We start from the raw sequence: 72,089 nt of genomic DNA, 5'->3' as shown, positions 1-72,089 counted from the left end.
CAGTGTGATGAAGCCTGCAGGGCTGGGAGGGATGGCTTCTTGCAGGAGGTGGCCCAAGGGTGGTGACAGGGTTTTGAGAAGTAAATAAGAGCTTGTCAGGTAAAGAGAACAGCAGAAGAGGCTCCCTTTGGTCAGGTATCAGCCAGGTGTCTTTATTTTAGTTCTCTAAAAGGAAGTCTTTCATCCAGTGGGTGGGACTCGGCCAATCTGTGACCACTGGATGGTTCCAGGGGGACCCGGCAGTCACCCACCCTGGCCAACGTAAAATCTGCAGCTGGGGCATCTGAATGTTTGGTGAACTTCAGCATCAGAACTCTCTGTCCTGTGCTCAGCATGTTCCTCCACACGTAGGAACATTTCCCATGAATCTGGCCAATCTGGAGGCGGTGCTGGAGACTCAGAGACCTCCCCACACCAGCCTGGCGGGCCCCTCTGCCCAGAGTGGAATGCACCCCCGGTGGAGCCCAATCACTGGCTCCTGCCTTCATCTGCTTTTAATCACCCCCTTTCTGCAGTACATCCCATTACGTTAACAAAACATTTTTGCAATTGCCCAGTGCTTGCTGCTGGATTAGAGCTGGAAGGGTGACACATCCTTACCTGGGCACATTAGTAAATCAAGATTTTTCTAGGTCTGGGCATGCCGCCCCGGTGCTGGCCAGTCCTGCAAGGGACCTCTGACTTCCAGAGCAATCTGTTCTGTATCAGTTGAGCACTCCCTGGGCCTCAGCTGGCCGGCAGGATTCTCTGGCAGAGGTCTGTGTTCTAATGAGGCTCTGTTTGTCTAAAGATCACATTTTGGTACCCTCGGGGGAGGCTGCTAACAGAATCAGGGAGCATCCTGGATCCTTCATCCCACAGTTTCTTAAGTTGCTGTCAACAGGACTTTGGCAAAACCTGCTCTTTAATTCTCTAAATAAGTTACAGGAAAAGCAGCTTTCTGTGCCACAGCCACATCAGCAACCAGGCGACCACCCCGGGAAGCCTCTACGTCCCTGGCTGAGGAGTGCTACTTGTAAGCTGGTGTTGTTTGAAGCCAGAATCTTAGTATTAGGATGTGTTGGAAAGGGAGGCATTCCAATACTACCTTCTTAGTGTTGTGCTAGAGTGCCCTGGGAGTTTTCCAAGAAGCAGAAGTATTGGTAAGAAAATGTGCAGGTGGCAGATGACTGTCCTCTCCCCTGGGGGAGGTGAGGACAGGATGCTGAGGGACCGGAGAGCGCAAGGGGAAATGTGTCCATCAATGGGCTCAGCTGAGTGTCCTGGGAGTTTCTTGTGCTGATCCCTGGCATCCAGGCCCCCGCTGTGAACTGTGTTTTCCAAGGATTGAACATACTTCCCTGGCAGAGGGATGAGGCAGGAAGTGGGTTCCGCTGGACAGGGTGCAGGCCATGTTCCTTAACATGGGCCATAGTCCCCAGGGACCCATGGAAGGCTCCTACCTCCAGTCAGACAAGCTGTATAAATGCAGCTATATTTATCAAGCTCGTTTTCTATGATAGATCACCAATGGCTACAGAGCTTACAGCTCCTCCCATGGAGTTGGAATCTCTCTCAATCCCCTAGGATCTGGGCTGGCCTGTGACTTGCTTTGGCTAATGGGATAGTAGCAAATGTGGCACAAGCAGCGACTCTCTTCCTCACTCACTTTCCCCCTTGCTGCTCTTAGAGCCCTCCTGCCATGCAATTAAGTCTAGGGAAACTTCTGGACAATGAAAGACAGGAAACCCAGTCCCCTCCTCCTCCTCTCTTTTCTCAGCCCTTTAAATGCACTTTCAACATCCCTTTCAATCCACCAGGATGACTCAGGGGCTATGTTTTTGGTTTTGGTAGAATGGAAATGACCCCCCCATGTAATAACTTAGGGTCTGTCTGTTATCCCCACCCAGACTACATGCTAGATCCTCAAAGTATGGAATATGTTCATTTGTCTCTGTAGCTCATGCTTACAGCAAAGGAGCTGACATGCACTAGGTCTTCAATATACATTTTTGGAAGGAAGACAGGATGGAGGGAGGAAGGGAAGGCGTGAGGAGGGAAGACCCCACCGGGACCCACACACAGCATTTTTAATGTGATAACTACATAAATAGTGTTGTTAGGACTTCTTTAATTTAACACATATTCATAAAATCTCAGATTGGGAAGAGACCTTGATATTCATAGCTGCTTTTTCATACTGACTTTTCTTTGCCTGACTCTCACGAAGGTATTGTGAAGCAGTCATACAAATTCATTTTCATTCCTATCTGACAGTGAGGAGAATAGGGCAAAGGACTTAAATGACTTGCCCAGCAACGTGACACTGTTGTGTGTGGATGGCAGAACTCAAGCCAGGACTTCTAACTTCAAACACCCCCTACCATCCTACCTGGGGATCCTCGGGGTCAGTGCTTCCTATGTGCCAGTTACTAGAGTGATGCCTTCAAAAGTTTTGTCATTTCCACATACCACTTGCCACTGTCATTTCATTCACTTTATTTTCTTTACATAGGTCCATTTTAACTTTGGTGTATTTACTAGATTTTAGTTAAGCTTTTTTATTCTGAGATAACTGCAGTTTCACATGCAGTTGTAAGAAATAATACCTAGAGATCTTTGTATCCTAGCTTTCCCCAATGGTAACAACTCACAAAACTATAGTACTATTAGCACCAGGGCATTAACATTGATACAGTCAAGATACATAAAATTCCATCACCACAAGGTTGTTCTTATTGCCCTTTTGTGGCCACACCCACTTCCCTAGCACTACCAGACCCTCCTTATCCTTGGCAACACTAATTTGCTCTCCATTTCTATAAGTTTGTCATTTAAACAATGTTACATAAACAAAATCATTCAGTATGTCTAATAACCTTTTGAGATTGGCTTTCTTCATTCATCATCACTCTCTGGAGATTCATCCAGATTGCTGTATGTTAGAAATAAAAGTTAAATAAACTTCTTTTTCATTGCTGAGTAGTATTTGGTGATGGTATTCCATTGTCTCCCTATTCACCATTGAAAGACATCTGGGTTGCTTCCAGTTTTTGGCTATTAAAAATAAAGCTATTATACACATCTGTGTCCAAGATTTTGTGTAGATTTGCTTCCTTTTATCTGGGAGAAATGTCCAGGACTGTGATTGGTTGCATGGTAGTTGGATGTTTAGTTTTTTAAAAAAATTGACAAACACTTTTCAAGAGTGGTGGTAGTGTTTTATATTTCCATCAGCAATGTGTGAGTGACCCCATTTCACCAGATGCTTGCCAGCATTTGTATGGTCATAAAATTGTTTTTTTTTTTTTTTTTTTGGCCATTTTGGATAGGTGTGTAATGATATACCATGGTGGTTTTAATTTGCATCTCATTAATGGATAACAATCTTGAACATCTCTTGATGTGTTTATTTGATAAATGTATATCTTCCTCGGTAAAGTATCTCATGATTTTTTCCCGTTTTCTTATTTGATTGGATTTTTTACTGTTGAATTTTAAGACTTTCTTATGTATTCTAGATACTATGATGTTGTCATACATGATGTTTGCAAATATTTTCTTTCAGTCTGTGGCTTTTAAAAAATTATCAATAGGCTTTTTGAAGAGCAAAAGTTTTTATATTTAAGAAGTCCAGTTGATCAGTTTTTCAATTTATGGGTTGTGCTTTTGGTATCAAGTCTAAGAATCCTTTATCTCATCCTATATCCTGATGATTTCCTTCTATTTTCTTTTAAGTCTTGTAGTTTCATGTTTTATATTTAAGTTCTTAATTTATTTATTTTTTTATTTTTAGAGGGAGTCTTGCTCTGTCACCCAGGCTGGAGTGCAGAGCCGTGATTTATGTTCACTTCAAACTCCACCTCCTGGGTTCAAGCGATTCTTGCCTCAGCCTCTTGAGTGGCTGGGATTACAGGCACATGCCACCATGCCCATCTAATTTTTGTATTTTAGTAGAGATGAGGTTTCACCCTGTTGGCCAGGCTGGTCTCGAACTCCTGACCTTAGGTGATCCACCCACCTTGGCCTCCCAAGGTGCTGGGATTACAGGTGTGAGCTACTGTGCCTGGCCCATGATGTATTTTGAGTTAACTTTTGCAAAGGGTGTAAGACAGGTTGAGGGTTTTTTGGCTTTTTTTTTTTTTTTTTTTTTGCCTATGAATATCTAATTACTTTAGCACCATCTATTAAAAAGGCTCTTTTCTCCAATGACTTACTTTCACATTTCTATCAAAGATTAGATAAGCATATTTTTCTGGATCTGTTTCTTGGTTATTTATCCTATTGTATTGATCTAGCTATGTGTCTAGGCTTCCACCAATACCACCCAACCTCAGTTACTAGAGGTATACAATAAGTCTTGAAATCAGATAGACTGATTCTTCTCACTTGATTGTTCTTTAAATTTTTAAATTTAGTTATTCAAGTTTTTGTGCCTTTTCATTTAAATTTTAGAATACTTTTCCCCTGCCAAATATATATATATATATATATAAATCTTGCTGAGGTTTTGATAGTATTGCCTTAAACCTGTGTGTCAATCTGGGGAAAACCGACATCTTCAGTCTACTGCGTCTTCCAGCCTATGGTATGTCTTTCCATTTGCTTAGATCTTCTTTGATTTCTTTCACCAGTATTTGTAATTTTCAGCATGCAAGTCCTATGCACATTTTGTTAGATTCATATCTAAATATCTTATTTTTGAGCAATTATAAATGGTATTGTATTTGATATATTTGTTTAAAATAAAACTTTATGTTGTTCCATAAATGAAAAACAGATCTCACTTCTCATAAAATAGGGAATAACTACAAAATCTATATAATTTAACTGAAAGAAAACACAGTTTTTTAAAAAATGGTCTGTGTGCTTTGTAAAATCAGCACATGGACCACCAGTCGTGCATGCGCCACACTTTGGAACACAATCCAGCCTCCAGTGGTTCATGACTCACCACACCAATAAGACATTCCTAGAATATAGCTGTGGATGCCTTACATAAAAACTCTCAGGGCTGGGAAACTCACCACCTCGGCAGCTCATTCTATAGTCACACAGTTTTGACTGTTGAGAACTCCTTTCTTTGGCTGAGCTGAAACCTATAGTCCTGTAATTCCCGCTGGTTCCAAGTTCTGGGGTAGAGGGCCAGATGGTGCTGGTGCCTTCAATGTGCCTCCAACTATGACTTGGACAGTGTGCTCTCCTGTGCCTGCAGGATGCCACTTTCAGGAACTGGGCAGTATTTGTAAGCCCTGGAGTCTTACTAGCTGGCTTTAGATGTCTTGTCTACTGTCAGTGCCCCAACAGCCCTTCAACTGGCTGGGAGGTGACCATGACATGAGCCTTCAGTTGTCCCTCTGTCCCACCATGCTGCCCAGATCTGGTAGACCTCAGGCATGTTTATCTTTGCAGCCCAGGTATTCTCTCAGGACATGATGGAGGAAATAAATCAGTTTGCTATTCATTCAACCCACCCTCAAGTGAGCAGGGGACTCTTCCAGAATCTGGGTACAGATTGAGGCATAAAGTGGAGCCCCTGCCCTGCAGGACTCAGAAACACGTGTTGGTGGCAAGCAGGCACTCACGAATCACCAGGGCTAAGGTGAACTCTATGCAAAGAGCTGCAGGCAACCAGAGGGGGAAGCAGCCACGTTTCCCTGCGGTGCAGGGGACATCCAAGAGTGCTTGATCTTTATGAGGACCTAAAAGGTAGACACGTTTATTCCCATTATATAGTTAGAAACTGAGACTTATGCATAGTTTCCCAAGATCACAAAGTCAGTAAATGACTGAAACAGTTTTGGCTTTCAAAGTCCTAGCCCCTTTTTCTTATTAAGCAAATGGAAGTGGAAGGCTCTCAGTATTTGTTGAATTAATGAAAAGAGGTAGAAATGAATTCTACACTGTCTGCCAAGAAGTTTCCTCAGAGGCAAGAAAGAGCAATTGTGCTCATGTATCCTTCCATAGGGCTCTGCAGTACTCCTGCCCGGCTTGCCCTGGGAACCCCAGAAGAACACCTGCACCCACAGCCAGGGAGGATCCCCTCCCTCCCTGGGAGGCCTGGAGCCTCTTGGCATTACCAGGCTGGGCTGTTGGTTTTATTCAGTCACACTCACCCAGGGAATGACTTTCATAGACAGTTTTGTCTGAACCTGGCCCTGGGAGGCTGGGGGCTAGTAGGAGGGGTGTAAGAAAGCCTAGGGCAGGGGGAAGAGCAGTCCCAGAGTTCACAGCACGAGATATGCTGCCCAGAGAGGTCAATTAATTTGTGCAGGATACACGTCCATCATACAAGGAGCCAAGATTTGGACCTGAGGTTTTCCTGGGCCCTTCCCATATGCCCCCGGCCTCTGCAGAGATTCAGAGGAACGAATGGGAAGGATCAGCCAATCCGAGTGCAGGGTGATGGCAGAGGAGGGCTCTGCAGTGCCCTGTGAGGCCGCCCTGGGACCCCAGGGGCAGAAGGTTCGTGTGTGCCTCTGACTCGCCCCATGGTCACTGCCAGGCCGCCTTGCCCACCTTCAGAGCTCTAGACAGAGGCCCCTTTAAACTTCCTCCCCGGCCAGGCCAAGAGGCTGCAACAGCTCAGCGAGGCTCCCAGCGAACCCCGAGTGAACCCTCGGGGCTTTATTTTCATTTCTTCTTGGCAGGACGTAACTTCCTGCTTCTAAGAAAAACATCTTTAAACAGAGCCACAAACGGTTCCAGGGTGTCCCGCACATCCCCCGCTCGATGGAACAACAGCGAGATGAGCTGCGTGGAGTGGATTGGAAGCACATGGAGCCTGTTTCCTTTCAAAATCCTCCAGGGACTCGGCCTGTAGGAGCCAGGGTGTTTGATAAATCATACTGGAAGTTTTATCAGGTCCAGTGTGTGCGAGCGAAAGCCAGAAGGGGAGGGAGGGGTCCCCTAGGGCCCCCCCAATCCAGGCCGACTGGAGGCCTAGACAAGAGGAGGTATCTGAGTCTTGAGCACCTACTGCATGCGCCTGAGGTGCTGGCTCATCCAGGGCCAGCGGGAGAAGTGCTCCAGGACCTGCCCTGAGTCCTGGGGAGACAGACACAGCTGTCATACACCAGGCGCCACTGGGGAATGTGGCAACCAGGAGGAAGGGCTCACTGGCTAAGGGGGCTTCACTGTTACCTGTGCACTCTCCTCGTGTGCGCCTCTTCAGACCAAGCAGAGGGGAATTTATGCAAGCCCAGGAGGAGCCTTCTGGGCTCTCTTCCTTTCTTTTCCTGCATCACCAGTGGATCAGGGCCTGGCCTCAGCCCAAAGCTTCAGGGAGCTCATAGGGTAGGGCGGGGAGGGACAGTGAGGAGTCGAGGAAGGAGGCTCCAGGGGTCTCAGGGATCTCGGCAGCATGGAAGTGAGAAGTGAAGCTAACTGAGCTTCTGGGTCGGGTAGGGACTTGGAGAACTTTTCTGTCTAGCCAGAGGATTGTAAGCACACCATTCAGTGCTCTGTGTCTAGCTAAAGGTTTGTAAACACACCAATCAGCACTCTGTAAAAACGGACCAATCAGCACCCTGTAAAATGGACCAATCAGCAGGATGTGGGTGGGGCCAAATAAGGGAATGAAAGCTGGCCACCCCAGCCAACCACGGCAACTCGCTCGGGTCTCTTTCAATGCTGTGGAAGCTTTGTTCTTTCCCTGTTCACAGTAAATCTTGCTACTGCTCAGCCTTTGGGTTTGCACTACCTTTATGAGCTGTAACACTCACGGCGCAGGTCTCCAGCTTCATTCCTGTAGTCGGGAGATCACGAACTCACCGGGAGGAACTAACAACTCTGGATGCGCCACTTTTAAGAGCTGTTAACACTTGTGGCTTCAGTCCTGAAGTCAGTGAGACCAAGAACCCACCAGAAGGAAGAAACTCCGGACACATCTGAACATCTGAAGGAACAAACTCTGGACACACCATCTTTAAGAACTGTAACACTCACCATGAGGGTCCACGGCTTCATTTTTGAAGTCAGCGAGAATCCACCGGAAGGAACCAATTCCTGACACAGAAGCATTACCCTGTCTGAAGGAAGCCGGTGCTTCTGCCCCTGGAAATCTGAGCCAGCTCCACCATGTTTGACCTGGAGGAAGCCTCACCAGGAAGAACAGCGCAGCTCCATCAAGCTGTGGCGGGGGTGAACAACTGGCCTGTGAACTGTCACGCCTGGATGTTGGTCACATATAGTTACCAGGTTTGTAACTTAGCTTCAGAGTCTTATAAACAAATATTCTTTACAATATAACATGCCCTGCATTATTACTTTCCTTGCAATCTCTAGAAAGCAGTATTGCTCCTAAGAATTTTACAGAGGCTCTTATATGACAGGAAAGGGTGCTGAGAGCAATGAACTTTGGGATCAGAGAGTAATGGTTTCAGTGGCACCTTCTTGGCTGACTCATTTTCAGTCTCAGTTTTCTTACCTGTGAAATAGGAACAAGGACACCAACCTTAAGGATTTGGTGCGAGGGTTAGTTATTTATGCGTCCTTATTTACAATAAGGTGAAGGTGACTTATAGATACATAAAGTAGATTAAAGTGGCAGAAGAATAAAAGAAGGAAGATAAGTAAGAGAACAAAAAGTGAATTCAGTAATAACTAAAAACCACGTGCCATAATAATACTTCATTTTCTGAGAGTAAAGAACATTTTTTTTTTTTGAGACGAAGTCTTGCTCTGTTGCCCAGACTGGAGTGCCGGTGGCTTTATCACGGTTCACTGCAACCTCCACGTCCCAGGTTCAAGCAATTCTCTGCCTCAGCCTTCCAAGTACCTGGGATTGCAGGCACCCGCGACCACGCCTGGCTAATTTGTTTGTATTTTTAGTAGAGGCGGGGTTTCACCATCTTGGCCAGGCTGGTCTTGAACTCCTGACCTCGTGATCCACCTGCTTCCGCCTCCCAAAGTGCTGGATTACAGGTGTAAGCCACCGCACCCGGCCAGAACATTTTTATCTGTAAGGATTCTTACCCACATAAGAATGGGGCCCTGCACGCTCTGCAGTTCATGGAGGTCATAGGATCAAGCAGACCAGGTCCCCACAAGAATCTCAACTGTTCTTGGTACCAGGATGAGGTGGAAAATAAGCCTAGTAGTCTTATTTAATTTTATTTAATTATAAATTGACAAATTACATTTGTATGTATTTATGGGGTACAAATACATACAATTTATGTTGTATGTAGTGATGTTACGATTTATAAATACTGTTGACCCTTGAACAACGTGGGTTTGAACTGTATGGGTCCACTTATATGCAAATTTCCTTCTGTCCCTGCCACTTTGAGACAGCATAGCCAACACTTCCTCTTCCTTCTCCTCAGCCTACACGACATGAAGACGGCAAGTGTGAAGACCTTTCTGATGATGATCCACTTCCTTTTAATGAATAGTAAATGTATTTTCTCTTCCGTATGATTTTCTTTATAACATTTTCTTTTCTCTGCTTTAGTCTAAGGATGCAGTACATAATACATAAAACATACAAAATATGTGTTAATTGTTTATGATATCAGTAAGGCTTCAAGTCAAGAGTAGGCTATTAGTAGTTAAGTTTTGGGGGAAGTCAAAAATTATACACAGATTTTCCACTGCCTGGGGATTTGTACCCCTAACCCCCATATTGTTCAAGTCTCAACTGTACAAGGTAAAATAATTAAATCAAGATAATTACTGTATCCATCTCAAAAATCATTTTTGTGGTGAGCATAGTAAACATAATAATAATGCATTATACATTTCAAATTCACTAAGAGTAAGTTTCAAATGTTTTCACCTCCTGGTCTTTGTACAGAGATTGTGATGTAAGATTGTGAATGAAGTCCCAGGGCAATTCTCAGTTTCTTCCATGAGGTAATCTCTCAGCTTGGAAAAACAGCATCAAGCAACTAGTGAAAGTGATTCTCTGTGCACTCCAGGTCCCCGACTGCTTGCTGAGCTGACTTGATATAGATGTTGGTTTCACAATACTGGGAAGCATGAAATAGCTGATGAACTTTAAAGAAATCATCCCTATCACATGTCAACAAATTAAAGGCTGTCCTCTCCAACAGCTACAGGATGGGCAGCTGTTCTCTGTTGCTGATTAAATGCAGACCCATAAACTTTGGCAAGAAGTTGAGTGGAGGAAGTGTTGGTTGCCTCCTGAGGAAACGAAGATGCCTAACAATGACTTAGGCCTGAGTCCTTGCTCAGGGGTGTGTGTGTATGTGTTCCACAATCCTCCGTAGAAAATGATTTTGGATCCACCAGAAAACACAAACTATGACGGATGACCAGAGCTCTAACATTTGCACTCCTTAATAAATGAACACAATCATTTTAGTTTTGGGAATGTTCAGAGCAAGTGAAATCCGTTAAGCATCCCTATCAAAAAGACTCTCCAGAAAGCACCTCACATTTGAACTTGAGAAAGCAAATTTTTAGTGAAATGATTTATTTAAACAAATATTTGTTTATAAACCTCTTGGGATGAGGATTGTCTACAAAACCATAACTTGAATTTGAGACTAGTTGGTCTTACTTTGAAATAAGGCAGAGCTACAACGCTTAGCTGTTTGAGTCACAGCTAGAGATGGCACACTTCATCCTCCACCTAGAAGATGCATGTGTTCATATTACCTACATTCTCCATACCAGGCAATGATGTAGCCACCTTAGCTGTGAATAGTATAAGATAATTAACAAATAAGTGTTAGAGAAGTGGTAATTGTAAGTTCTAGAATATATTACTTGAGTACATTAATATTTTTGCTTTTCTTAATTTGTGAGAATTGCTCCATTCCAAATGAATGAATTATTTTTTTAACAGTAATACCCTTAGTAGTAAAAATCCAAACAATGCTGTAACTATAGAATAAAACCCTCCCTCTCCCTCCCACCCTTCTTGCCAAGGGTAATAACTTTCCAAAGTTTCTGCTTTTACTTTTTCTGGCCCTGGTTTTCATAGCTCTAAATAATATGTTCAGGGCCCTAGTTCTTGATCTGCCAACTCTCAACAGTGTCTCTTGGCTCCTCTCCATTAAAAAAAAATTAAATTACATACATCAAATTTTACTCAGCCCAAACTTTATTTATATATGTGTGATTATTTTAGTTCTCTTTTAGTTCTTTTGTTCTATGACTTTAAAATATGTCAAAGCTATTTCTTGATCTCTATTTACAGGGCACCTTTGACTCTCCACCATGTACAATGAAGGAATTAAAACCTTCGTTTTCCTGCTCTTCCCCTTCCCTCTCCATCTCATCATCTGTCAATTCTGTTCTTACCTCAAGCTGTAAGGTTTATAATATTTTCATTCTCCTCTGTCGGTATACCATATTTTATCAAATCTAATATGCCACATAATTGTTTGTTTCATTAAATTAAAAAAAATGCTGTCAATGATACTTTATTGATTACAGAGTACATCCCATTTTCAAGGAGGCTAAAATGTGAGGGGGGGAGTGCTATTAGATTTTATAAAAGATAATTAGTCTCCTGTGCTTTGTAGGTAAATTCTAAAAATAAAAATAAACTACTTTTATGATATCGTGTAATGTTTCAGTAGAATGGATTAGGATCATCGAAGAGGGATATAAGCTTTTGTCACTAAACCAGTGCTACCCACATGGAATGGTTAGATGTCAAAAAGATTCTTTTTTTACAGCGTAAATTTGTCCTAAATCATGCACCATTTTAACGTTCTTCATGTTGAGCTCTGATTTTATGTTTCTTTCCTAGACTGTCTATGTATATATTTTAGCATTAAAAATAATATTTTGTATTCACCTTATCACAAAATTGTTTGGATCCTAAATCAAAATATGTGTTGTAAAAATTCCACATTTGTCTTCGAACGTTCTTCTAGGGACTTTCTGGTTGGACCAGTTGGTTTCTAGACCTGCCACATAGCTGCTGTCCTTAGATTCTCCCAGTACTGAGCACCATTTGCATCTTCATTTTGTGGAAAGCATACATTTTCTCTTTAGGAATTGATCCCTTCTTCGTTGTTTTGTAGTACATCCTCAAGTCATTTTTCTTAGAAGAGTGGGAAGAAAGTGTATTTTTACAGATCTAGAGATAACTGAACGTGTTCATTTTCTCTGCTCCCCCACTGAGCCCCACTGAAATGTCAGTAAAGTGATTTTTAAAAGCACAAACTTTTTTATAAAAAGGAGACAGGAGAGTAGTTAATATCAACAAAATGTTGTAAGCTAAAAAGGAGAAGGATAAATGGTAAGTGGATGAGCAGAATCCCAAACCTCAAATGGCAAATGTCTGAGCAATCCAACCCACCCCTGAACACCCACAGCTGCAAACTGGAGCCCCTTAGTTCACCTTGGTGCGGGGGGAGAGTGAGAAGGGGCTGCAGACAGGGTTTATTAACAGTGTATTTAGTTTTGTAGATGTTTCCCTCAAGAATCTGAATATCTTTGGCTGTATGGGCCTATTTATGAATAAATTATGATTAAATATGATTATGATTAAAGAGTCAGGCACAGCCCTATGCTGATATGTCCTCTCTTCCTATTCTCACTGCTGTTATGACATTTTTCATTTCTGTGTTCTTTTTTTATCATTAGAAATTCAGGGAACATCAAAGATAGGTAGGTGGATTGATAGATGATTGATAGATAGATAGATAGATAGATAGATAGACAGAGCCAGTCAATGATTTTGAACCAGTATCACTGCTGGAAACATTTAAGGTTATATTCTGTCAAGAGATAATTCTTCCTGGCTCATGGTTCACGTTTGCGAGTTTGGCCCATGATTCAAAAGCAAAACTCTTTGTTGACCTTATGTAGTTTTTGTTCATAAACAAGTTACATTGAATACATTAAATGTCATTGAATGCAATGAAATTCATCAACAAACCAACGTAATCATTATGTTACCCCAAGTAGCGGCCAGTTGAACATTAGTCTGTGTGTTAAGTCCCCTGGTTCTATGTGGAAAACATTGGCTTGGAAAACCCTGACCCACAATGTGTCCACCAAGAAACAGGACAACGTTTGAATCATGTATCTTTCGATTAAATTTGCAGGGAACAGAAAGTCGTCTTTTTAATGACAGGATTCCCTTTCTCAAACCCCATGGGACCATGTCTATAGCGTTAACGAGGGTGAGTGAGGGATTCAAGAGAAAAGGCCAACCCCTGGTTGTGAAGCCTTTTAATGGCCTGGGTGTTTAATCGACTCCTCACGCTGAGGAACTGCTACTCGGTTGAGGGTGCTTGCATTAGTCACGGGCTGCCACAACAAAGCATCACAGGCGTGCAGCAACAGAAATCTCCTTTCTCACAGCCTGGAGGCTGGAACATCTAAGACCAAAGTTCTGACAGGGTTCCACGTCCGGTGGGGGTAAAATGAGGTTATAAGGTTGGAGACTTGATCTGATAGAACTGGTGTCCTCATAAAAGAGAATGAGACACCATCCCTCCCTCTCTCTCTCTTTCTGCCATGTGAGGACATAGCAAGAGGGTGGCCATTTGCAAGCCTGATGTTGTAAAAGTCCTCGCCTAGTTAGCTGACCCTATCTATGCTCTCTAACCCTCCCTGTGCTGTGCTTTCCTTAGAAACCTTGGGTTTCCTTGGTGACTCTTGTGCTTTAAAGCACTTCCCACACACTCATACACAGAATCACACACAGCACACAGACTCACAGGCACATACAACATGCACACACTAGCTGCCTAGAGGCAGGTCTTCACCTCTGAACCACCAGTCCCAGCCCACTGAAAATTTACTTAATGATATGTGGGAAAGCACATTGCTAATGGTTAATTCTGTAACAATTAAATCCTATCAAATATCCAGCTGAGAATAGTACAACACAAACATGGTTCTGCCATTGAATTCCTTCTAGCAGTAGGATTTTTACTCTGATAAGAAAGCATAGTTGTGCTTGAAATTTGCTGAGGGTCGATCTTAAGTATTCTCACTCCAAGAAAGAGAGAGAGAGAGAAAGAGAGAAGGAGTGGGGAGAGAGAGAGAGAAAAGGAAAGAAGGAAGGGAGGGAAGGAGGAAGGAAAGGAAGCAAGGGAAGGAAGGAAGGAAGGAAGGAAGGAAGGAAGGAAGGAAGGAAGGAAGGAAGGAAGGAAGGAAGGAAGGAAGGAAGGAAATGGTAACTATATAAAGTAATGAATTTATTAACTTGATTGTAGAGATTATTTCACAGTGTATATGTATATCAACACCAAGTCATACATGATAAATATATACAATTTTCATTTGTCCATTATATCTTAGTAAAAAAGTCTCCAAAATGATGGGACAGTGCGTCACGCTGGGCCGGAGTGGCAGCAAAGGGCCTGCTCTGCCTGGCGTTTGAGCTGCCTTCTGTCCCACTTGCTACTCCCACCCTGTCTCCAACGTGCCCAGTGAAGAGCCATTCATCATGTCCCTGGGTAGTTCCACTGCTGGGAGGGTCGGCGAGTGCCTCACAGGCATCTCCATTGTTGGGGACGAGGTAGAAGTGTGACTGGGAGACGTGTCCAAGAGCCCAGAAGCTGAAACACCAGTGATGGTATCTGTTTGATTTTCCTATGGTCAATTAGCCTTTATTTCTAAATACTTTGGGGTCACAGTGCTTCCATCAAGCAGCCCTTCCAAGCACTGCCCGCCTCTTGAGGACAATGATGGACTTAATGAAGATTGATGGCCCAGGGAACCCCCACTGGGCCCCCTTCCCCACTGTGGGAAGAGGGACTGTGCAGAGCCTTAGGGGGCAGATGGCAGCTGGCTGCTGCATCCGCAATTCCTTCTTGCTCAGACCCTTAGCAAAATTGGCTGTCTTACTGATAGCCTTCATAAGCAGGTGAAAAATAAACCCTAATTGGCTTTGTTTCTTGATCCTAGCCCTGCCTGTCTCCAAACACCTTCCACATGCCCTGAAGAAATTTTCAAATGCAAATGCAGACCCTTGGGTCAGGCCCTGGCTTAATTTACCTTTTATTACTCCCTTCGGGATACAAATTGAAGCTGGCACATAGGACTTCTCTGATGAGGCTCTGATCTCTTCTTCCTCACTTCCTGCCCTGCCTCCCTTGGCATTTCAGCAACCCTGAGCTAATCCTAGTTCCCAGCCCGTGCCGCCCTGTCTCCTGCGTGGGGACTATGCTGCTGGTGTCCAGGTGCCTGCCAGGAAGCATTTTCCTCCTGGCTGCCCAAGAAGCCGTGATCATCCTCTTTTCTTTCTTAAGCCTCTCCTGACCTCAGCAGAGCCAAATCCCTCACTCCGCTGTCATATCTTACGTCTCTCCCTTCCTATGTCTCATTGTTTTGTGTACCACATTGTCCTTGTTTAGACCTTTAGTCCCTTTGTTCTAATTTCCAAAGGGCTATGTGCTTATAATAAAACAGAAAGTACAGGAATGCATGCGTTTCAGAAGGGACCTGCCCTACAACTCTGCTAATGCCAGTGTGCATTTCAGTTTTTCTGTAATTACCTGTCTCTCCATGCAAGGGATACCCCTGGGGGCGGGGAAGACACTTCCCACCTGCTGAAGCTGTGCCCAGGAGCAGTGGGTGGTGCAGAGCTAGGCAGAACATATGTTAGGAACCTACTCATTCTGGAGATTTGTGTCTAACGCCCATGAGCCCCTGTTCCAAAGTCCCCAATGCCTGTGCATCTGTCCCTGACAGCTCCACCCTCCTACTGATAAGATCCTGGAAAAGGGTAATGTGAGATAAATTTCATGACACATTCAGTGCACAGAACAGCTTTCATGCTGCAGATGTTTGGCTGGGATAGACACTGAGAACTCTGATTTTTAAACCCACAGGCTCAATGAAGATGTGTAAACTCAGACCTCTGACGGGCCGCATGTCACAAAGAGCAGGGTAGGAAAACAATGAGTGGTGGACTCTCCCAGAGCTGGAAGGCTGACTGAGCTGAGATTAAATGCTAGGCCAGTCCGATGCCTAAACACATGCCCATTGCTCTGCAATGATTCCCACCCAACAACAAACAAGAATGAGATTATTCTGATGGGACTCAGTGCCCAGTGCTGGGGACTGACATGTAGACAGGTTATTGCACAGCAGGGTGGCTCACATGGTGGTGGCTTTGGTGAGGGGCTGTCAACTCTTGGGTGGGTCTGTAAGTGCTTCGGAAAGTCAGAGATTGTCTGCAATGTGCTTTCCACACATCGTGTGATCCTTCTGGCCTTTTCTAGGCCAGATGGTCATTAACCTTGAACATATGGGATATAGTCTTGGCTGAATGTCAACAGTTGACTTGGTCTCAAAGTATCATTCATTTGAAGTATTTAAAATAGAATGCACTTAGTCAACAGGGCTTTGTTTTAAAAGTAAACAGGTGGAAAATAACAGATCATGCCTTCAAACACCAGCAGAGTAGTAGCACATGACAGTATGACCTATGTGTCACCAGGCTTCATGGAAATGGTCCACATGGTTCTAATCACTCTACGTGCTCTGGCCACTCCAGGATGTGAATAGTTTCTAAATGATGTGCATACTCATTTGCAAGGTCCATGGCCAGCCCAGAAAAATCTCTGCCTGAATCACTGAGGGAGAAGCCAAGAGAACCTGGTTACAGATACAGATTTTAAGAACTGGCTTCATCCCACACTTCCCAAATTGTCCACATGCTTTACAGTCCCCGACTTCGCAGCCCATCTTCCTGAAGGCCTTCTCAATAGCCTCTCGCTTCCTCTTTGATTTCTCACTTCCTTTCCCCCTTAACAGGTTCTGCTGGGAGGAAAATGAGAGTCTGTGGAAGTGAGCCAAAGAATCTTCCGCCTGGGGAACATTCACTGATGCTTCAAGTGCTGGGAGATGTGTACCTCCCAAATGGACCATGCCAAGCTCTTTCCCTTTAATTTCAGAGGCGCACAGTGCAATTTACAGAAAATCCACTCCATGTGTTTCTGATCCATCTCCTAGCAGCTCATCCAAATGTTGGGTTTTAAGGGTTTGTAGATATGCACAATGCATTTGGAGTCAACTTTACAAGCCTCCCATGCTTTCATTTGTATTGAGAGAGGAAGCCGGGTTTTGCCAAAAGTAAATGAATTGGCATCTCCAAAGGTTCATGTTGGGTCTGTACCCTTGAAGCCAGAAGGCTTGAGTGAAAGCTCAGCCTCAGAGAAAGTGCCCTCATCCCTGACCAGATGCAGTTTCAGAGGAGACGCTTTCACTGGGCCACTTGAAGCCTTCTCATCCTTGGCCTCCGCATATTTCATGCTCATTCATTACAGCTTTCCTTAGAGCACAGCAGTGTTAGGAAAGAATCTCATAGCCCTGAAGGAGCTCATCAGTCATGGTCTTTGGGGGTAGTTGAAATGAAGCTTTGAGCCCAGAACTGATGGCTTTGCCTTTCGTTTTGAGGTGTTGCATAGCATCTGGAACAAGAAGAGAGGAGTGTGATGGCCCCAGAGTTAACAGGTTGAATCAGCCTCCAGACTGTCAACACATACTATCCACAGCTGCTGAGATTCAGGGAAGAGGGACATGAGTGAGGATCTGAACTCAGCCTTTCCCATCTTAGTGTTACCAGCCTGGAGGAAGAAGGGAAGGCAACACGGTTTTTCTGGAGAGCCATGCACGAGAAAGATAAGAGGGAGGGGCAGCTAGACCACCCCCAGGACAAAGCAGGCTGCACATCCCTTCCAAGTGGGGCATTGCAGCAAGAGTATGGAATGTGCTGCTTAGGGTCTGTTCAGATCTTCTCCTTGGCTTTGTAGCAGATACAAAGCATCTGTGTAAAGAGGGAAACATGCATCAACAAGGCAAATGCAAGGTGCTGGGAACCGCTCTCAATTGCACCCTAGCCATGGGCCCAAAGGGCAGCTGCCAAATATGGTACCAAGCTGGTGGACTTGGGAGCCAGGTGAGTCTGGGTTTGCATCCTGAATCTCCCCCTTAGTGGTCATGTGACCTTAGGCAAGTCCGTGCACCTCAGTTTCTTCCTCTGTAAAATGGGTATAGCAAAATCAACCTCTGGTAATTGGAAAGGTACAAGAAAACACACAAAGTGTTTCATAGAGGATGTTATTATAGGGCTGTTAGCAGATGAGTACAGTTCTGCAGCCCTGTGAGTTGGCTAGCTGAGTCAATTGTAGGTGACTCTATTTTCCAATTTGACCATTAGGCCTTAGTCCTGATGAAGGGAGTCGAGGTGGGGCTTTAAGAGTTCACACAGTGGTATATGCGGATCAGGGAAAGATCGTTAGTTTGGGAGTCTGAAACTCTGAGACCTAGGTTTGAGTCTTAGCTTTGTGACTTTAGGCAAGTTGCTGAACCTCTCTGGGCCTCAGCTGCTTTATCTGAATAGATGGGACTTATGACAAGGATTTCATGAGAAAACCCATGTGTGAGTGGATAGAGTGCTAGACAGGGGTCACAAGGCCAATGCTTACATGAGCCAAGTAGGTGAAGGAGTGCTCTCACTATGGGTAGTGAGAGCTTCACTCCCTATGGGTAGAAATAGGGAGTGAAGTCATGGGGAAGGAGGGTGGGGAGAGGGCACAAATACCATCACCCTACCAGAAGGAACCACACTGACCATGCACGCTAACCAGAGCAGGCAGCCCTGAGGAGCCAGGATGCAACCTCTGGACAACAGTGCCCATCACTTTATATTGTGTGCAATTATGAAAAGTCCATGGCCAAGGATGGAAATCTCCACTGGCTGCCCAGAAGTCAGACAGCTGGGAGAATATCAGAAGAGACCAATCATCAGAGGGTGCATGCCTCTCTGTCACACTGTGCTCTTAGGCAAGCCCTTTCCCTTGCTCAGCCTTAGCTTCCTATCTATAAAACAGGGTGTTGGTGAAGATTAAGGAAGAAGGCAAACACCAGATACCTGGAACACGCTGGGCCCTCAGCAGTTGTTTTGGTTTTTCTTCCCCCGCAAAATAAGTCAAACGATTCCAACTTTCTTTCTGATGGCTAGTGCAGACCTTCCTTAATTTCTGTGGCTGACCAGTGTGGTGGCTCATGCCTATAATCCCAGCACTTCGGGAGGCAGAGGCAGGAGGATATCTTGAGGCCAAGAGTTCTAGACCAGCCTGGGCAAGATAGTGAGACCCCCCCCAATCTCTCCAAAATTTTAAAAAAATTAGCTGGGCATGGTGGCATGCACCTGTAATCCCAGCTACTTGGGAGGCTGAGGAGGGAGAATCGCTTGAGCCCAGGAGGTTGAGGATGCAGTGAACTATGATTGTGCCACTGAACTCCAGCCTAGGTGACAGAGTGAGTCACCTTCTCAAAAAAAAAAAAAAAAAAAAGTCTGTGGCCATATATTTATAAAAGAAAACGTGTGGGTGCAGATGAGGTCAGACTGAAGGCAGCCTCGAAACAGCCCAAGGAGAAAACTTAAATCTGGCCCTGGTGCACTTTAACTGCTCTGTTCATTCAAAATAAAAATGCACATCAATGTGAGCGCTCTCCTGTCTCCCAGGCTGCCGGCCCAGGGCTGGAGGAGGAAGGCCCACTTCCTCGCAGGCCCTGCTAGAGATTGACTCCAGGAAGGCCGCTCTTCCATCCCCCTGGCATGTTTTGCTTCTGGAGGTCCCGCCAGTGCCTAACAGAGCCCCTATTCACGCCACCTCTGAGGAGTAACAGAGCATTTCACTATTGCGTGCACAGGCTCCCAGAAATCAGGTTTACAAAGAGTTATTTTCTTAAAGACAGATTTCTTTAAATTCCATTTCCTTCTCTTTCACCCATGCCCAGCCCCCATATCCTTGTGATTGAACCAGAGGCTCTGTGGCCAAGCTTTTCTTGGATCGTGTGAATCAAGATCAATAAATATCCATGCTGCAGCATGACTGGCCCGGCGCCTCGCTGTGCTCTGGGATAAGGGCCCGGGCTGTGTGCTGCCATGTGGCCCTGGCATGGGCCTGCCCTGCTTCTATACACGTCTGTGTTGAGTGTGGGCTCTTGGGTCCCCAGCTCCCAGAGAGTAAAGACCCCTCCTAGGGGAAAACTAACCTAGAAGGCACCTTCCTAGGGGTGTTACCAGTCTCAGGGGTCTGGTGTCCAGGGTGGATTTTCAGGCCGTGTGATCCACAGTTTGATTTCAGGTGTTTCGTGAGCTGTTGCAGACTCAGCTGCACAGATGAGTTCTTCAACACCAGCACCGTTCCTTGAAAAAGTCAAGAGAAACCTGTGCTCCCTGTCTCCCTTTCCTCGCTCCCTGTCCCCCTTTCCTCGCTCCCTGTCCTGTCTTTAACCCGCTCCGATGAGGTGTTCACTTTTACTGTCCCACCAAAACTGCTGCCATCTTGTCAAACCCAGGGTTCCTCATCCAACTCAATGCCTCAGCAACGTTTTTCAGTCGATCACTCCATCCTTCCCAAGCACTCTCATTGTGTTTCCACGGAACCACAGAGGACCACAGGGGTCTGTCTGCCTTCATCTCCCTGGCTGGCTCCTTCTTTCCTTCCTGACTCCTTAAGATGGGGGATCAAGGGCTCAGCCCTCAGATCCCACTCTTCACGCACGTGTGCCCCCTAGGTAACCACATTTGGGCCTGTGGCTTCGAACACAGTCTATGCTACTGGTATCCCTAAATTTATCATTTCAGCCCCAGCCTTTCACATAGACCCAGTTCAAGTCACCATTCAAATATCCATTTGGAGTCTCAAACTCAGTATGATGGTCACTCTAGGTGCAGTCCCCACATTGCAACACACACCTACTCAAAATGTACTCCTCTCTATGCACATGCTTTGCTTTCTTTTCTTCTCACAAACTGAAATAGATTTTTTAAAATTTATTTGCTTATTCCTTGTCTGTCTTCTCTGCTAGATCGTAAGTTCTACAAGGAAACAGACTTTCCTATTTTATATTTAATTTGGCCTTTGTAGTCCTAAGAACCATCCACTCCACTCAACCACTTGCTGGGATTTAATAAGTGAGTCAATAAAATAACACTGACTTTTGTAATGTGAATGTGATTCTCTTTCTAGTTCTCTTTAGATTCTCAAAGGCATGTCTGTAACACTGCTCTAACACATGATAATTTCACTGTTTAACAAAGAGAGAACAGTTTCAGTCTGAGAAACTTGGCAAAACAGTGTCCTGCTAGAATTTAATAAACTTGCTTTATTTTCATTGTATTTTAAAATATAGTTCCCTTCTACTTATGGCAAGTATTAATAGCTTCCTATTTATACTTGTGGTATAAAGTTTCCTTTTAAATTCTATATATGCAGGCAGTATGAGTGGATCAATTTAAAGAAACTATTAAGTAAATCATAGAAGGCTGGACGTTGGCGCTGGATGGCTGAGGGTACGGAAACACTGCACAGATCTTCAAGTGTCTGGGAGTGAAGGACCAGATATCTTGAGCCAGACAGGTTTTGGACTCAAATGGTCAGAGCCTAATTCATTTAGCAAGGACCAGCTTATCTGCACTATTTCAAGTTAGAAAGCATATGGAGGTTGACCAGCTGCCTCCCTTGCCAAACAGCTGTCTAAGCCTAGGTAGACATGTAAATATTTGAAGAGGCTTGGATGGGGGGTTGCCCCACTCAGAGGACATAGTTCACACAAGAAAGAGATTCTGTTCAACCTCTCACCTCACCAGGTGCCCTGTGAGCACACATCTGGCCTCCAGGTGTCCCCCTATGTGGGCAGACCCTGGACCTAGAGGGCTCGGTGGCTGGACTTGTCCCATGACATCCCTGCCCCATTTCTCACATAGGGAGTCTGGCCAGGAGACTCTGACATAATCAGAGTCTAGCAGCAGAGAAGTTATCCTCAGGACCTGGCACCGCTGGGCCTCCTCAACCCACCACCTGGGCAGAGGGAGCTGACAAAGACCGCAGTTCCCTTTCCTCACTCCTCACACATTAGTTCCAGATGCCCAGAGATCTGGAGCACACTGCCGTGATGAAAACTAGTTGCAAGAGTCAGCACTGGTCCCTCTGCCCATCTGCCTGCAGCTCTGAAGGTACAGCTGTATGTGGCAAACAGAGCAGCCATGACCACAAACTGCCAGGACTTCACAATTGGCTTTGTAGTTTTGTCTGAGGGACAGTCCAGGTTTGGAGAAGTCCTAGCCTATCACAGGTTATATTTCCCAGGCTTGTTTCATTATACGGTGCTCCGCAGCCAAAAAAGACCTCACATTTCGGGATCATGAAATCCCGCCAGGACGGGTACATGACGTTCCAGCAAGGCCAAAGGAATCACTCAACATGCAAAGCACAGCCTCTCCCTGGAGCCAAGGAGCCAGGGGCAAACCAGGGTAGCCCCTCTGTGGTTGGAGGGCAGAGGGCCTCACACAGAGGAGTCAGGGTGAGGGACAAAGTCGGGGGCAGAACGACCCCCAGGGAGTACACAATGAGGTGGATACCACATGAGTGGGCCCAGGACAATTTTGGTGCCAAGGAACAGGCGCCTTTTAAACAGGCCCCTCCCTAGAGCAGAGCCCAGCAATGAAATGCAATGAAAATGAAGCCTCTGGAGGTGCAGGCGCAGGACAAGCCGCAAGAAGAGGAAGGAACACAGGAAGTGCTCCCAGCACCTAAGGGGCCATGTCTTCTAAACTCACCAGCAGTGCAGCAGCCCACCGCTCTCAGAGATATAGCCACCTGCCCCTCCCAGGGATGGGCACCAGGCAGCTGGATCATCAGTATGTTTTATCTCCAGCCAGTGGGTAAGTCTGCTTATGGGCCTTAGCCTTGTTTTATGCCTCTTTGGGCTCACCACTTGTGCCTAATGCCAGGTGCGTATTGAGTCTGGGGTGATGAACTGGCAGGACTTAACTAGGGAAACCCCGTTGGGCCACTCCCGAAGCTACTGCAGGCCACAGACCTAGACATTCAAAGGGAGCAAATTGCTCTTCCTACACCGCTACTGAGGCTGGGTTGGACCCTTTGGTGACAGGTGGTGTAACCATCCTGCAGAGGCCTTCCCTGCTCTCCAGCAAATGTGGACTTTCCAAGTGCTCACTTCAGAGGGAAAGGATAACGTCTTTGACCTCATGGCTCTGCAGCATCCGCAAGAGGTGCAGCTGGAAAACCAGGGCCAGAGGCTGCCGAGGGGTGACAGATGTCACCACCTCACTATACTGGAGTCAGATGGCTGCAGAGGCCAGCACCTCTCTGTCCACCAGCCACACCCCTGTGTCTGGGTTACTTTGACTGGAGGGGGCCACAACGAGGTGCCACAGGGACACCACCTGGGGCCCGGAATGTATCTTGCTGCCTGAGATAGGGCTGCACAGGGCCAGCGTGGGCATGAGAGAAGCTATGGACTGTAGCACACAGGGCAGAGCATGGGCTACAGCCCTGTACTGTGTCCTGGGTAAAGTAACAGCTGCGGGCCCTTGCCCTCTTGCATGACATTCTCACCCACACAGTGGGGAGGACAACCTGGGCTCCTGAGTGGACAGCACCTTATCTGGCGCCCAGTACTGCCTAGCCCAGTTCCCCGGACCTGAGTGCTTGTGTGCAGGTCTCACCGAGGGCCATGAGCCCAACTGTGCTGCAGCCTCCACCCCTGAGATCTGCTATTCTTGCTGCATTGGCAAGCTTGGGTCTTCCCTGAACCCCAGCCAGGGCCTCGACCCCTGTCTTGCCCCTACCTGCCCCTCTCTCCAGGGATTCTGCTTCCATCATCACCCGGTTACTGCCTCTTCTAGGCAGGCCACAACCACTGCAGAGGTGCAGGGCTCTGAGCCCTGCTGCACCTTAACTCCTTTCTGACCTGGATCCCTCCCCACCTTCCTCTCTGGGCTCTGGCACAATTTCTCCTGCTACACCTTGCACCTCTCCTCACCTTCAGCTTGGTAACTTGCAGCCACATACAGGAATCACTGTTTTCACAGAGGTTTATGCATTTACATAACCTACAAGGGTGAAGTTTGGGCTCACTCACTCTCAAAGAGCATCTGCTGAACTAGGTAGTTTTTGTAACTCAGATTTATTAAGGTATAATTTTACATACAATAACATTTATCCTTTTAGATGTACTTTTCCATGAATTATGGCAAATATATATAGCCATGTGATCACCACCATAATCAAGATGCAGAGTATTTCCACCTATTATATTTGGAATAATATTTCATCATCTACGTCCATATAGAATATTTCCTGAACATGCCCCACTGTAGTCAAACCTCTCCCCTAACCTGAATCTCCCTGTTTCTATAGCATTGCCTTCTTCAGAACGTCATATAAATAGAATCAGACAGTGTGTTGTTTTTGTGACTGGCTTCTTTCACTTAGCATAATGCATGTGAGATCTGGCCGTGCTGCTGCATGGAATCAGTAGTCTTTCCTGTTTATTGATAAATAGAATTTCATTGTATGATGTACCATGATTTGTTTATTCACTCATGGAATCTGCATGGATTCCAGCTTTTGGTAATTATGAACGAAGCTGATATAAACACTTGTGAGCGTTTGTATGGAGTCACGTTTTGCATTCTCTTGGGTGACACCTAGGAGTGGGGTTGCTGGGTCATGTGGCTAGTGCATGGCTCACTCTACAATGATCATCCCACCACTGCCAGGGTGCTCACCACGGTGGCTGTGCCGTTTCCCCTTCCACCCACAGTGTGGGAGAGCGCCAGCTGCTCCACATCGCCACCAGCCCTTTGTATGGTCAGGATGCCTGTTTAGTCTTTCTGATTCGTCTATTTTGTGTGCTGGGTATTTTAGTTTTTTAATGTATTCTATAATTGGCTCTCAATTCTGATAATTTGATGAGCAAATGGAAACCTCACAATATACACACCCCAAGAAACAAGGTGACGATTATCAGGGTATTCCAAAGTAGCCGTTTGACAGAATGAGTGCTCTCGCAATTGGATTTTATGTCTGTGGAAGCTCGTGGCTAAGGAACAGAGGCTCGGTGGTTAGATGGACCCAGATGGACCCAGATGGAACTCCATGCAAATACGTTCTTACAAATGTTTATGGCAGCTTTGTTTATAATTTCCAAACACTGGAACTCACATGGATGTCCATGAGTAAATAAGCAAATCATGGTACATCAAACAATAAAATGCTACTCATCAATAAAAAGAAAATAACTACTGATCCATGCAGCAATATGACTGAACCTCAAATGCGTCATGCTAAGTGAAAGAAGCCAGTCACAGAGACAGCCTGCCGTATCTTCTCTGTCTCTTCTCATGGGCCATGTTGGACCTTGGAGTAGTTATGCAGCCTTTGCATGGCAGCTTCCCTGTCCATCCAATATGGAGAACTACCTTGACCTCAAAAATAAACATGCAGTTGGGAGTTGAGCCTGATGGGTGCCACCCTGACTGTCTGCAATGGTAATAGCAGTGTCACCTCTGAGGCTGCCATGTGGACTAATGTGACCATGGGCAGAAAGGTGACCCTAAGCTGCAAGGTTCTGAACAAATATACATGATGCCTGGGGGGAAGTAGGCAGGAGACAGTCATGACAGCAGGCGGAGATGGGACCTGAGAGAAGGGAGGCGTTTAGGGCAACCATGTGCTAGGAACTGTGTGGGAGTGAATCAACCACAGAGAAGCGGCAGTGTGTGCAAGTGTGCACCATGCAACACGTCTAAAGGCAGAGGCAAGGATGGTGCAGTGGTGAAGCAGAAAGGTCCTTTTCACTCAGCAGCCTTGCAGAGCTTCATTGAGCAGAGCACAAGGGCATGTGTCCTCCTCATCTGGCCACTGTGTTGCTGGCCCTTTGCTTTGTCACCGTGTGGCACTCTGTCTTTCTGTCTCACACCTGCGCCCTTCTTTCTCTCTTTCTCATCTGAACTCTAAAGCACATATACACCCTACTCACCTGAGCAGGGTGCCCAAGTGAAGGGGGTGGTTTGCTAGCACCCTTGGTCACAGTAGATGCTGGGTCCATTCCTGCACTCCTGTGTGGATTGCAGGGATACCTGGTTTGAACTGCTGACCTCATATCTTTACCGCGATCTCGGTGGGCCAGAGATGCAGGCAGCTGGCCATGAGGATGCACTTCCTCGAGGAAGAGGAGACAGGCTCACCCGCTGCAGGGTGGTCCCACAGCTTCAGGAATGCAAACATTTCTAGAACAAGTTCTCAGAAACATGGCATGGTTGGGCCTTCTCCGAATGGGCCACAGGTGAATTGGGCCTGGTCAGATACCACCTGGCCAGACACCACCTCTTCTGAGAACCTTGGCCTCTGAGAGAGGCCTTGAACTGAGGCAGGAGGGCTGGTGTGTGGGGCCACGGGAGGCAGACCCCCTCTGTGGCCACTATAGAGGGAAACCACAATGGATCACTGGTTTCTCCTTCATCTTCTAAATACGCATCTTCTGAACACCTACTGTGTGTCAGGTGCTCTCAGAGAAAGATGATCTCTATCCCCAGGGTAAGCCATCTGATAAAGGAGAGACATCTGCCAACACCCTCAGCCACAGTGTCACTGGGCTCAAGGGCCACAAAGGAGGCACAAACGTGCAGGGAAGCGAAGCAGTGGTGGCGCCTCCTCCTCAGAGGACCAGGCAAGGATTTCACGGTGGCAGGGCAGAGGTTCGGGGGTGAGGAAGAGGAGGTAGGGTGGAGGGGGTCAGAGAGGAGGGACCAGATCCCCAGGTGACGTTCCCACTGGGAGACTGGAGGACGGCTCGGCCACTGCCATCCTGAGCTTCTACTGGTACCTGAGGCCCCATCTTCCTACCAGGATGCAGTGAGGGCGAGTTTGCACAGGCCTGCAGTGGAATTACCTCAAGGACCTTCTGGGACAATAGAGGAAGAAGGGAAGGGGAAGAGAAAGAAGAGAGGAAGAGGAGAGGGAGTAGGAACTGGGAAAGGTGCAAAGAATTTATTTCCTATCACATCCTGAAAATTATTGCAATCTACTTGAAATGTTTGATACCACATGCACACAAAGAAGCCATTGTCTAGATGCTTGACTTTCCACTCTGTGACCCAGTCTTTGACAACTCAGCCTTGAGATCAGGCATCATCTTGCCAGACACAAAACTTCTGCTTCGGGCCAATTTCTTTCTGAGACTGGGAGCTGCATAAGGGCAGAGCCTGCGTCTGTCTCATACCCCATGGTGGTGTCCTTAGAACCTCACAGGTGCTCAGCCACTCAAAAATATTTGCGGAATGAATAAAATAAAACTAAAAGTTAAGGGAGAAAAAACCCTGAAGATACTGAGTTTCCACCAATAATTTAAGACAAGATGATATAGGAGGAACACAATCAATGTATGCTGAATGAATGGATACTTGGCCTAAAAGGAAATGCTGTGGGGTGAAGGTGAGGCTGGGATGCTAGGTAGAGGGGCATGGGATTCTCCATTCTCAAGGGAAGATGCTCAGAACATTCCTTTATCAGGGCATCCCAGCTCTCCAACACAACACAGAAATTTCACAGCACAGATGTCCTGCACGACACTCCAGTTTCCAGTGGCCATCTCCTGACCCACCCACTGGTGTGTGTGTGATGGGTTGGATTTGCACCAAGAATCATGTTCTTTATCAGAGAGAAAAGGCTGTAGGCTGGGGGGTGGTAGGAGGCATTCCCCAGGGCTAACTTTACCCCACATACTAACTTCGTGTTGTCCTGGATGGAAGAAATATCCTCTGTTAAAAAGAATTATTCTGACACATATTAAAAATAGCAAGACTTTATTTGGGATTATTGCAGTAGGGGAGAGAGATTGAACTCAACTTTGAATATACCAGGGCCAAGCAGGGATTTACAGAAAGCAGGGTGAAGGAGTAGATGGAAAATTACTGTGAGGAGTTTGGAAAGGAATCAGGGGTGGAGGAAGAGGAGTTTGATCAGCTCTCAAGGATGGGAAGATTTTCATCAATTGAGTTAGTAGGATTCTTTGCTAAAACTGGGCTTGGCCTGCTAAGGACAGACCAGGGCCAAAGTCTAGGTGGAAAGAGGGCTCAGAGGAGCCTGGTTAAAATTTTGTCAAGGACAGAGTCTTTGTCACCCTTGAGAAGAGAAAGGCTCGCCTGAGGCACAGGTTGGCGTGGGCACTGAAGGGAAAGAATGATTTCAGTGAAGCACTGTGGAGTCCCTCAGAGCGCTCTCAGGTTCCCAGGGAGATAAGCCAGGTCTGTGGGTTAGGGGAAAGATCTAGAAGAGGTGGCAGAGAAAAGCTGGACCCCAGGGATCCTGGTGTGTAGCCCAACATGGGCATTTTCCCGGTGGACAGAGGATATACCTGCAGCACTCCAGCTGTGAGACCCCAGTGAGCTGCAGGCACTGACACTCAGAGGGAAGAGCCATGGCAGGCAGGGGCCGCAGTCTGGGGCAGGGCAGCAGCTCTGGGCCTGCAGAAGTGGCGTCAGCAGCCAGAGGTAGATGTGCTTGGGAACCTCAAGGTGGAGAAGGAGGGCTGCCACTGACCACCAGGAGACAGCCTGGGGGCCGATGAGTCAGTGGAGGTGTCTGGGGTCAGACCTCCCAGATGGGCTTGGGTTTCTGGAGCTTGGTCTGCATCCCTGAAGCCCTGGAGAGTGATAACAGACAGTCAGGTCGGGGGTCAAGGCCCGGCTCAGTGTTTGTGATTAAGGACAGAGTGCATTACTTTCCCCGGACTTACCATCCTATGGTATCAGCGTGGATGAATGCTTTACTTTAAAAACCTATGTTTGAAAAAGGCAAGGCTTCATGACATTTCTGCCCAGGTATTCCATTTCTAGGAACTTTGCCAAAGTAAATAATATTAAACAGAAAACAAGTTTTATGCACAAAGATGTTTATTGCAGTGGTACTTATATGAGCACAGAATTGCAAACAATCCAAATGTCCCACCACAGGGAACGGTGATTAAGTTCTTTCATAATCCACCCTGAAGTATTTTCTCAGACATTAAAAGTGATGCTTACACATTCTATAGCAACAAGGAGAAATGTTTAAAATAAGCAAAAAAGTGGGAAACATAACTGCATATATACTATGAGTATGTCTGTGTACAAGTAAATAAAAATTCAAGTATTTCTGTGTACAAGAAAATAAAATTGAAGAACTTCAGAGTTCTAATAGATTTAAATGTTCCTCTATTAACCAGGAAACCTATCTGTCCCTAACCTCCTAACTCCACATCATACTCTACAAGGTAGCACCCCTGCATTGCTCAGGTCAGTACACATGTCATTGAGGCACCTGGCCAGTAAGGACACTTGCTTGCACCAAGTGGGCCCGACAGGCTCCACTGGTCGATATGAGTTAGGCTGTGTGCAGTAACAACCAACCATGAAATGTCAGTGGCTCCAAACAGCACAGGTCTATTCCTCACTCAGGTTGCCTGTCCAGAGTGGCTCAGCTGGACACTCTGCTCCTCACTGTCCTCACTCAGAATGCAAGCTGCTGGGCCTGGGGGTTTGTGGGTCCCCCTTGCAGATTGTAGAGGGGCAGGAGACATAAAGTGGCTCCCATCCATAATTAAATGCTCCATCATGGAGGCAGCTAACATCACTCCCACTCACACCCCACTGGCCAAAACCAGTCACAGGGCCTTCCCCACGGAGGAGGCTAACCTGCTCTGTGCTGGGAAGGAGAGGGGGACTGGGTACCTTGGGGCAGCACCATTGGCCATAAGGGCCTGCTGTGAGCTGAGTGCTGCCAGGAGATCCCTTGCGAAAGTTTCCTGGTGCCTATGGCTCGGTGTCACCCTTCAATGCCCTGACCAAGGCCTAAGAAAGGCAACACTATACATGAGGTCACAGATGCACCTTGAAACCACAGCAAGTGACTCAACTGCCATCCTTGTTTTCTGTTTACCAGCTTCAAAATGGAGATATTTGCCTTCTACAAAATTATTGCTCCTGGGGCACTTTACAGAGTGGGAAGTGTGTTCACGCCCAGGCAGCCCTAGGACCGTGCCTGCTGCTGAGCTACACGGGGCCACACCCAGTGAGCTTCTCCATCTGGGCTTGTTCTCCCTCCGGAGGTAGCTCCCTTGTCTGCAGGGACCAGCCATTCCCCAGAAAGAAAAATAAAGTTCTAATCAGAAGTAGTGAGGATTAATTTACTAAGCTTTATTTCATTCTTGGCATTATTAGGATGAGAAGGTTTAAAAATAAATGAATGAGTAAAACAGAAGCAAGATGAAAGCATTTGTAACAAAAGCACCGTGTCTGTGACAGCTAAGGAGTCTGTCTCTGAGTCTCATTCTCTTTCTGTCTCTCTTTCTGTGTGTGTTTTTTTCTTTCCTTGTTTCTCTCTGTGTCTGTCTTTCTCTCCCTCTCCCTTTCTCATTGGTCCCACCCCTGTCCCACAACCATGATAGTAATGGATTTATTTTTGCTTCAATGTTACGTTGTCAGCATGATGATTAACTTTTCCTATCAAACATGCTTGAACTGAGATATATCCCTGCCCACTGTCATGCCAGGCTGAGCTCTGAGAGATTTATCAGGAGGAGGAACCTGGGGGTGGAGAGGGCCATGTTAGTTTGGGATGGCTACAAAGCTTAGTGGATTAAAACAATGCAAACCTGTCATCTCGGTTTCCAGGGTCCAAGATTCCAGGTGCAGGTGGGTGAGGTCCTCTGGCCAGGGTCACCCTGGGCTGAAATCATGACGGAAGCTGGCTGGTTCATTCCAGTGGTTGGCAGAATCCAGCACCTTGTGGTGGTAGGACTTAAGTACCTGCTTCCTTGAGGACTGTCGACCAGAGGCCACACTCAGCTGCTAGAGACCCGGCAGGCAGTCCCTGGCCCTGTGGTCCCCTCCACAGGTGTGGCTGCTTGCTTTCTCCCAGGCCAGCAGGAAAGCTTTGGAGGTGTCCCCTTTAAGGCCTCACCTAATAAAGTCAGGCCCACCTAACATAATATCCCTTTTTATTAAATCAAAGCCAAGTGATCAAGGACTTTAATTCTATCTTCCCAGGCCCCTTTGTCAAATACAGTAACCTGATAACAAGGGTGATTCCGTGGCATATTCACGGGCCCTGCCCATAGCCCAGTGAAAGAGATTATATGGGTGTCTACATGCAGGGTCAGGAATCTTGGGGTCATTTTAGAATCTGCCCACCACAGGGGTCCCCTCTTCCAAGGTCAGTGGATTCACAGTTAGAGGAAGCCTCCAGACCACACGCACTAAGCGTCCTGGGCAGTTGCAAAGAACCATGTTTTGCAAGGAGAGCTCTTCTTTCTGACTTGGAGGCCCTTGGTCAGGAGAGGGGCCTTCTGCAGTCCCCAAGGCAGAGGGCTGGAGCAGAGAAGAGATGGAGTTCTCATTTGCAGGCACTATACCTCCTTCCCTGTGCATCTTCCTAAGGACATGCAGAGGTGGGGGAGCAGAGCAGCCTGTAGGAGGGCAGGGCTGCGGGATTAGGGCAATGCCACACACACAGGGGCAGCAGACCTCAGACCCCTGGGGCAGCCACACTAATATTTTCTTCTCCCCAGTCAGGGGAAGCAGAGGGCAGGGGGCCCTGGAAGTGATAGCAGATGTGTGTGGGGCCTTGGCACACAGTGTGAGGGGTGTCAGAGAACCCTCCCCATTTTGGAAACAGATGCCCTGGCCTCGGTCCAGGGGCCGTCACTCGGAGGCATGCCCCACTCAACTCCCTGCCAGCAGGGCTTCCGAACAGGGACCACAGCCCAGTAGCCAGAATTCAGGCCTTTGACTGTGAGGCTGAAACCCATGTGGGACCTGAAAGTCAACACTGAGTCTCAAGGGCTGTCCTGGGGTTGGAGCTGGGAACTTGAGTTCTCTCTCGCTTTTGGCCTGGGGCAGGTCACTGAGCCTGGCTGAGCGTCAGTTTCTACCTCAGAATATGGGCGTAGGTGCAGTATGGAGAGAGACCTTTAGAAAGCAAGTTTTCTGATGGCCACATATAGCTGATGTGTTCCACATGCCTTTTGCTCCTGGAGACCACACTGCAGATCTGTGTGGCAGTGACCTGCTCCGCTCTGCTGGGGAGAAGCCGAGTCTGCCTGAACCTGGTTTGAAAGATCAATCTCTCCTCTGCCTGCCTGTGTCTGCCATCTCTCGCATACACAGTTACAACAGACTTTACCAAACAGAGTCAAGGAAACCAAAGGTGACTGCCCTTCCACCCCACCACGAGTGGAAGCTCCCTAAGGTCCTTATCAGAAGGAAATGCTGGTGCCACAGTTCCTGTACAAGCTGCAGAACCATGAGCCAAATAAACCTCTTTTCTTTGTAAATTACCAAGCCTCAGCTATTCCTTTATAGCAATGCAATTGGACTAAGACAGTGATCTTGGATAAACTAGGGCCGTACTTTGAGCCTCAGTTTCCCCATTTCAAAATGAGGAATTTGGGCTGGTCCTACAATATCCACTATGTAGCCTAAGGTCTAGGGATAAGCCCCCTTGATTCTCAGACAGTCTGCTGTGATTTTTTTTTTTTTTTTTTTGACAAGTCTTGCTCTGTTGCACAAGTCTTGCTCCAGACTGGAGTGCAGTGACATGATCTTGGCTCACTGCAAATTCCGCCTCCCGGGTTCAAGTGATTCTCCTGCCTGAGCCACCCAAGAATCTGGGATTGCAGGTGCCCACCACGATGCCCAGCTCCTTTTGGTATTTTTAGTAGAGATGGGGTTTTACCATGTTGGCCAGGCTGGTCTTGAACTCCTGACGTCAGGTAATCTGCCTGCCTTGGCCTCCCAAAGTGCTTGGATTACAGGCGTGAGCCACCATGCCCGGCACCTTTTTAAACTAAATTGTCTAGCACCAATCTTAGTGGGCCCCAATATTTCCCTTACTAAAACTAGGCTGAATAATGAGAAGATCTCTGGGGAAGCCCCTCAGGCTGGGTAAGGATGGAGAGTCAGCAAGAGCAGACTGCGTATGAGAGTCCATCACTGAAGACAACCTCCCCAGGCAAGCAGGGGTCTCTGCCTGAGGCTTCCCAGGGCTCCCCGGCCACCGCTGGATGCTTCTGTCTATGCTCATCTCCCTGTCATCTGCATGGAGCTTCTGGGGGTTTCCGGGACCTGTGCAGGGGACCCAGTAGAATGCTCACCTTGGGGCTGTGGGGCAGACACAACTGGGCTGTGATGCAAATTGTGTGAACCAGAAATCCCAACCCTGGCTTCCCAGCCTGGCATTGCTGCTGCGGGACCTGGGGACCACCACCTGTCTTTCCAAAGTCGGTTTCCCTCCTCGGCAAAATGGAGCCAATGAAACCAGTTTCTCCTGGGTAGACTAGAATAAACTAATCCAGAATGGGCTGGGTGTTATAGGCTAAATTGTGACCCTCCCCCCAAACAAATTCATACGTTGAAGTCCTTAACTCCAATGCCTCAGAATGTGGCTGTATGTGGAGATAAGGCTTTTAAAGAGGTGACTAGGTTAAGATGAGGTCAGTAGGGTGAGTCCGAATCCAATATGACTGGTGTTCTTTTAAGAAGTGATTAGGACACAGATGGACACAGGGGTAAGACTGTGTGAAGGCACAGGGAGAAGGCGGTGTCTCCAAGCCAAGGAGAGAGGCTTCAGGACAAATCTACTCTGCCGAAACCTTGATCGCAGGCTCCAGGGCTCCCAAATTGTGAGAAAATAAATGTCTATGGTTTAAGGACAGTCTGTGGTGTTTTGTATGGCGGCCCTAGCACACTAATAGACGGGAGATTGGTTTTGCATTAGGCAGAGGGCAAAACCCGGGAGGAGGGCGCTCTGCCTTGCCGCTCTTCCTGGGGCCTCTGGCCTGGTGTGCCCAGGTCAGCCCCATGGCCTGTGGTGCTGTGTATCCAGTGCAGAACAGCCAGCCATGCCACTGGCAGGGGAGTCCACGAGGCCCGAGCAAAGTTGTTTTGATTGTAGGCAACTGCCGAGAGGCTGCAAATGCCGCCAACTTGTCTAACATGATTCCGCGAGAAATGTTGACTCTAAATTACAAGGACTTAATTTTTCCAACCACAGCTAGGCAGTAAATGACTCTCTGAAATGACAGATGGAAAGTTCAGTTAATATGTTTATCTTCTGGCTCAAAGTGGCCCGCCTCCCCCAGCACTGCTCGGGCCAGCCTGCATGGAGTGAGGAGGAGCTTCCTGCTGCCCCGACATGCCCCCCGGACCTAGACCCCCAAACCTGACCTGGATGTGGGGTCACTGTGGTGTGCAGGGAAGGAAGGCTGTGGGAGCCCCAGGGTCCAGGTGCCTCTTGGAAAAGTTAAAGGAGCTAACCTGCAGTGACAATGGCCTGGCTTTATCCCCAAGGGGACAATCCACAGGACTTCATCTACCAGGCCATACTCAGCATGGTCATCTAAAACTCTCCCTACTGGCATCTCAAGGAGATGCCAGGAACAGGGTCATAATTTTAACACCCAAGATCTACACAATGTTTTCGACAGGACTGACACTGAACAACCTGAGGTTGTGGGTGCTATCAGTATCCTCATTCTATTATTGAGTCAATGGAGACACAGAGAGGTTAAGCAACTTGCTCAAGGTCATGGAGGCAGTCAGTGCTAGAACTGGGATTCAAACCAGGGCAGGCTGGCTCCATAAAGCATGTCTTTGATCACTGTGCCATCACCCCCAGAGAGGTTTGCTGAGGGAGATGCTGTGGGGAAGGGCCCTGTGCCAGCTACTTGGCAAGGCCTGTCGCCACTGAGCTCTGAGGCTCCCGCCTCCCTACAGACACCACCATGGCAGGCTTGGGTCCAGACTGGACTGGGCATCAGGTCACACCTCAGCCACTGATCCCAGGAGGAAAAGGTAGTACGAAACTCACCACCATCTTCCATCCCTCTCACCTGACAGCCACATGCCTCTTGGCCCCATCCCTGTCTCTGCTGTCCCGGGAGCTCTGACACAAGCTCCCATGAGATGTCACAGTCCAGAGGGTCTGCCAGAGATGGGGAAGGTGAGCACTGAGGCATCTGACCCTGGCCCACAGCCCTGTCCTCTACGTAGGAAGAAGACACCTTCTCTGTCAATGTCTTCCCCTACCTTCTCCCATTCTCCATGCATCCCTCTGTGATGTAGGGTGAGGGCATGTCCCACCTGTGCAACCCTATGCCCTTAGGCCAGTCTCCTCCACCCCACATCCCTGGACTCAGATGTGGATTTCAGGGTGAGTTCAGGGCCACACCATTCCCCAGGACCTCTACTATCCGGCAAGGGCTCCAGGCTGCTGCCCCATATCATTGTTGCTCCTCCAGTTGGTTGGGTCATTGGCCAGCACCGGTATGATGAGCTGGAGTCACAGGATGACTTGGAGGCAGTTCCTAGTCTGAGAAGCCCCCACGTTAGCAGAGAAAGATGGCAAGATCACCACAGTCCTCTGCAGGGTGGGCCTGCAAATACCTCAGAGCACAGAGCATGGGCTCAAAGTCTGAGGCCTGTGAGGATAGGTGGCCTTACCAAGGTCCCACCTGGGCTGAGCCCTCAAAATGAGAAGAAAGTGAGGATTAAGGAGAATCTCAGGAACAGCCTGAGCAAGAAGGAGAAATGGTGTGGTGTATGTAAGGAAGCCAGGAGAGAGCTGCAGGGTGCTGGGGAGACAGGGACAGACAGATGAGGCTGTAGGGGCGGCTCAAACCCCACCAGATGGCTTTCGGAGAGAGTCCCACATGCCAAGTGGAGGAGCTTGGGCCTCATCCTTTAGGGGATGCAGTCACTTTTTAAAATTGTGGTAAAATACATATAACATAAAATATACCATATTAGCCATTTTTAAGTTCAGTGGCATTAAGTGCATTCACATTGCTGTGCAACCATGACCACCATCCATCTCCATCACCCCAAACTGAAACTCTGTTCCCGTTACACAACACCCAGCCCCCAGCCCCTGACAACCTTCATTCTCCTTTCCGTCTCTATGGATTAAACTGCTGTGGGTAAGGGACACAGTCCCAACCTGGGAAGGGGGACACTGTGAGGGGGTGATCCCTCCAACCACTGTACCTGCAGAGTAGAAAGTGAGCTGGACAAAGACCTCACTGGCAGCCACTGCAAGGGTCCAAGCCAAAGGCAAGGGCTGCTTGCTTGAGGTGGTGGCTGCCAGTTGGTGCCGTGCCTGGAGGACAGGAGACCTGGGTTTGAATTCTAGCTCAAGTTCTCAGAGACCTGTGGCTCTTGGCAAGTTCTCAGCCTCCTGATTGCTCATTACTACACATGAGATGGGGGTGACAATACTCTCTTTGTGGGGCTGACTTTAGGTACTGAGGATAATAATATAAAAATAGTAATAATAATAGCAAATATTGACCATGCTCTGCCCAGCACCAAGTTTTTCCGCCAAGTGATGAGGTGATGAGGATCTGTCTCTCATCAGCCTTGAGGCCCTACAGAGACAGCAACTCTAAGTTGAAGAAACTGAAACTTGTTGGGTTCGGGGCGTATTGCCTAGGATTTGCAGTAGAGAGAACCTTAACCCAAGGTCCAGCACAGAGGGGATGCTCCATACATATGAGTTGACTTCCAACCCCTCTGTAAAGTTAAGCCAACCGTAGTGCCCAGTTCATGTATCAGCCATTCTGGTGGATGATACTTTCAACTTGTGGAGTTTCCCAGGAGTTCAAAGTGGCCTCAAGACAGATCCATTTCAGCACAATCAGAGCCCCCACAGGAGGCTGTGGCTTCAGGGAGGCCTCTGCTGGCTCTGCCACTCATTAGAACCTGTGTGGGGGCCTTTGCCTGAGGCCAGCTGACTGCCCAGAGGCTGTTCGGCTTACCCCGGAGGGGTGCGGGTGCAGAGCTCCTGCAGGCACCTGAGAACAAGGATGTCACAGGGGCTTCTGTTGAGCCGCCCCAGACACCATCCTCATTTATTATTCTCATGACTGTTGGATCTAGAATTCAGTCAGAGCACAGTAGGATGGCCTGTCTCTGCTCCATAAGGTCTGCAGCCTCTGCTGGGATTCCTAGAATAGCTGGGGGTGACTTGATGGCTGGCAGCAGGAAACATCTGATGACCTCTTCACTCAGCTCCTATGTGTGGCCTCTCCATGTCACCTTGTCTTCCTCATGAGATGGCGGCCACGTGGATAATTGGGTCAGGCCTCTAGCGCTACTATTTGAGTGGTTAAGGAGGAAGATGTATTGCTTTATTTTTTTTACAAGCTCATAAAATTCAAGAGGATGGAACACGGTGGGGTCCATCTGTCCATGTGAGGGTTGCAAACTCACATTGTCAAAGAGCACGTAGGACGGAAACTATTGTTGTACTCTTTTTGGGAATATACAACCTGCCACAAAATGAATAGCAGATAAATCGAAATACATAAACCCAGCTGAAATCTCCTTTTCTTTTTCCCTCTGCCGAATTGACACTGATCCTCCTTCTCCAAAATCGGGTTTTCAGCACAAGGATGAAAGCAGGCACCAACAGCAATCTGCTCAAAGAAAGCTCTTTTGCAGGCACATATTCTTGTGCATATTTAAAATATGACATCCCAGACTCTGTGAAAAAAAAATATTTCTTCCATCTTTCCTACAGGGTAATTTCCAAAATCAGACTGTTGCTTGATCTAAGTTGAAAACTAAAAGAAAAACATTAGGCCCTAATCTCCATCAACAAATTTGTTCCAGCCAAGAACTCCCAGGTTCTACTGGGTTCATTTCAGTAGGAATTTGGGCAAGTAAAAACAGACTGTTTTTCAACTCAGGATCTTCATCTATCTCATTGGAATAGATGTCATATTTTCTAAAGGGAGGGTGAGATGTTTTATTCAAGACATTTAAAATGAAGTGGGGAGCAGAGAACGTAAATTCTGTTTGTTCTATTTATTCTGAACATCTTTAGAATAAATAGAATACTGGATGCTGAAATGTGTGTTTGTTTATTGAACAATTTTAAAGAAATTTAAAATGCCATTGGTCCTATCTCTTTAATTAGAGATGAAGGCAGGGGTTTGGGGATGTTGAGGTTAACTGAGAACAGGGCCCCACTGTCCTCAGTCTAAACAGAAGGGAAAAATAGGTGTAATCACCCAAAAAAGCATTTGATTATTTTTCTTTAAATGCAAATAATATTTTTGGCCAGTAGAGCATTGAGGACAGGCTTTTGCCTTCAGCAAATAAAAAATCCTGTTCAAGACCCAGGCTAGACTCACCACCAATTTAGTGTTTTAAAAAATTCTTATGACTTATTTGAGCACTTCCATGCCATCAAAACTGGTCTGGGACCTTTGGTTAACATCTGGAAGGAATGTATGTTGACAAATGCCAAAAACAACTTTTAAATATCAATCCCCTAGAAGAAGCAATGGAGAGGGAGGGATTCTTGAGAAAGGATGGAAAAATCAAACTCATTTCATTGGCTTAGAGAGCAGCCTAACTTCTAATCTATTCCATGATGCTGATGTCACGTAATAAGGTGGTGCATTTCCCCAGCTTCCCGCCCCTTTGTACCATTGCTGTCAGAAGACGAACCTGCGAAAAGAGAGGTGGGGGTCCTCTCTTGTCTTTTGTCATGGTTATGTCTATGATGAGCATAACCATGGTGACGGGCCCTTGGCTTCTCTAGGATTTCTGAAGGAACAGCATTTAGCTCAGCCAGTGGAGCTCAGAAGGAGGACAACATCCCAGAGAAAACTGGACAGGAAACAGACTGAGCATCCAGAGCAGGGGCTCTCAGAACACTTTGTTACAGCAACCTTAGTGCCCTGTCCTTCAGTTTGTACTTGAATGCCTGCTGAGATGGGGAATCCACTGCCTCCCCAAATTTTCCATTCCATTAGGAGTCTTTGTTGGTCAGCTCTTCTTAATACTAAGCTGAAATATAAACCCCTTCCAATTATTTGTGGGACGAAATGAAGTGAATAAATAAGTACCAAGTTGAATCTTTCTCATTTGTATCCCCCGTGTATGTTGTACCCCACCTTTTACCCCAATCTTTACAGAAGAAATTCTAGAGAGTAAAACAGAAGGATGAGCATTTGCCTGTAACTATCTGTGTCACAGGTTCTCTGGTGAGGTGCCAGAACACCCAGGACCAGCACACAAGACACAGTCATACACTGAGATGGAGGACAAGGTACAGCGTGCTGTGAGGACAGCATAAAGAGGCCTGGAGCAAGTCAATGGGCACCACGTCTACTGTAATATGTGAGGACTATGCCTCAAGACTGTGAATCCAATGGGACATGGAAAGATTTTCTCCACACACTGCTGCATTGCTGAAAAACAGTGAAGTGGACATGGGAGAAACAGGTGCGGAATGTAATTCCTTTCCACATTTGAGGTACACTTTCGGTATTCATATCACACAGGGCTTTGGAGACCACTGTAGAGATGTTGCTCTCGCTTTGTAGAAATGGAAGCTGTTGGTGAGTCTTGGGCATAAAAGTGATGTGCTCCAGTTACACTGTGAGCGAATTACTCTGGATGCGTGAGAAGAACTAGTTTAGGTAGCAAAGCAGGATCAGGAACTAGAAGTCGGCTACAATGATCCAGGCAAGAGTTGATGAGTTGATGCGGCTTAACCATGCCAACCTGGGCCATCTTCAGCTGCAAGAGTCCATGAAGGCACATCTATCTAGCTGAGCACATTGTCACCTGCATGCAATCAGAGTTCTCATAAGGAGCAAGGCATATTAGTCAGAGTTGTGCAGAGAAACACAACTAAATATATATATACACACACACACACAGAGAGAGAGAGAGAGAGAGTCTTATGATATGAAAGGGGCTCACATGATTATGAAGACTGAGAAGTCCCAGGATCTGCAATTGGCAAACTGGAGTCCCAGGAGAGCTAGTGGTATAGTTCCAGTTTGAATCCAAAGGCCTGAGAACCAAAGGACTGAAGGTAGTTCCAGTCCAAGGGCCAGTAGGCTCAAGATCTAGGAAGAGCTGATGTTTCTGTTGAAGTCCAAAGGAGAGGACCTCAACTCAGGGCAGTCAGGGAAAAGGAGTTCCCTCTTACACTTGGGAGGGTCAGCCTTTCTGTTGTATTCAGGTCTTCAAATGTTTGGATGGGGTTCACCCACATTAGGGAAGGCAATCTACTTTATTCAGTCTACCCATTCAAATGCTAATGTCATCCAGAAATATCCAGAATAATGTTTGACCAAATATCTGGGCACGGTGTGGCCCAGTCAAGTTGACAAATAAAATTAACCATCACAGAAGATGAGAAAGGTTATACGCTGGGTGGCTGCAGCATCTGCCACAGCTCCTGTGTGCCTCTGGTTCCAGATTTGATTCTTTTCCTCCCAAAAGGAATTAAGACTCTTGGTTCCAAATCTCAGGACAGAAAAAATATTGAGTATGGACAATCTCAATGCCAGAAAATAAGGCTGTTTTTAAAATGACAATAAGTTGCTGTTGAAAGGACAAAGGTACCAGTTTGAAGGGTCCCATCAACCAAGCAGAGCATGAAAAATAAAATAATACTCAAGGTTAGCTGAAACAAGTTGCTTTTGTGAAAGATCATGAATTTACAACAATATTTGAAAAAGCAAAGTTAATATAATGTGTGCAAAAGAATGCACATATTAGGATTTGTTTAGTTTTATTGCTTTAATAAATAGAAAAGTACTTATGTTTGTATTTACATTTTTCTATTGAGCATATATCCATTTACAAAGTATAGAGTTATCTTTCTCACTATCTCTGTGCATAAGAAAGAATAAACACAAAGAACTATAAATAAACCAAAATAATCCCCCCGAAACATGCATAGTATAGGGAGTCAAGCAATTGATTGCTCTTGTGATCCTACACAGCAACCAATTAAACAGAGAATTTCACAGTGTTCTAAGATGATTAATTAGTTAAACATTGCACACACTCCATCTCTCATCTTTTAGTGGATGGAACCTCAAGATGACCCCACTAATTATAATGTAATATTGATAAGGCATGCATATGTTTCCAATTAATATTTATAAACTAAGCCAATTTATCATAATGACAGGACAATAGTTTAGGTACTGCCAGCCAGCCATAAGAAACTTTTTACAATACATCATTTCTGGGAAAGACACCAAGTTTTAAAAAATTAAATCTTTTAATTTAGCTTTTGAAAGGCAGAGGCTTAAAAGTCCATATGTAACAAATAGAACTTTATTATCAAAAAACACTCAATCAGAGGTTTGGTTTCGATCACTTTAAACAAACAGACTTATCCTGGACCAGAATCTGCGACTTCTTCTCTCCTGAAATGGTATGCACCTGATTTGGAGTCTGCTGAGATTATTAGTATCTCATAGAATTACTGAAGCCCTATGTGAGTGTAAAAAATGAAACTTTTTGAATGATATAAAAATAAAAATCATTTAAACACAGAGAATTCATAATTTTGTAACCACACTTACATATTATCAGTGTGATTTTATTTATGTTTATGTCTTAAAATGACTACTAGTCAGGATAGTGTAGGTAAAATTCCAATGACTTAACACAATGAAGGTATATTTCTTTCTTGTACTTCATATCCATCTTAGTTGAGCAAAGGGCTCTCTGCTCCACCAGGTCACTCAGGAACCCAGGCTGACAGGTGCTCCACAGCCTTGCAGTTACCTCATCCAGAAAATGTGACCTGTTCAGTCACTCAATGTGGTGGTTTTAAAATTTTCTTCACAAATTATTTTATACTTCTTCCCTCAAAAATTAGAGACTGACGCTCTTCCCCTTAAGTGTGGACTGTTCTTAGTCACTTGCCTTTAATGAATACAATGTGTCAGAAGTAACAACCTGTGTTTTCCAAGAGCAGTCATAGAAGGCAATGTGACTTCTGCCTTATTCTATCTTGGGTAACTCATTCCTGGGGAAGCCAGCTATCATGTTTGAGGCTACTCAATGAGTCCTAGGAGAGGTCCATGTGGTATGGAGTGGAGGCCTCTTTCCAACAGCCAGTGAGGAACTGAGGCCTTGCACCAACAGCATGTAAGTGAGTAGTCATACAAGCAAATCCTCCAGGAGATAACTGCAGCCCACTCTTCATCTGGGCTGTAACCTCACGAGAGACCATGGAGCCAGAACCACCAAACGAAGCCGTTTCTGAATTCCTGACCCACAGAAACTGTGAAATAACAAGTGTCTGTTGTCTTATACTCCCAAGTTTTGGGGCAATTTGTTATGTAGCTAAGAACAACCAATACCATGAGACAAAGGAAAAGACCACTGGAAGGTCTTGTTCTAGCAGTTCAGTGTTTTAGCCAGAAGAGGCACATTTCATTTCTGCTGTCAGCCCTTCACCCAGAATTGGCCAAGGAGTCATATCAGATTGCTAGGGGCCGCAGGCTCCTCCCATGCACCCAGGCAGACAGGAGACCTATATTGGGGCAGCTACTCAGAAGAGATTCAGATATTTAACCACTATTACAAAGCATGTAAGACATTAAAGAGAATCTCACATATTTGATCTGCATTTTTTATTAAGTGGAAAGTTTGATCAAATAGATTTGTAATGATGTATAAACATTAGGAAATGTTTAATTTATTGTATTCATAATTGTGAAAGATTATATTGGAAATATATGATTAGAGGAAATATTCATTATCATCACATAAAAATATTTATTATTACAATCTTAAGATTCATAAACTTCCTATCAAATCCAAGATGTACGAGTATAACCATTCTTATTGCGCAAAAGCCTTTCGAACATTAAAGAATCTATCAGCCTAGTAAAGAGGTAGATGGACAGATGTTGTCCTGGTGAGCATAAAGAAGAAAATGGTGGATTCCAAAAGACAAGACAAGATACTCCTTCATAGACAGATTCTAAGTGAAGCCATTACATTGAAGATGGTGGCATACCTGGAAAATGTGAGCCAACAGGGGTTCACCAAGAATAAGCCATGACAAACCAACCCCATTTCCTCTTCGAGAAGGCTTTACTATTTGTAAAATTTTAGCAGAACACATTCAAAGACTTTTTTTTAAATCTAGTGCTATGTGACATATTAATTTATAGTTTAAAATGATATTCAAGGAGCATCAGCCTGGTTAGAAATACTAATATGTGTGTCCCACTTCTCTGTATAACTGTTGCTCTCCTATCTCACCAGACCCCTGCCCAGCCCGTCTAGTCTCTTCTCTGATCCAACAGGAAACTCACATACCCTCTGTTCTCAAAGCACAGAGCCAGCGTAGGTTAAATTGTGTTGCAGTGACAGTTCAACCTACCCCTAAGTAGGCTGCATAACACAAAACCAGTCAGCACCACTTGGGATGGGGGAACGTTAATCTACTGAGTCATCAAATCATGATTCAAAATTATCTTGCTAGATTGGGAAGTGGTCTAGTAGACATTTAAATAATGAAATAAAGCATATTACTGACAGTCCTTAGCTAATGGACAGGGCTACTGTGTCTTTTCACCCATTTATTTCACAGCTTGCTTCAAGGCCAGCAGAGGAGCCAGAAGACTCTTCCTCCTTCTCTGCAGTCTAAGCATAAGTGGCCAGGCCAAGGGCTTATCTTCTGTAGGCAGGCCTGGCCATCTTCTAATGTGTATGTGTGTGTGCATGCATACCTGTGTGTGTTCCAGTTTCTTTACCTTCAAATGAGTGAGTTAAGTCAGCCTTATATTAGTTCCCAGTTGTCTTCAATAAAGGATGCAGAGAGCTGCGGTCACCCTTCGGCCTCAAAAATTCAAGATGAATTCTCCATTCCAGTTAAAATCAAAGAAGTCTGCCTTTTGTCAATCTTGGGATGCATGCCCAACCATTAATCAGCCTGTCACGTTTATTTACCTCTCTTTTTGCCTATAAACCATGGGACAGAACCCTGAAAGGGAAGAAGGGATCAGTTTCAGACTTCAAATCCCAATAGCTCCAGTTGGAATATAAGCCCAGAGTGTGATGTGGTTGCTGGGAAAACTAATGCTATCTTAGGTGACATTGCTAGAATCGTGCAACACCTAGAACAAAATCAGTGATAACACTTTATCTGGCAACCATCAGACCATGAGGTTCTGAATACCACACTGAAAGGAGGTGACATGCAGAGTGGTGATCAAGACAGAGAGAAATTGGAGGTTATGTGAGGCGTGGTGGAGGGAACTGAGGCTGTGGAACCAAGCAAGAAGGAGATGAAATGGAAACATGTCAATGGCCTCAGGCATTTGAAGGGGCATGGGACAGTGGGTGTGGATAGAGCTAGTTCTATTAAGCCTAGAGAACTGGACTTGAGAACTGGCCCTGCCAGGAAGGTAGACAGGCTCAGAACATGGAGGAATTTTACAAAGAGCTGTCTCAACACAGAATTTTCTGGCTCATAAGACAGTGAGACTCCATCATGAAAATGTCCAAAGAGAGGCTTGATAATCGTTTGTTAGGATTAATGTCAAAGATCCTGACTTGCGATAAACTGGACTAATGGCCTCCACGTTTCTTCCTTACCAAGACTCCATAATCCTGAATCTGGCTAACACAAAGGTAACAGCTTAGAGATTAGCCAGATGGAACTCTTTAGCAAGTGAAGAGAGCTTTGGTCTGTATGATCAACAGAGTTAATGTTCACCAATATTTAGTACTTTGCTACTTTCAGTTACACAGATAATCATAAGGTATTCCTTGAATTTAGCTATGGCTAAGTAACTGGTTCTCACCAAAGAAACATGAATAGAAATAGTGCCACTCCTAGGCTGAAGCAATTAACTACAGCTGCTTGACCCTCCACCTCTTTCTTCATCCGCACCAGTAGAGGGGTTGCTCAGTGTTGAAATGGAAAGACCAAAAAAGGAAGCAATCTGACTTGCTAAATATGGAGGAAAACTGCCCTGGAGAATCACCCAGATCTGCAGTCGACTTTATGAGAACAAGATATCAACTTCTTGTGGTAACCCACGAAGAGTTTTAGGTGATTTGTTACTGCAGCACAATTTAGCCTACCCTAGCTGCTATGCTTTGAGAACAAAGGGCATTTTAGTTTCCTGTTGGACCATAGAAGAGACTAGAGAAGACGAGCAGGGCTCTGAAGAGACAGATAAAAGGAGAGTCAGATCCCTGGGCCTGCCTATTTTCATGGAGGCTTGGAGCACTGTACATATTACTCCAGTTCCCAGATGCCCAGACTAGGTCTCCTTCCCTATTAAATGGGCAATACCCTACATGAAAGTTTGGGAACCAAGAAGGTCACAGATAGTGAAATGAAGTTAAACTAGGCTGCTGGAATGACCAGCTTGGCTCTGTGCAAAGATCAAAGACTCTCTTTGGTGAGAAAAAGCCACCCCCATTGTGTCTGCAAACAAATCACATCTGGATCTACACATTATCTGCTGATTTTATAAACTACTTCCTTCCCAGAAATTCAAACTAGCCTTATTTCATAGAGGTGGAACTGTGGTCTCCTAGTTTCTGACTGAGCTTACACTGGGCCCTTTGGGCTTCTGTCTTCTCACTAGGCCATGCTATGGAGTTTGCACAATGAACCTATTGCTTCAAAGGAGAGTCACACAACACTCCCCAGCCACGTGTTGACAGCCCTGGGCTGGAGGAAAGGCAGCAGTCTTCATAGAGCTCACTTTACCACCAGGCTCACCCTTCACCCCAAGACAGCTTTGATCACTGTGAAGTTTCCACAAACAGAATGAATGAGGAAGAAGGTGATTAGATTTTCAGTGTGATCCACGTGGAGGAGAGGTGAGGGATGGACCATCTGTAGCACCAAGGTTTCCTTTGCTCTTTGGCTTCACATGGCTGTCAATTTCCTCTTAATGTATAGTTTTAAAGTAATTATATATTTTGTTTGCTTTTTATCACTTTTCATCATGTAATGAAGATTTGAAGGCGTAAGCCACTTATGGCTTACTTTACTAATGCAATTTGGTAGCGAACAAGTGCAGGAAGCAGCCTGCCTGCCTTCAAATTCCAATTCTTTCCTTTATGCTTTCTAGCTGTGTGGTTTCAGGCAAGTTCAGAGCCACTCTGTGCTTTGGTTTCCTCATCAGTTAAATGGGTGTAATAACAATAATATCTATCTCATAAAGCTATGGTGGGATAACATGTATTAATACATGTGATGCATTTGGAAGTGTACTTGGCATAGGTTAATTTCAAGAAGTAGTATTTATGTTTTATTAAGTTCTTGACTGGCAGCCAACCAAATTCCAGGAACTGTGGACACCTGCTTGCTGTGTGCTCAAGCCTAGGCTAAGCACTGTTAGGGAGTTTTAAAATAAGGTGATTAACAGGTCACTCAGAAAAGTCCCAAAATCTATCAGGAACCAAAACAAAAACAGACTAAGCAAAAATCTGAGGCATATTAGTAAGAAAGAAGTTAAGAATGGGCAGTAGATAGGAAGCTAACAGTGTCTGCGCCAGTCACGGTGTCACATGATCACCTCAAACTCCAGGGATCCTGGGAAATTGTTCTAAAAGGCCAATGCAATGAGAGCAGCATCAGCAGGGGTTTCTGCTTCTAGCTCTAAGTGTTACTCTTTCTTCCTTATCTCTTCACTCTCCCCCTCCCAGAAAACAAGAGTGTGTTTCCATCTTGCAATCATTTAGGAAAGGCCACAAGAATTTCAGATCATGGTTCTGACAGTCCTGAGTCTCTGAACCAGATCCCAGGCACATGAGGAAAAACAACAATATCCATCCTGTCATAGTAATATGTTTAGCTACTCCTGAGTGCATTGCATTATTTGTGTCAAAACAAAGACTCTAACTAATATGGTAATCATGGCTTCTGTGAAAATGGACAAATGTTTCAAAAGTGAAGGAAAAGGAAACAGAGGATACTGGGAACTATAAGGCAGTCCCAAACCTGCTAATACCTCTCTCCCTCCATCCATTCCAATACTACTTGCAGGGTGCAGAACTTGTTCACAATATGGGCAACTTTATATCAACTGATAGTGCTGATATGTCAACCTATTCTCTTGGAAGCCAAAATAATTAAAGGATTTATCTACATATGATGATAATAGATGACAGATAGATAGATAAAAATAAATAAGCTAATTAAGAAGCAGCAAATATATCTATATATTTATTTATTTAAAGCAAGAAGAAGGGACTATGAAAAGAGAACAATCTGAGAACAATAAAGACTTCTTAGAGATATAATTGCCAAGATAGCAATTTATTAGATATTATAGAAAATAAAGAGAATTCTCACACAATATGAAGCAAAAGAAAAACCAAAATATGCATCCAAAATTGAATGAATTGAAGTTTCAGAAAGGGGCAATGGAGAAGACGTAGGGGAGAAAATTGACAAATAAATAATAAACATAAAAAATGAAAAAAGAAACTCAAAAAGGAAAAAAAGGCAAGTGGCCAATGAACAGATCAGGTTATAAAAGAAATGTAAATTATACTGAACACGAGATATTAGTTTTATCCATCAGATTGGCAAAATTTAAGAAGAATAACATCTGATATAGTTTAAGTTGTGGGTAAACACAATTTCAAGGACTATTGGTAAGAGTGAGTACTGGTACAATATTTCTGAAGGATATTGTAAAAATCTGTAGTATAATATGTATTCATTTTAATGTGGCAATCCTACTTCTGGGCACTTCATTAGGAAATTATTGGGTGATCATACAAATGTGTACATATCTGAAGGTTTATGAAATGATATTTTTAATAGCAGAAACTAGAAATGCTGCATGTTCTTCAGTAAAGAGCCAGGTTTCTAGCGAGAGCTACATCCTACAATGCTCCCAAGTAGGTTTCAGCATGCTTCATGGTCATGATTCATTACGTGCCAAATTCAAGTGATGAAATAGTGCATATTGTATGATCCCATTTGGATAAATATATGTCTAATTTGACATATTTAGTTTAAATGTTTGGAATGATATACAGTTTCATTGTGAAGTTGCTATCACAAACTTCTAGAGGTTTATAAAGAACATTTTCTTTTTAATTTTCAGAATTGTTAGTCATCTTCTTTACAGTTAGCATGCATTACCCATTCGATCAGAAAAAATAAACACAGCTATTTACATTTTGGTGGGGGAAGGAGAATAAGGAATGCCTCTCAATTGCAGCTGTGATAGCACAGTTTGGAGCAGAAGTGCTCATGTTAAAGTTATGAGGCCAGATAGCTCACTGGATGTCTCCTTAGTTAGATCAAGACCAGCCCTTTCAAGCCCAAGTCATCACTTTGGAAAATTTCCTTTCATGTTAACTACAAGCATACCTCATTTTTGTGCTCTTCACTTTATTGCACTTTGCAGATGTTGCATGTTTTTACAAATTGAAGATCTGTGGCAACCCTGGGTCGAGCAAGTCTATCAGTGCCATTCTTCCAACAGTATGTGCTCGCTTCATGTCTCTGTGCCACATTTTGGTAATTCTCACAATATTTTGAACTTTTTCATAATTATTGCATCCGTTATGGTGATCTGTGATCAGTGATCTTTGATGTTACTATTGTAATTGTTTTGAGGCACCAGGAGCCATGCCCATACAAGATAGCAAACTCTATTGATAAATGGGTGAGTTCTGACTGCTCCACCAACTGGCCATTCCCCTGTCTCTTTCTTTCTCCTCAGGCCTCCTTATTCCTTGAAACAGCAATATTAAAATTCGGCCAATTAATAAACCTACAATGAACTCTAAGTGTTCAGGTGAAAGGAAGAGTCACACGTCTCTCACTTTCAATCAAAAGCTAGAAATGATTAAGCTTACTGAGGAAGGCATGTTGAAAACCAAAATAGGACAAACGTTAGGTCTCTTGTGCCAAATAGTTAGCCAAGCTGTGAATGCCAAGGAAAAGTTCTTGAAGGAACTTAAAAGTGCTACTCCAGTGAACACATGAGTGATAAGAAAGCAAAACAGCCTGATTTCTGATATGGAGAAAGTTTTAGTGGTCTGGATAGAGAATCAAAGCAGCCACAACATTCCCTTTAGACAAAGCGTAACCCAGAGAAAGGCCCAGGTTTTCTTTAATTCTACAAAGGCTGAGAGAGGTGAGGAAGCTGCAAAATAAATGTTTGAAGCTAGTAGAGGTTGGTTCATGACGTTTAAAAGAAGCCATCTTCATAACATAAAGTGCAAGGTAAAGCAGCAAGTGCTGATCCAGAAGCTGCAGCCAGTTATCCAGAAGATCTAACTAAGATCATTGATGAAGGTGGCTACACCAAACAACAGATTTTTTTTTTTTTTGAGACGGAGTCTTGCTCAGTCGCCCAGTCTGGAGTGCAGTGGCGTGATCTCAGCTCCCTACAATCCCTGCCTCCCAGGTTCAAGTGATTCTCCTGCCTCAGCCTCCTGAGTAGCTGGGATTACAGGTGTAAGCCACCAAGCCCAGCTAATTTTTGTACTTTTAGCAGAGATGGGGTTTCACCATGTTAGTCAGGCTGGTCTCTGGTCTCGAACTCCTGACCTCGTGATCCACCCATTTCGGCCTCCCAAAGTGCTGGGATTACAGGCATGAGTCACTGTGCCCGGCCACAACAGATATCTAATGTACACAAAACAGCCTTCTATTGGAAGAAGACGTCATCTAAAACTTTCATAGGTAGAGAGAAGTCAATGCCTGGCTTCAAAGCTTCAAAGATCAGGCTGACTCTCTTGTTAAGGACTAATGCAGCTGGTGACATGAAATTTAAGACAGTGGTCATTGATCATTCCAAAAATACTAAAGCCCTTAAGAATTATGCTAAATCTCTACCTAAGTTCTATAAATGGAATAATAAAGTCTAGATGACAGCACATCTGTTTACAGCATGGTTTACTGAATATTTTATGTCCACTTTTGAGACCTACTGCTCAGAAAAAAAGGTTTCTTTCAAAATATTACTGCTTATTGGCAATGTACCCGGTCACCCAAGAGCTCTGATAGAGATGTACAAGGAGATGAATGTTGTTTCATGCCTGCCAACACAAGATCCTTTCTGCAGCCCAAGGATCGAGAAGTAATTTCAACTTTCAAGTCTTACTACTTAAGAAATACACTTTGCCAAGCCATTGCTTCCACAGATGATGATTACTCTGATAGGTCTGGGAAAAATACATTGAAAACCTTGTGAAAGGATTCATCATCATAGATGCCATTAAGAGAATTCATCATTCATGGGAGGAGGTCAAAATATCAACATTAATGGGAATTTGGAAGAAGTTGATCCCAAACCTTATGGATAACTTTGAGAGATTCAAGATTTCAGTAGAGAAAGTAATTGCAAATGTGGAGGAAATAGTAAGAGACCTAGAATTAGAAGCAAAGCCTGATATGTGGCTGAATTGCTGATATTTAGTGATTAAACTAGAAAGAAAGAGGAGTTGCTTATGGATGAGCAAAAAATCCGATTTCTTGAAATGCAATCTACTCCTAGTGAAGAAACTGTGAACATCATTGAAATGATAACAAAGAATTTAGAATATTGCATAAACTTATTTGATAAATCGGGGTTTGTGAGGATGGACTTCAAATCTGAAAGAAGTTCTGTGTGCAAAATGCTATCAAACAGCACCGCATGCTACAGATAAATCTTTCATTGAAAGACGGCTCAATTGGTGCTAAAAACTCCATTGATGTCTTATCTTAGGAAATTGACACAGCCACCTCAACCTTCAGCAACCACCACCCTGATCAATCAGCAGCCATCAACATCAAGGTAAGACCCTCCACCAGCAAAAAGATAATGGCTCACTGAAGACTCAAATGATTGTTAACATTTTTAGCAGCAAAGTATTTTTAAATTAAGGTATGGTTTTTAGACAGTGAACACTTAGTAGACTACAGTATACTCTACAATATAACTTTTATATGTATTGGGACACCAAAAAACCGTGTGACTTGTGATATAGTTTGGCTGTGTCTCCACCCAAATCTCATCTTGAATTGTAGCTCCCATAATCCCGGTGGGACCTGGTGGGACCTGGTGGGACCCGGTGGGAGGTAATTGAATCATGGGGTGGGAGATGGGGTTTTCCCCATGCTGTTCTCATGATAGTGAATAAGTCTCATGAGATCTGATGGTTTGAAAAGGACACACTGTCTTTCCTGTTGCCATGTAAGATGTGCCTTTGTTCCTCCTTCGCCTTCCGCCATGTTTGTGTGGCCTCCTCAGCCATGTGGAACTGTTGAGTCCATTAAACTTCTTTTTCTTTATAAATTACCCAGTCTTGGGTATTTCTTCACAGCAGCATGAGAACTGATGAATACAACTTGCTTTATTGAGATATTCACTCTAATGCAGTGGTGTGAAACCAAACCTATAGTATCTCCAAGGTGTGCCTGTATGTTTGGGTAATGACCCTATGTAGGTGCAAGTTCAACTCATTCGTTTGTTAAGAGGTACTTTTTATAATGGGTTTATCTTGGATTGTTCCTCAGGAAGTCACATAACTAAGTTAGACATCTTCTGCTAAACTTTGCTAAGTCTTTTATGACTAACATGAGCATTTAGTAACACCTATTTTAAATTTTCCAGCCCAGAATTATTGCTATAACATTAAATTCTTGGGCCTTAAACACACTCTGTCTATTGATAAAACAGATTCCAATTTATGTCTTCATACATTAATTCTCCAAAGTATTTTAGTGCCAGATACTGTGTTAGGAACTGGAGCTATGACGGTGTTAAGGTTGAATAGTGTTCACCAAAAATTCATATGTTGATATCCTAACACACAAAACCTCAGAATGTGACCTCATTTGGAGATAGAGATTTTACAGAGGTGTGGTGAGGTCATTAGAATGGGCCCTAATCTAATAAGAGGAGTGGTGTCCTTATAAGAAGGGGAAATTTGAAGACAGACAGCCATACAGTCGGGAGAAGGCCATGTGAACATGCCAATGGCTATCCACAGCCAAGGAGAGTGGCCTAGAACCAGCCCTGATGACACTGTGATTTCAAACTTCCAGCCTCCAGAATTTCAAGCCAATACATTTTGTTCTCTAAGCCACTCAGCTTGTAGCACTTTCTTACAGCAGCCCCTGCAGACCAATACAAACAGTGAGCAAGTCAGGAACGGGCTGGACCCTTGAGAAGCCTCTTGTGCAGTGGAGAGAGGTCAGCCCCGGATGCTGGGCAGGGGGTGGGACAGGCAGCATGACCTGCTCTCAGGCTGGTGTCCTGATTAAGAGCTGTCCAGCTCTCTGCAGAGCATGGACCAAGCATTTTTCTGTCATTCTTCAGAAGAAAAGGCAAGGCCAGCTTCACTCCAAGTATCAGGGAGTCAAACCTTGAAAACATCATCACCTCACATTTAAAGTTGAGAAAAAATTATTCAATGAGAATTTGGTGAAGGATTAATCCAGAGCAGCACGGACCTCGTTCTCAGAGCCCCTCCCGTGGAGCTCTTTTCATGAAAGTGTGCTTCCTGCTTAAAGCGCAGGCACGTGGAAAGCAAACTCAAAGGCAGCTGGGATACCCACAGTTGCTAACTCTGTGAGGATATTGGTAAAGGATGCTGTTCCTGGCCCTATACAGTGACAGGGCCGTGGGTCTCAAGTATCAGCAGCAAAAAGTGCAGTATGCAGTTGTTACAGTTTGTTTATATCAAGGACACTGTAATTCATGTCACAGGATCCTGTACTCCTTTTCTGGTGGGTTGCTTGGAGTCCCAGAAACACTTTAAGATCCCTTTGTGTGTGGGATCTTAGAAAGCATATTTCATGCTTCATCTTACTATTTCTACTCTCTTAGCCCCACTGACTCTTTTTTAACCCATACAATTTTCATAAGCCCCCTCCAATAATTATTTATATGAAGAGGGGCATGAATATTTAAAATTAAATAGGTAACTTAATTAACTCTAGCAGCCACCCAAAGATACTTTATTCAGTTATTTGTTTTAAAATGAATTAACACCTTGGAAAATATTTGTATTATATTTATTTATATTTAATATTTTATTTTTATTTATTTTATTTAGTGTTTATACTTAATGTCTATATTTAATATTTGGGAATAAAAAGCCAGGGATGGATTTCTCTTTCCAGAAATATCCCCACTAGCTTTCAATCCAGAGCAAAAACTAGAAGTGGCTCCAGGTGCCTCTGAGAGCAGAGCATGGAGCCACCCCAGAAAGTAGAACCAGGCTCTGGTCAAGGGCTTTCCTGAGCCCAAAGCAGGGTTGTCTGGAAAAGTGTTCTCACCCCTAGACCCAAAAGTTTCATCTCATTATAACATCAAGCTCTTTAAAGTTCAGGATCTTGTCATTTAAGTCAGGCACAGAGACCTGAAAACTGAAAAAAGAAATTATTTGCCCCTCATTCCTAATTCAGAATACAATCATGAGACAGAGACAGAATAACTAAATAGACACTTCCACCCAGAAGGAGATGAAAGGGAGGCACATTACAACTACTGAAATCTACCTGGGCTCTGGCAGAACCGCCTGCTCTGGGTTAAGAGAACGTCCCTGATTAGAAACTGGTTCTGTTCCCTGGAACTGACTCCATAATTCATTGTCCTTAGAAGCTTTGGGATCCACTATCTGATATCTTAATTTTTCTGTAAGAAATGGCCACGTTTGCAGTTGAGTAGCAAGTTTCATGATCTCAGGCCCTGCCACAGCAATGAGGTCCCCTAGATCTGCTGAGACAAATGAAACAATGGATACAATACAAATTATATACGTTTTTTCTTTTTTCTCTTCTTTTTCTTTTCTTTCCTTTCCTTTTTTGTTTTGTTATATTTGTTTGTTTGAGATGAGGCCTCACTCTGTGGCCAAGGCTGGAGTGCAATGGCAAAATCTTGGTTCGCTGCAGCCTCCACCTTCTGGGTTCAAATGATTCTCCTGCCTCAGCCTCCTGAGTAGCTACGATTACAGGCATCTGCCACCATGCCTGGGTATTTTTTGTATTTTTAGTAGAGACGAGTAGGCCATTTTGGCCAGGCTGGTCTAGAACTCCTAACCGCAGGTGATCCGACCACTTCAGCCTCCCAAAGTGCTGGGATTACAGGTGTGAGCCACAGCTTCCGGCCACAAATAATGTATTTTTAAATATAATGCTGAGGTGGCACAGAAGTTAGAAATCCACAGAATGATTTGAAAATATCAGGGATCAATCCAGGTTCTGTGAGACTGTAAATGTACAACATGTGCCTTGTTAACAAAAAGAATGTTGACAAAAAGAATATCAAATTTTAAAAGGCAAAATTAGGCTCAGCGGTTTAGAAAGAGCTCATGTAAGTGCAGCATTCTGAAAAACTCATACATATTTTATTGGCTTCACAGTGCATCCATTTGTGGAAAGCAATAAAGCTAGAAATGAAGTATATCAAGTGTATCAGTTGAGATGACAATAGATATTGATAAGCTTTAGACATTCTTAAACATGCATACTGAAAGAGCTAAGATAGTCACTAATAGAGCAGATAGAATTATATTTTTAAAACAAGTAGAGGGATAACAGTAGAATCTGATTTTAAAGCACTCAATCCAAAATAAGGCACAAAAGGAAAGGACAACAAATAAATGCTATGAACTAGTAACAGAGATGTTATGAACAATGTCTTAGCAATAAATGATGACAAAGATACGTATCTAAAAAAAACCTTACTAAAATTATTTCAAGAAGATGTAGGAGGCCTCATTACTTGTTAAAATTATTTCACAAAGGAAACCCTAGACCCAAGCAGCCTTACAGACTTCTATCAAACATCAAAGATCAAATAGTTTTATCTTACACACACTCTTCCAAAGAACAGAAAAAGTGAAAGCACATCCTAACTCGTTTTATGAGGCTATCATATGTCTGATACTAAGAACAGACAGGTAACTGCAAGAAAGTAAAGCTACAGATTAAGTTTCTTTATAAATAAAAATGAAAACATCTAAGCAAAACTGCTATAAAGAACACACAAAGGAAAATGTATAAAGGATCATTCATCATAATCACGTTGAGATTATCTGAGGAATAAAAAGTTGTTTAATTTTGAAAATCAATTAATGTAACGCATCACATCAACAGATCGAAGGCACAAAGTCCATGCTCAGGTTTACAGATGCAAAGATCTGCTTGATAAAATGCAACATCCACTCATGACTTAAAACAAAACAAAACTTGTAACAAAGCAAGAATGGGAGGAACTTCCTTAACTTAATAAAGAGCACCGAACAAAACCTACGGCAAATCACATGTAAAGATGTTTAAGACAGTCCCTTTAAGATCAGAAAAATGGCAAGAATGCCTGCTTTTCTCTTTCCCACCCAGTAATGTATTAAAGGGCTTAACCAGTGCAGCAACAAGAAAAAAGAAATAAAAGTTAGAGAGATTGGAAAGCAATAACCAACGTGTCATTATTTGTAGATGTTAAGATTTTCTATATAGAAAACCCCAAAGAACCCACAGATTTTTTAGAACTAATAGACAAATTTACTCGTTGAATTTTTTAAATTCAAAACACAAAAGTCACAATGCATTTCTGAACATCAGCAACTTGAATTTACAAAATACGATTTTTTTACAGTTTGATACTGTGTTGAAAATGACACAGAAAAGCAACAGGTGATGAAGACATTATTCCGGATGACAGTCACTCACAGGGAGCAGGTGCAGTATAATTGAGGAAGGGGGCATTATAGGTTTCTAGTACATTTGGAAAGGTCTGTTTCTTAAGCTGAATGGTAGATTCATGATGTCTATTGGATTTTTCTTGTTTCAGCTGTACGTATACTCTTTTTGGGCTCTTTTTATATTTATTTTGCCATTCTTCTTATTAAAAACAGTTTAAATTCTTTTTATGTATGATTTCGAAATTACCTTATGCTATTTTTAAAAAGCAGAACACCGTCTCTCTGGTATTATTACCATGATGTTAAAATATGCATATACAGTGGGAAGTGGCAGGGGGTATGGATGACAAATTAAGAAGCTGGAAGGATTTAAGTTGGATGATGATATTTAAAAAGTCCTTAGGGCTTAAATTCCATGTTGAAGAATTTTTACTCTGTTCTAAAGCAATAACTATATATTCCATCAGGAAACAGTATGTGTTCACACAATCAAGGGATTGGGTGTATGGCACCTGTGTTTTAGGCAGGTAATTGGCATAATGCTGGGATGAACATTTTGGAATTTTAGAAATGGCTTTCTGCACAGCTTGACTTTCTCTGGGTGATTTTCCAGTAGCTAAAGCCTTCTCACCTTGGCTTCCCCAAGCTTTTCAAGTGTAAAGTGTCAGGGCCCCTCAGCAGTGAGATGTCTTGTCACATGGACTCAGCCAGAGCTCCCTCGTGTTCTATGGAAAAGGCTAATGAGATAAGGTGGACCTAAAGGGGCAACACTTGTTCTGTAGCGTACAGCACGCAGGGACTGAGCCTGTGCCACCACCATCCCCAACGTAGATGAGCTCTGACCTTTAGGATGCTTGCAGTCACGTGGCTTCAGCTCATCCCTCTGCCCCTACATCTGCCCCAAGTTTGGCCTTTTTGGCAGCTCCTTCTTTTCTCTGCCTTGCACTTGTTCTTCGAATGGTCCCCTGGTTTTGTCCCCTGGCATTGTGTCTCAGACACAGTTCTCACTCCCCGTCCATCCTGATCCTGCCTGGCCATCCTTCTTTCTGGGAAAAGCTCAAACCTCTGGTCCCCAGACCGGGGCTACTGATGTAACCACCATTCCCTGACCAGGCCTGCTCAAGCCTATCCATGGTCTCAGCTCCCCCATCATTAAGATAAAGACTTTGATTCTGATTAGTATTTGCTTAGCTCCTTAGATCAGAGTGGAAATAGGTATTCTCAGGGTTTGGCCTTGATCAGAGTTGGAAAAACTGTGGGTTGTAACCATTAGTGGATTGTGAAATCATTTTGGTTGGTCATAACCAGGGTTATTTTAATGAAATAGAATACAATAGCAAAGATCAAATGGTCTCCCACATCATAAAGGTAATATATTAGCCCGTTTTGATGCTGCTGACAAAGGCATATCTGAGACTGGGAAGAAAAAGAGGTTTAATTGGACTTACAGTTCCACATGGCCAGGGAGGCCTCAGAATCACGGTGGGAAGTGAAAGGCAATTCTTACATGTCAGCAGCAAGAAAAAATGATGAGGAAGCAAAGGTGGAAACCCCTGATAAACCCATCAGACCTCGTGACTTATTCACTATCACAGGAATAGCACGGGAAAGACCAGTCCCCACTATTCAATTACCTCCCCCTGGGTCCCTCCCACAACACATGGGAATTCTGGGAGATACAATTCAAATTGAGATTTGGGTGGGGGCACAGCCAAACCATATCAGGTAAGTACTGTTTTGTTCTGTTTTTTAACTCACATCTCAGTTATTATTATTATTATTATTATTATTATTATTATTACTGTTTTTGAGACAGGGTCTCCCTCTGTCACCCAGGCTTTATTCCAGTGGCATGATCTTGACTCACTGCAACCTCTGCCTCCCAGGTTCAGGTGATAGTCCTGCCTCAGCCTCCCAAGTAGCTGGGATTATAGGCACACACCACCAAACCTGGCTAATTTTTGTATTTTTAGTAGAGAGGGTTTCACCATGTTGGCCAGGCTGGTCTGGGACTCCTGACCTCAGGTGATCCACCTACCTCAACCTCCCAAAGTTCTGGGATTACAGGCATGAGCCACCACACCCGGCCTTTGTTAGTTATCTTTATGTACTGAGTGTTGAGATTGTTATGGGCTGGGTTGTACCCCCTCCAAATTCATCGTAGAAGCCCTGCCGCCCAGAACCTCAGAATGGGACTGTATTTGGAGGCAAGTTCTTTAAAGAGGTGATGAAGTTAAAATGAGGTCCTTAGAGTAGATGCTAACCAATATGACTGGTGTCCTTATAAGAAGAGGAGATTGGGACAGGACACAGACATGGACACACAGAGGAAAGACCATGTGAGGACAAGTGAGAAGATGGAATCTACAAGTCAAGCAGAGAGGCCTTGGGAAAAAACCAGCTCTGCTGGCACCTTGATCTTGGACTTCACATTTCCAGATCTGAGATAATTTTTTTTTGTCGTTTTCAGCAACCAAGTCTGTGGCAGTTTGTTATGGCAGCCCTAGCTAATACAGACATATAATATAATTCTTGTGGGGTGAATTCAGTCAAAAACATTAGATATTCACTGGCTGGCCTTTCAAATTTTAAACTTCATTAACGGTTGAAAAGAGCAAAGTCCTATTCTGCAGTTTGCAAGGGAAGCTCTCTTTGGGAATATCTGGAACTTAATAGCATTCCCTATGATGCAGTGCTTTCATGCAGTGGTCCCCAAGCAAAATCAAGCTTCAAAGATCTAAAGCTACAGTTCTCATCATGAAGATAGAAAAACACAAAGCATGTGGCAACCAGCCACAGGATCCACAGACCAAACAGCACATTGCAGCAAAGTGTTAAAAAAACAACTGGACATGTGAAATGTCCAGAGCCAGGCCCTGGGTCTCCCTAACACTGGATCCCTTGTACAATGAGATAACATGAGTGAGGTAGTGGATGTTTCTGGATCCTGCTCCACCTCTTTCCATCAATCCACCCTGAGCACCATCCCAACATAAATGAGGGCGAGCCCAGCTGCATTAGAGCAGGCCCTGCTCTTGGCTGGGGCGACAGCACGCTCACCACACAGTATTCCAAAGGTGAGTCCGTAAACTCTGTCCCCAGAGCGCCATTTGATGATGACCTCACCTTGGCAGGTCTATTTTGAGTATCCAAGAGTCTCGCTCACGCAGTCGTTGTATAACCTCCAGTGCTTGCTGCTAAAGAGTTTTCTGTCTCCAAAAATAATCTCCAAATGATGGTTAACACGACCCTGGCATAATTCATCCTCTACAAATAAGTGAAAGGGAGCTAATACCCAATTCCTGGCACAGCCACAGAGCGGGTGTTGGAAGTGGAGGTGGCCATGACTTCAATCCTTGGCAGAGGGCTGCGGATTGGATGGGGAGCCAGGCGAGAGTCAGAAGACCATGCCCAAGATGCCTGGCATGGGCATTTCCTTCTGGCCGGGGCCAGGGAACAGTTTGAGGCTCCTCCGCTATTTCACATAGAGCTTTGAGTGTCTGTCACCTGAACTGGCCATACTACCATCCCTGAATGTCACCACGATTTTACTTTTTAAAGAGCTTCTTAATGGGTAGCTGAGCACCAGGCTGCAGTCACCACATTGTATTTCCTGACCCTTAATTCTGAGAATAGCATCTCTCACATCCAACTTAGTACTATCATTGACCCCAGAGAGATACCAAGTATCCTTGGGCATGGTTCTACCCTAGATATAGTTTTACTGAAGGATGATTTTTAGAGTAGTGCTGCATTACCTTGTACAAAGAGAGAGATGTTGTGGGCCCCTGGCTTTCTTCACATGTTCCTTCTCCTACTCATTCAGGGTCTGGTTTATCTGAAACATTTAAGCCTGCAAAGAGTTGGAGGATGGAAAAGGTTACTGAACATCTTCAGTGTCTCATAAACCTTTGCAACAGTCCTGGAAGTGATGGTTAGTGTACCCACTTTGCAGATGAGGAGACTGAGTCCTGGAGGTCAAATAACTTGCCCTAGGTCACCACATTGTAAAGAGGACAAATCTTCACAGTTTACTTGTTGGCCATGGTCTATGACCTTGGCGTTCTCCCTCATACTGAAGCTGGTAAAGAGAATCAGTCCAGAGGGAGATGGGAATGAGGGGGGCTAGCCCAATGATGACTGAAGGTGCCAAGAAAGCCTCTAGGGCAGCCCAAAAGCAGGACCTGGAGATGATTCAGAGCCAACCCCAGGTTCATAAACCTCTGAACTGCAGTACATTCTGACTTTGAAGGACTGATCCTTCCTTAGACTTTGGAGATGTTGGCCCATGAAGGAGGCAGAGCCATGTGCTGGAAAGCTCAGGGTCTGGGGTCAGGTCCAGCCTCATGACTTACTAGCTGGGAGACTGGGCACGTTGCTGTACCCCTCTGTGCATGGGAGGATCCATCTCCTCATGCAGAAAATGAACATGACGTTCTCTATCTCTTATCATTCTTGAGCAGACCCTGCCTTGCACTGGGCAACTCTTCTTCCTCCTGCCACCCGTGTAGACGGTGGCATACGCACACTGAGCTGCTCACTCACCACTCGCTGCACTTGGAGGTGCTGAAGCCAAATGGAAAATGTGGGCTTTCGCCACAGAGCTTTCCTTGTTTGAGTGAACTGAATCTTTATTTTCTTTTACAAGCAAAGAGCTTTTCATTAATTTGTGCCAGACCATTTAATATATTCTACAGTGTTCTTGTTTCACTTAATTTTCTGGATTTCCAAGAAAGCTTTAGGATTTGGTTTGGTGAAAGGCCTTGAAGGGACTCAGAGAAATAAGAAAAATGAGAAACAATGTATTCACAACAAGACTTCAGTTTAAGGATTTCACCAAGAAATAAGTACAATGAGATGTATGTGGGGGGTTTCCCCAGAAGTCCCGATCTTGGTTTTTTTCTAGACAATATAAGATTGATAAGAGCTGAAGCCAGAAATTCAACCACAAAAAAAAACACTTTTCTGTTTGTTATATTATAAATCATTAATCAGCAGTTAAAGCCCTGGGTAGCAGGGAAAGAGATGCTCTTGAAGAAACTTTCACTGTAACCCACTTAAAAGCCACCTGGGAATGCTGCAACCCGGTGGGAAGGGTGTCTGCACTGAGAGCCAAGCTCATGTCTCTGGATTATGTGAGAGTATCAATGCACTGGGAGCTCTGGTGATTTGCCTGAAGTCCAGAGATAGTGAGACAATCTAGCAGACCCAGCAGATTCCAAAAACCTTCACCGCAGAGAGGGAGGGAGAAAGATCAGAAGAAACCAATGGGATCCTTCTGGGGTGGGGGGAGGGGCAGAGGGGGCTTAGCTTTCCCATGGCAGGCATCTCCCAGGGCTGGCATCTCCCAGGGCTGCTTCCAAGATTACAGTGACAGAGCATAGCACAGAGAAGAGCTTTCCTGCACCAGGCTCAGTTGGGGCAAGGCAGTGAGCTCTGAGACCAGACCCTGCAGCTGTGTGGCCTCCGGCAAGCTTCTGTCCCCTCTGAGCATCAGTTTCCTTAGCCACAAAATGGGACTAAGAATACACTCTGTCTTAGAGGAGCTGTGTTAAGATCTGACACTTGCTGGGTAACCCATCAGAGATAAAAATCCACAAATGTGATTAGTAATATGACGCCCATTGTGAATGTTAGCATGCAACACAAACAAATATTGTCATTTACATGAAGTAGGTGTATATGCTGAAGCAGCTGTACTTAAGTCCAGAAATAAGAAGACAATTGATCTGAGGACTCAGGAGAGAGCATGACTGCTACATAGATGGTGCCCGGCTGCTGCATAGATGGTGCCCTCCATCGCTTGGCGTAGGGAAGCCAAGCCAAAGCCTGTGTCTTGGGCAGCCCGGGAGCTCTCAGGATGGCTTGAAATCCCCCACTTGGCCTGGGCCTGTTCACCTTCCTCTCTAGGTAGGGTTATCAGATAAATTAAAGAATTACATAATTAAATTAGAATTTCAGAGATGTAACAAATACTTTTTAAACATTAATATATCTTAGGCATCATTTGGGATATACTTATACTAAACATTTATTTGTCATTTGTCCAAAATTCAAAGGCAATGAACATTCTATCTTTTTATTTGCTAAATGTGGAAACTCTTCCTCCAGTTGGCCACTTGCCACTTAATTGACTTTCTTGTTATGACATTTTTAATTTTTTTCTGATGATAAAAATAATGCACTCATTATAGAAAATCTTTAAAAATACTAATAAATAAGAAAGAAATAATAACTCATATGTAATACCATTAACTGATACTTGAAAGGCTGCAGTATTTGAAAATACTTAAAAATTGTGGCCTAATTCTTGAATTTTACGTGGTTAAGATGATACTTCATGTGTAGGCTTGTATATTTCTTTGGTTTAACATTATGCCGTGATCTCCCTGTCACTAAATTTTTTCTCCACTGGATTCTGTCATCTGGCACAGCAGCTTTCTCTTTTTGCTGAAAAAGTTGGTGATTTCCAATATGTGTATCTCTGTGCATAAAACTCTGTCCACACCTCTTCAGTTGATCTCTCAAGTGGCTTTTAAAATGATTCCTATATATATGTAATGAATAACTGAAAGTGATGACATTTAATATCTCATGGTGACTTTTTCTACAGCTCTCCTGGGTGCAATCAAAGCTTCACTCCCTATGCCTTACTGAACCATCAGTTGACTGATTCCCACTTGTCAGTGCCCCAGGACCCCACAGAAGCTCCGCATGCTTCCACAAGCTGATGCACCAGTTCCAAGAGGAGGAAGAAAAGCTGGCACTCAGCCTCTATTTCTCCCCAAACTCCACAGTCATTCAATTCTGGAAAAAAAAAAAAAAAAGAAAGAAAGAAAAAGAAAAAACAACCATTGCTTTGAAAAACATGAGATCTATCAAACAGCATCTTGTATTTTAAAGTGGAAAGAATGGACTTTGGAATCATCTTTGGCAGCTAATAGGCTGGGACATGCAGAGAAAGAGCTTGCCTGCCTCTGCAGACATTCCTTGGATGAGTGGTTCTAAATCCCAGCTACACACTCAAGTAGTTGGAGGAGGTTTAAAAACTCTCAAATCTCCCAGCCCCTGCCCAGCCCAGTCAATATTTATCTCAGGAGGAGGAGCCCCAAAACCAGTGTCTTTTCACAGAGCTCTCTACATGACTTTGATGTGTGGCCAAGGTGATATCTCCTGAGTTAGCAGACACTAATGCTGTCACTCACACCTAGTCAAACGAGAGGAGTCAGGGATGACAGAAGAATGCAGGCAACCTACCTACCTGAATCTGGGGCCTCAAGGTCAGCATGCCCTTGAGTGAGCCCTATATGGGTCCACCCTGTGTCTGATGGTTCTCAGGAGGCACAGCTTCTCTTCAGGGCTTCTGCCGACATCTTCCCTGCTTGTGGAAAGTGGCCTCGTCCCCCGAGACTCAGCTCAAGTCCTCCCCTTTGCTCAGATTCCCTTTGAGTGCCGGTGCCCCCCATGCTGCAGACCTCCTCATGGCCCCTTCCTCCCTAAGACCTGACTGTCTGCATACCCCCATCCCATCCTGTCTGCTTGGTCTTTGTCTCTGCGGTGACCAGACATGAACCCCTCAAGGCTGCTCCCTCCACATCCCCAGCACTCAGTTTCAGGCCAGCCCAGAGCAGGATGCACCTCGTGCAGACAAAGGGAAAGAGCCAGCAGCTGCTTCACATGAGCCTGTCCTCCTCTGCACCTGAAGAGAAGCTTTGGAAGGCCAGGGTCCCCACTTGTCCTGAGGATGGAGGGGCTGTTCCCTCTATCCCACACCTGTCATTCCAGGACTAACTTTCGCTTTTTGGAAGCAAAAGCCACTCCTGATCATTCAGGGCCTTTCAGTATTCGGAAGGGACACGACTCCTCCTTAGATTCCACATGTAGGACAAGAGGGAACTTCAAGAGTGGTGTCAAGGGCCAGAAACAGGGAAGCTGGAGGATCTGAAAGAAGCTTCCAGGAGATGTCCTCATTGTGGCAGCAAAATACCATAGACCAAGGGGCCGGGGGCTAAAACAACATGTATTTCTCACAGTTCTGGAGGTTGGGTATTGGAGATCAAGGTGCCAGCCAGCATGGTTGGTCCCTGGTGAGGACTCTCTTCCTAACTCACAGACAGCCGACTTCTCACGGTGTCCTCATATGCGAGAAAGAAAGCTCTGGTCTCTTCATCTGCTCGTAAGGACTAATCCCATCATGGAGGGGCCACTTTCATGACCCCATCTAACCGTAATTACCTTCCAAAGACACCAACTCCCATAACATCACCCTGGGGCTTGGGGCTTCAACATACGGATTTGGGGGAACACAGACATTCAGTCCATAGCAAGGCACATGGGGAAGTTGGGGCACGAGAGCAGAGGAGACACCCACATATCTCAGGAGAGCAGTCATGTGTTCGGAGGACGTCAAGCCACGCTGAAGGCCCCTAGCCATGCTGGGGTGAGCATGCTCTAGCTATGGAGCTGGAGATGAGGTGGGGGTTGCCGTTGAGAGCTTTCATCTAGGACCTCCCAAGTTCCATGAAGAGACAAGAGAAAACAGTAAGGGCACTGTATTCAAGGGAATGAGGGGTGATGAGTCTCTATTGGGTTCCTCAGTAATGTCTTCTAGGACAGTCCATTGATTACACCTCTGCAACAGTCAGCAGATTTTTAGTGAGCACTGGTAACGTGCCAGATGCTGCACTGTAAGTGAGATGTGCACATTTCCTTCCTTGTGGAGCTCACACTCTCATGGGGCAGACACACAAACACACAATCGTGCATATGTGCAGTGTGCAGAGCCTCCTGCAGGCTGACCCGTGCTTTCCAGCTGCGTTCCCCTGATAGAAGAGCCAGCTGGAGACCAGAGGCTGGAGGCAGCAGGGGAGGAATGTGGGCACTGGTTTTCTGAGTCCCTGTCCGCTGCATTTTCTGCAGCAGGCCCGGCTCCCACCCAGCCCCCATGCTGCACAGAGGTTCTGAGACTCACTCCTGCCCCCACTCCATCAGGCCCGGGGAGGCAGAGTTCCCCACTTAACGTAGCTCTACTGGCTTAGAGGACCACCCCACCCCAGGGGCTTCCCCTAAACCAGTCACACTTTGTAGACAGTCCCCTCATTGAACTCTGATCAAATTACCCAATTTAAATATACCATCTGTTTCCCTCAGGGACTGTGACCGACCCAGTGACCTAGTCTGGGAGGTTAGGGAGGCTTCTGAGAAAAGGATGTTTGAGCTGAACTCTGAAGGAATAAATTCTCATTGTTTTTAATGATAGGATCCAACATGTGTGTTTAGTCAGTAGTGGGGTTCCTGGTAAGCTCAAGGCTACAGTGAGGGGTGCTGCAGGGGACACAGGCAAACCCTTGAAGCCCCTCACCCCACTTCTTAGCCATGCCTGGCCAAGGTGGGCATCACTAGACTCAGGCTCAGCTGTAAGCAAGAGCAAGAACCAACAAACACTTCTTAAGCACCACTCTGGAGCCAGGTCATGTGCTGGGCCTGAACACTTCTAGTAGGTGACATGGAGACCTGGGAGTGGCTGCCATGTGGTGCTCTGGGTTTTGAGGGGTGCTCTCTGAAAGACCAAACTGAGCAACAGGAGGCCCAGAAATGGGGGCTCCCATTAGACATTCTGGCCAGTCTCACAGCACAGCAAGAAGGGCCAGCAGAGTGGGGAGGGAGGTGGAGGGGAGGATGCGCTCCTCAGGCAGGCGAAGGCCTGGTCCCCAGGACTGAGGTCTTAGAGAATCAGGGATGCAGGAGAATGATGAAGAGAGAGGTCCCAAGGCCAAAGACAATAAGATACACTGTCAGAAAGTCTGGGAGAAAGATGATTTGAGGGTCACCCAAGAGGCTTGCTGTCAAATATCCCAAGATCGGGCAGCCAAGGGAGGCAGCATGATGGAAGAAATCTAGCCCTGTCCATCAACCTAAGCCCGATTGCAAGAGCACTGTTGGAGTCATGAACAACGTAATGTCTAGTTCTTGGGTGAGCAGGGCCACTGTCTTCCAAAGATACTCCCATGGGAACAGAAAAAAGGATAGAAGCCCGAAGAGCCATACAAGGCAGCAAGGTCGGGAAGCCACCAGAATGTCAGGGGGATGTTTAATTTTGAAAATCAGTTAATGTAACGTGTCATATCAACAGATTGAAGGTAGAAAGTCCATGCTCAGGTTTATAGATGCAAATATCTGTTTAATTTAAAGATTCAACATCCCCTCATGACTAATAAAGAAACAAAACCTATGGCAAATCACATGTAAAGGTGTTTAAGATATTCCCTTTAAGATCAGAAAAATGGCAAGAATGGCTTCTTTTATCTTTTCAACTCTGTAATGCCTTAAAGGGCTTAGGCAGTGCAATAAGAAGAAAAAAGAAGTAAAAGAGAGATTGGAAAGCAATAATCAAAGCTGTCATTATTTGAGGCAGATAGATCATTGAAAGTACCTCTGAGTGGTTGCAGCAGCCAATCAGATGTTTGCATAGAGTAACTTGGTAACTTCAGCCTCTCGTTGTTTTCCAAAACAATTAGACTGATTGCCAGCCACCACTTCATTTACATAGGGTGAACACAAGTGGCCAAAGGGAAACCTCTAGGGGATATTTGGACCCCGGAAGATACTGTAACCAGGGCTCTTGAGCTGCTGCTGTGGCCCACTCCCACCCTGTGGCATGTACTTTCATTTTCAATAAATTTCTACTTTTGTTGCTTCAGCCTTTCCTTGCTTTGCTGTGTGTTTTGTTCAATTCTTCATTCAAAACACCAAGAACCTGGACAACTTGCAGTTGAGACCCTCTACAGGTAACAAGCTGGGGAGTGCTCCTTCCAGGGTCCCAAGGGGAGACTCTGGTCCTTGCCTGGCTGAGCTTCTGGTGGCTGCCAGCATTCCTCAGCTTGTGGCCACATCACTCCACTCTCCATCTCCATGGTCACATCACTTCTTTGCTGTCTGTTTTCAATCTCCCTCTGCCTCTCTTATAAAGACATTTGCGATGCATTTAGGGCATACCTGGATACTACAGGATAATCTCCCTTATCAAATTCCTTAACCTAATCACATCTGGAATACACTGTTTTTGCCTAGAAATTCACATTTGCAAGTTGCAGGGATTAGGACCTTCTCAGGCACCAGAAGATAAAAAACCATCTTTCCAAGTAGCTCACATGGCATGGCCGCTGGGTCCTAGAGGCGCTGTTGGCCTGACAGCAGAACTCACAGACTCTTAACGCCCTTGCAAAATGAATGCACTTGCATATGGGAAGGTCTCTTGGAGTCCACCTTAGCTCCTCTCACACAAGGTAGCAGACCTGGCCGACCTTCCTCACTTGAATAGAGAGCCCTGGGGAGCTCTCAAAAAGTAGCCAGGCCCTAGATCAATTCAGTCAGGACCAGTGGGGGTGCGGTCCCTTCACCAATAGGTTGTTTAATCTTCCCAGGTGATTCTGTTGTTCAGGCAGGGCTGGGAACCATGAACCATGTGGACTTTAATGTCCCTTGCAGGTGAGACATTTGACAAATAAGCAGAAATGGAGCCAGGGTCTTCACTGTGGCTCCACATCAGCACCCCCGAGGGTACGGACATTGAAAAGACAGGTTTCTGCTCCATCCCCCAGGTAGGTGATCTCATTGGTCTGGGTGTGACCTGGGCATCAGGACCTTCAAATTTTCCCAGTGATTTCCACATGCAGCCCAGGTTGAGAACGCTGCAGCCTGTAAAAGGGAGCCTTACGCTGTCACTGCTATTGCAAAGGATGATTATCAGATCTGGGGAGACCTTCCTGATTCTGAGTTTCCAAACCACAGAACAGCTTGTTCAGGGAGACTGTGGAAGTCATTTCTCCAGAAATCTTGACTGATCCAGGAGGTTTCTAGCTGTCAGAGGATTCAGCTATGGTTCTGCTGCCTGAAGGTGGAGGCATGGATTAGGTGATTTTCAAAACACCCTGAAACTTTCTGAGTTTATAAAAACTGATATCATACCTCCCCTTGATAGATTCCTTCACCATTTAGACAAAGAATATAAAAAGAATTAAAATAACCCAATGAGTTCAGGATTGTGGAAAATGTCATTACTGGTAATGAAAATGACAGGAAGCCTTGCTGGCGCTTGCTCCTTCCCCAAAACTAACATGAGAAAATGTTTTTTCTTCTGATGCAATCATTAAGTTTGCCCAAGAAAACGTCTCTGTGCGTGCCTCAGGGCAGGGGCTCAATGGAGCCCGTAACTAACTGATAAATGTGATTGTCTCCATTGGCCGAACCCTGCCAGGGCAGACTGGCTTCCCAAGTGGATTAATGAACTCTCAGCTACCCTGTGCTGGGAGGCTCTACAGAAGGGATTTGAGATTCCTGAGGTCCAGAAAGACGACTGCGTTAAGAAATGGAAGACGTTTGGGGTGACTTCTGCAGCTGGCGGCAGCCACAGTTCTAGGATCAGAGCCTAGAAGTCAAGACCTCAAGATGGAAATAATAGTTCAAAGGCAGTCTCATCAGATGGCACTGGGAGGAAGACACAGATTGGCTCAGCACCGAGCACAGATGATGTGTCTACCCCGTGTGTCTCCCTGCTGTCGGGAGGTTGTGCTTTAGTGGAGGACAGATCTCAATCAGGAGTCTTCCAGCTGGGTGGGGATGGCTGTGCTCAGAACACTGACCCAGACTGGGGCTGGGATGGGTGGCATCTGGTTGGAGAGCTGAAGACTGGGCAGCAGTAAAACAGCGCTGGGAGCTGGGCAGTGGATGCACAGGCCGCAGTAGGAGCAGATCGTTTACTCAGTTGCAGAACACACAATGAAGGTTTAACCTCACTAGCAATCAATGAAACAAAAAATTAAAAGCCCCTTGCAGAGTCATTTTTCTCCTCTGGAAGAATACTCAAGGGATGAGTGGGGTGTAAGGAAGCGGTTCTCCCCGCCCTGTGGGTGAAAGTGTGAACCATCATGACCCTTCCAAAAAACAATTTGGCATTCTGTGTCAGGCCCAGATCTATCTTGCAACTAATTATTTTCACTCATGAGAATGTATTCCAAGAAGCAATCCACCTTCCAAAGGCTTTATGCCCTGCGCTGCTATTTATAAGAGTTGTCAGCAGAAGCCAAACCTTCTCCTGCAAGCACATAGACGTAACCTTTATGCCCCCAGCTAGGTATACATGTATTCCACATAAGGGATATTATTAGGCCATGAAAATAAAATGTATGATGACATAAAAAATGCCAATGATACAAAAACATTGAATGTGACATGCAAAATCAAAACTATATTTATTTGGGAACAACTATGTAAAAATAAAAGAGGCTGCACTGAAAATAAAAGGAAAGACATTATTCTTTGTTAAAGTTATACTACTAGCAACTATTATTTTCCTCTTTATTTTCTGTATTTTCTAAATTGTCTATATGAGTATTATTTTATAATAATAAGAGCTTGTTTTGTTTAAAGAAAAGGTAAATTCTGTTTAGTTGCTAAATGGAAGCCATGACTCGTTACTGTGGTCCTTATTTTTGTCGTAGCTGGTCAAGTGATTTTTAACAACCGGCCCCAGCCACCACCCCTACACACACAAACACACATGCCTCCTATCGGGAGAACACGCATGTGGAATGTTGTAGAGTCACTCTGATTGAGGTGGTAGGATGACAGCAGAAACAGTATTTTATCCCCTTTCTCTCTGACACACACTTGCACATGCCAAGCACTTAAAAAGGGTCTGGCTTTCAGTAAAATTGATTATTACCATTATTATTATTTAATCCCTTTTTTTTTCTTTTGGAATGGAGTCTCACTCTTGTGCAGCCTGGAGTGCAGCAGTGAGATCTCAGCTCACTGCAACCTTCACCCCTGGGCTCAAGTGATTCTCCCTCCTCAGCCTCCCAAGTAGCTGGGACCACAGACGCATGACATCACGCCTAGCTAAGTTTTTGTATTTTTGATAGATATGGGGTTTTACCACGTTGCCTCCAGGCTGGTCTTGAACTCCTAAGCTCAAGTGATCTACCTGCCTTTGCCTCCCAAAGTGCTGGAATTACAGGTATGAGACACCATATCCAGCCTATCATTTACTCGTAAAATGACAGCTTTACTTACTTAAACTTAAATAATGTTTTCTTCTCTGAAGATTAAGATTACCACATTGTCTTTCAACTTTGAATGATTCTGTTGTGAAAACTGCAGGCCACTATCATAAACTTTCTTCCCTTGCAATTGAGTTGATTGTTTTTAAGCCTAGATAGCCAATGAGTTGGGTTTTTTTTTACATTTTAACTAAAGTAGCTCCATCAGAATATCACTCATATTTTGTTGTGCTATGACCATTTTTCTGGGTCATGAAATTTCAGGTAAATTTAGATCTTTCTTTACATGAGGATAGTTTCTTCTACTGTATTTTTCAATTCTGTGTTTTCTTCTGCTGTCTTCAGAAAACATCAACTATTTGTACATGAGACAGCATTTGTCTGTCTTTCAAATCTCACTTTCTTCTCGTCTATTTTAGCTCTTCATTTTTTTCCACTTCATTGTGCTTCATTTTCTCAATTCTGTCCTTCTTGTCACTGCCTATTTACTCAACAGTATCTTGTCTCTTTTTCGATGACTCTCATGTAACTTTTCTTTCTACACAGTTTTTAATGTTATTGCTACAGATTCATTTTTTAAATCTTCTTAGCTATCTTATCATCTCTTCTTCAAGTTCTCATACCTCTTCTTTGAGCTCTCATTTCAGAGTGATGACATTTCCCCTAATTTTGTTGATTTCATGGCTTTGGGGTGTAATTTCATGTGTTGGATGACATCATGCTCCAGGTATGTGTTTCTCGTCTGCCCTTTGTCTTTACTCTTTTCCTTTTCGTTCTCAATACCTTCCATAGATATCATGCTGGATTCTTGTTGATCATTACTTATCTTGGAAGGGAGTCTTTAATTCTTGCTAAGTGTTAAAGAATAGCAGATAAGTATCCAGCTTGGTTCTGCCCTGTTGTCTGTGAATGTATTTCCATCTGCATTCTACCCTGAAAATCTGATGTTGGCAAGTCGTGAGATCTTCCAAGCTTAGAGTGAAGTCCCTAACATCATGGATGTATGCAGAAAGTTGCTTTATTTCTATATCTCTATGTATATCTTCAGGATTTCATGTTTCCTTTCCTTCTGGTGACCAAGATCAGAATGGTAAGTCTGCTGGTTTGCCTTCCCTGTTTTGGCCCCAGTGCTGGTATCCACATTTTTGCAAAGGTGCATGTCCACATGCTTCCCCATGTTCTATCACTTTGCCCTGCCTCCCTATCCTCTACACGTTGTGCTGCATGAAGAACCCTCCCATGTCCTCCAGTGTCATTCTAAAGGGGGAGTCTGGCCTTAGACCCTCAGGTTGTGCAGCTTGCCTTTGGAAGGCCATGCATGCTTCCTCACCAATTGTACCTGTTTTCTAGTTTCTTCATATGTGATTTTTACTTTTCTACTTCTTTTCTTTTATGTTTTCACTCTGCAGAGTTTCAGTGGGGCAGCATGATGGAGCCAGGCCACCAATTTCCCCTAGCTGTTAAAGACTTGCTTTGTCCCTTGCCCAGGAGCTAGCAGCCCCATGGACAGCTTTTGTCAGGTCAGTCAGACACACATTTTGGTCTCGCTTCATCACTTGCAGGCTATATTTACTGCCTTTTGACTTATCAGCCTCTCCAAGAGATCTAAAGCACTTCTCTCTGCCAGTGGTTCTCAGTCTTCAGCATGCATCGGAATCACTTGGAGGATTTGTCAGAACATAGAATGCCAGGGTCCACCTAGAGTTTCTGATTCAGTAGGTCTGATCTAGGGGCTGAAAATCTGTGTTATTGACAAGTTCTCAGGAGAGGCTGAGAGCTTTCTAAATGCTGCTGATTTGCCAAACATGCTGCTCTATACAGGCCACAGAACCAGGTATACACCTTTCTGCAGGCAACTCTGCGTCCCTCCATCTGCAGAAGAATCCAGGGCAAGCATAGGGAAGGACTTTATGCTTTCTGAAGCTGAAGTTAGTAGGGTACACTATCCATGTTGCTTAACTTCAGATGGAGAAAGGTACAACTTAGTGCCAGGTACAATGCAGTGGCTGACTCTACAGCTTTTGCCATCAGGGCATTGAGAGAGGCACTAAGTAGAAGCTGGAAGGAGCAGCAGAGGGCTGAGGGGAAGTGTGGTGGAGTGTGGGGGAATAGAAAAGAAGAGAGACATTCATGATGGACCAAGAAGCAGTGTAGAGAATATGGCAAAAGAGATCAAGCCATGGGCAGTTCTGTGGATTGAATTGTGTCCCCCTGAAAGATATGCTGAGGTCCTCACCCCTGGTACCTGTGAACGTGACCTTTTTTGGAAATAAGGCCTTTGCATATATAGTTAAGTTATAAATTAAAATGAGGTCATGCTGAAGTGAAGTGGGCCCTTAATCCAATATGTTGAATATTCTTATAAGAGGAGAAGCATACACAGATTCACACACAGAGGAGAAAGCCACGTGAAGACACAGACACACAGAGGGAAGACATCCTTGTGGTGATGGAGACAGAGACTGGAGTTACACAGCTGCACACCAAGGAAGGCCAAGGATCGCTGGAAACCACAAGAAATGAGGAAAGAAAGCACGGTCCTGCTAATGCCTTAATTTTGGACTTCTGGCCTCCTGAACTGTGAAAACATCGGTTTCTGTCACTTAGCCATCGGTCTTTGGTACTTTGTTGTTTGCCCTAGGCAACCAGTAGAGGCAGGGGCCATTTATTTTCTTCTTTCAAAAGCAGTAGAGTAGAGCAGCAATCCCATCTGCTCACCTTTGAAATGGGTCAGCTGAGCCTGAGAGGGGCCTAAACACTTTCCTCAAGGTCAATGTTCTCATGCTGTTGGTCCTGTTCACACAATGTCCCGCCTTGGCCTGCTGGGTTCATGTGTGTGA

At 44.9% G+C, this 72,089-nt stretch overlaps 1 long non-coding RNA gene across 1 annotated transcript; it reads left to right on the top strand.

Moving 5' to 3' along the window:
* Nucleotides 1-22,153: 22,153 nt before the first annotated feature.
* LOC141407601 (uncharacterized) lies at nt 22,154-41,097 on the top strand. Its single transcript, XR_012417243.1, has 2 exons — nt 22,154-22,603; nt 38,771-41,097. It is a non-coding gene; the product is annotated as an uncharacterized lncRNA (long non-coding RNA).
* The last annotated feature ends 30,992 nt before the right edge of the window (nt 41,098-72,089 follow it).

This window comes from Macaca fascicularis, chromosome 9, assembly GCF_037993035.2.
Source record: "Macaca fascicularis isolate 582-1 chromosome 9, T2T-MFA8v1.1".
Lineage (NCBI taxonomy): Eukaryota > Metazoa > Chordata > Mammalia > Primates > Cercopithecidae > Macaca > Macaca fascicularis.
The sequence above is the reverse complement of the archived record's forward strand: the minus strand, read 5'-3'. Positions and strand labels throughout refer to the sequence as shown.